The 72,089-nt window shown below is 40.3% G+C and overlaps 2 long non-coding RNA genes across 3 annotated transcripts; both read left to right on the plus strand.

Annotated features, from left to right (window-relative positions):
- Nucleotides 1-11,139: 11,139 nt before the first annotated feature.
- On the plus strand, nt 11,140-36,220 carry LOC138844202 (uncharacterized). Of its 2 annotated transcripts, none has more exons than XR_011379755.1 (4): nt 11,140-11,324; nt 11,536-11,632; nt 35,363-35,504; nt 35,985-36,220. It is a non-coding gene; the product is annotated as an uncharacterized lncRNA (long non-coding RNA). The 2 variants fall into 2 exon arrangements; XR_011379754.1 differs by having other exon boundaries at nt 11,190-11,324; nt 35,363-35,466.
- On the plus strand, nt 31,428-32,378 carry LOC138844203 (uncharacterized). Its single transcript, XR_011379756.1, has 2 exons — nt 31,428-31,541; nt 32,151-32,378. It is a non-coding gene; the product is annotated as an uncharacterized lncRNA (long non-coding RNA).
- Nucleotides 36,221-72,089: the final 35,869 nt, after the last annotated feature.

Below are 72,089 nucleotides of genomic sequence, written 5' to 3' on the forward strand. Positions count from 1 at the left end.
TTCTGTTCTTTGCTGTGTTACCGAGAATCACCTACCAAACAAGTTACTCACCCTTGAATCCCTGCCTTGGAAGCTGCTTCTGCAAAACCAACACTTTCTAGAAGATGAAGAGATGGGCTGACAAATGTAAATCCAATGAGGATAGCTGAAGCACAGTTTTAGGGGGGGAAACAAAGCTGCTCTGCTTTAATTCTGAAGAGCTGATTTGAACACTTGTGGAAGGTATAATGGGACAGTGAGAGGAGAGAGAGAGTTTGTAGGAATCCATGTGCACAAATACATTTTTTCCTGTCACTATTGATTCCAACATATGAGAAGAAAGTAGAAAACAATTTTAAAAATGATAAGATTTGCATGATAAAATTTTGGAGACCTCTTTCTAGGTGTGATCAAGACACAGACATTGCCTCTTGCAAAGAGTGAAATAAGTTTTGGTGTTCTTGGGCCTTTGTGTGTTTAGGAATTCCCAGCATCTCTAGAATCCACTTAGCTGCTCGATTACATGCGTTCCTTCCATATGTGAAAACTGAAGAGTCAGTTGTCAGTTGAATGCTCCTGAATTATTTTCTCAGCAATTATTTTAAGGAATGAATTTGAATAAAATGCACTTTTGGCAACATTTTTAGAAATGGATGATGATTTATGCTTTTCTTGTAGGGACAAGATGGCTCTGGGCATGAGTCATGGCTGTATGCTGGGAAGATTCCGATGGGAACCTTGCTCTTGCTGGTTGATCCATACCTTACATGGACTGGAGGCCGTGCATGGCTTTTATTAAAATGTGCAGTTTGCTTGTTAAGCCTCAAGCTTCATCTTTTCCTTCTCAGCTCAAGCTCTGTTTGTATTTCACATGCACCTGATTCAGAGTGGGACTCAGAGTGGTTTGGGAATAGTAATTTGAAAATTCTTTGATTATTTGTCAGCTGAGATGGGATGATGTGTTCTCAGCTGCAGCTGGAAAATGGGTGATTTTTCTATGTAGAGGAGTAGATTCAAATTATAGACAAAGTTCTAATTTTTCCTATATCCCTATCTCCATGAGGCAGGTTTGGTGCAAATCAAAATTGTTGCTAGGCCAGGAGAGCTACAAACCATAGCACAGATCTGTGTTTTTCTCAATTGCAGAAAGAACTGTTTTATATATAGTTTTAGATGTGAATTTCCGAGTGAACAATCCCTGTCCCAGAGCAGATGTTCCTTGGAAACAACACCAATGTCTTTCAGGGCCAAGGTGAAAGAACTGTAAGATTTTCTTGAAGCTTTCCAGGTTAAAACCATCACTGTCATTGTCCTTGGCCTTGTTTTTCAAAATGTGTTCTACAGTATTGCTTCTCAGATCTTAATGTGCTTATAAATTACCCTGGGGTTTTGTTAAACTGCAGACTATTTCAGTAGTTCTGGGGTGGGGTTGGAAATTCTACGTTTTTGATAAGCTCCCCAGAGATGTGGATACTGATCTGTGTTGATCTCTGAATCCTACTTTGAGTTGCAGGGGAATACACAAAATAGACCTCGTGAGATGCTGTTCGACATAAAGATTCTCTGATCCATTATGTTCAAATACAAAACAACAGCACCTGCATTGTAATCTTTGTCTTTGAAATTCTGCAAATGAACCAATTAATTGCTTTGAGAAGATTTGCACAGATAATGTCTGATTCTAAATTAATAGATCATAGAATAATATTTTAATAGGCTGTCTCTTAAACTGGGAAAATAGATTCTTTTGTGTGTGAAAAGAAAAAAGTACTCTTATGTGTGTTTGGTCTCCATTCAAGTATTTGATCCAGGATTTAAGCAGATCGAAGGGGGATTCTGGAAATGCTTGACACTCTTTGTGATAAATATTACTGTCTTCCAAGTGAGCAGCATTCTAAGTTCTGGATTCCTCCAGTAGAATGATAATTTTCTCCCTAAAATTTTGACCTTCACACTATATGGTGATGTGCCCTTTAATCAGCTCAAAATATCAATAGAGGTTTAGTTGCCACTCAGCTCTTGTCAAAAGGTCTACTGAGCAGAGTGATACACAGGAAAGCTGAACTAAGGGAATTTAATTCCCTTCAACCTTCTCATATTGTATTGAAAGTGTGGTGTGTCTACACTACATCCAATGAGCAATCCTGATCTGGTCCCAGTATGACCATTCTTTGGGTCTTGGATATACCCTAGGGATTTTCATTTTAATAAGTGCGCCTAGAGTTTTCTGGTACAGGTGTTCTAAGGACCACATTTTGAGATTAAATTCTACTTCCTTTGAGGTATGGAGCAATCCAACTGGATTTCCTTGCTTTGGTTTCCTCAACATACACCTTTGTAAGTCATGTTTTATTCTATTCTGTATTTTTATGAAGCATACACACACATACACACATATACATATATACTTATATATCACTGCATGGAAAAGAGTATTTTGTCTAAAACTGTTATTGAAGACTTGTCACTATGTCAGACTTCAGAACATTCTGTAAACAGATCCTATTGGCAAAGGAGTTTAAGACATAGCATTATATTTTGATTGGGGTCACAGAAATAAAAATATAAATTCCTTTTGTGATTCATTTCCCAAAATAAAAGTTTTCCTACATTAAAATCTTATATTGAGAGATTTCAAAATGAGAATTATCTTTTCCTTTTTAAAAATTCTTTCTTGTTGGGAGGAAAGTCAGAACAAAATCAATTTTTAAAAAATTATTTATTTGAAAGGTAGAATTTCAGAGAGGCAGAGGCAGAGAGAGGGATCTTCCATCCTCTGGCTCACTCCCCAAATGGCTGTAATGGCCAGATCTGTGCTGATCCAAAGCCAGGGGCCAGGAGCCTCTTCTGGACCTCCCACATGGTTTCAGGGTCCTAAGGACTTGGGCCATCCTCTACTGCTTTCCCAGGCCTCAGTAGAGAGCTGGATTAGAAGTGGAACAGCTGGGACTCAATATAGTGCCCATATAGGATGCTGGAACTGCAGGTGGCAGCTTTTTACCCACTGAGCCATAGCGCTGACCCCAAAATTAAGTTCTTAAAAACATTTTAACTGGGGTTGGCACTGTGGCATAGTGGATAAAGGTGCTACTTGCGATGCCAGTATCCCATATGGATGCCTGTTCAAGTCCTGGCTGTTCCAGCTCCCATCTAGCTCCCTGCTAATGTACCTGGGAAAGCATCAGATGTCCCAAGTATTTGGGCCCCTGCACCCACATGGGAGACCTGGAAGAAGTTCTTGGCTCCTGGCTTCAGTCTGGTCCTGCCATGGATGTTGCAGTCATCTGGGGAGTGAACCAGCTGATAGATGATTCTCATTCTCTCTTCATTCTCTCTCTCTGTCTCTCTCCCCCCCCCACTCTCTCTCACGCTGCCTTTCAAATAAATATAATAAACCTTATAAAAACCATTTTAATAGTATGATTTTTGGTATATTTGGTAAAAATCTCATACTTCACTGCATATGTTTTATTTCAACTTTCAAGGTTGATTCTCTTACATGTGTGACTTAAAATAAGACACCTAATATTCTTTAAACTAAGAGAGATTTACTTCTTTTGCATTACTGACAAATTCTCTCAACCATGGCATCTTCTTATCTCTGTTTTCTGAATCAGAAATACTCTTCAATGGTATTGTCACTTACTCTTAAGGGTTCTGTAGCAATATCTCAGAGTAGTTCTGTCATCCTTACAAAGCAAACTGATGCTATTCTAGAGGTTTTCTAGACAATTCTGTGTGGGGGATATCTTTTTTTATTAAGATATATTTATTTATTTGAAAGGCAAAGTTACATAGAGAGAAGAGGAAGAGAGAGAGAGAGGGAGAGAGTCTTCCATCCTATCTCCAAATGGCTACAACGGCCAGAGCTGTGTCGATCCAAAACCAGGAGCCAGGAGCTTTTTCTGGATCTCCCATGTGGTTGCAGGGGCCCACGGACTTGGGCCATCTTCTACTGCTTTCTCAGGCCATAGCAGAGAGCTGAATCTGAAGTGCAGCTGCTGGGACTCGAACCGATGGTGGGATATCTTGAAAAGACTTCTGAGAATGCTTCTGCCCCTTTTTGTGGGCACTCAGAAGCCATAGCGTAACATCCCTCTACCTCCACATCGTGGCTGTCTTGTAAAGCACTTTTGCATGCTGTCCCTCACTGCGCACACTTCATAGCATTTCAGTGCTTACAGCCTTGTTTCACCTGTACCTTCAGGACTGAGAGATGAGGTCCAGAAACACTGAACAATCTGCTGAATGTCAGTCAAGGAAGAAGTAGAACAGGCATTGGAATTTGATCTTCAGATATCAAAATACACAATTGTTCTTTTTTTTTTTTTTTTTTTTTTTTTTGACAGGCAGAGTGGACAGTGAGAGACAGAGAGAAAGGTCTTCCTTTACTGTTGGTTCACTCCACAATGGCCCCTGCGGCTGGCGCGCTGCGGCCGGAACACCGCGCTGATCCAAAGCCAGGAGCCAGGTGCCTCCTCCTGGTCTCCTATGCAGGTGTAGGGCTCAAGCACTTGGGCCATCCTCCATTGCACTCCCGGGCCACAGCAGAGAGCTGGCCTGGAAGAGGAGCAACCGGGACAGAATCCGGCACCCTGACCGGAACTAAAACCTGGGGTGCCGGCGCCGCAGGCAGAGGATTAGCCTAGTGATCCGAGGTGCTGGCAACAATTGTTCTTGCTAGCCCCCAGCTCCCAACTTTGGCTCACTTCAAGTAGATCTCAACAGTCTCATTTGTTAAAAACTTTTGGTCTGCCATCTGTTCAAATGGAAAATTACTTGGCTGAATAATAACTAAATAAAAGGTAGGTGTAAGAAAGCAAAGGAAAAACATTTTTTTTTTTCTTTAAGAAATCCACATTAGAGTTTGACAAAGTGTTGATTGACTCATTCTTTTTGGTTGTAAGATATTTGGGTTGGTCTTGAGATAGAGGGATGACTTTAACACAGAAGAATTTTTTTTTTAAATTCCAATTCATTGGCTAAGTAAAGCATCTAATTTTAATAGGAATGAGTTCACATGAGTATTGCATACAGATAAGGTTTTCAGCAAACCACATTCTGCCCATACCAAAGTGACGTCCTGGACTGGGAACTAAATGACATTCACAGAGTATCATGGCAACTGGTTAACATCAAAAAACAAAGCTTGGAAAAACAAGCAACAAAAACAAATAGTTAATTCGCCTGTTGTTTGTTGCACGTTATATCACACATTCACTTTCTTTTTTTACCCAGAAGCCTTTTATTTAAAGTATACAAACTTCATTTCATAAATACAACTTTAAGAACATACTGATTCTTCCCACCCTACCTGCCTTCCCACCTGCACTCCCACCCTTCTTTCTGCTCCCTTTCCTATTCCCATTCTTAGTTTTTACTAAAATCTATTTTCAATTAACTTTATACACATGATATAAATTCTATACCAAGTAAAGAGTTTAAAAAATATGGGAAAAAAAAAAAAAACCTTCCTCAACAGTCAAGACACTGGCTGCTCAAAGTCATCATGTCTCAAAATGTCAATTTTACTTCTATAGATTACATTTTAGGTGCTCTATCAGTTGCCACAGATCAGTAAGAACTTATGGTATTTGTCCTCTTGAGACTGGCTTATTTCACTAAATAAAATGTTTTCCAGTTGCATCCATTTTGTTGCAAATGACAGGATTTCATTTTTTTTTTAATTACCCCTTTGGTGGAGTAGGTCTTCAATTATAGACCATATAGGATGCTGTATAGACCCATTCAGGTTAGAGCTATTAAGTTAAATCAAAAAATACAGTCTAGGGCCGGCACTGCAGCTCACTAGGCTAATCCTCAGCCTGCGGCGCCGGTACTCTGGGTTCTAGTCCCAGTTGGGGCGCCGGTTCTGTCCCGGTTGCTCCTCTTCCAGTCCAGCTCTCTGCTGTGGCCTGGGAGTGCAGTGGAGGATGGCCCAAGTGCTTGGGCCCTGAACCCACATGGGAGACCAGAAGAAGCACCTGGCTCCTGGCTTCAGATCAACGCAGCGCCGGCTGTAGAGGTCATTTGCGGGTAAACCAACGGAAGGAAGACCTTTCTCTCTGTCTCTCTCTCTCACTATCAAACTCTGCCTGTCCAAAAAAAAAAAAAAAAATACAGTCTAGAACACGTATTCTTATATGCAATGAGGCATGATAAGCACTTGATAAATAATTCTTAGAGAAAAAAAGATAGATCAGATTGCCCTTTACCTTAGTCATTCTCACCATAGTCACCTCTGGGGTTCACATTGGCTATTGGCTACTAGGAGGATGTTTTCATGCAAATGATGAAATACAAGGACAGAACCATCATGAGGACATTAAAGTGGATTGTAATCTTTTGGAGAGCAGAGATACAGCTTACATCTGCTCTTTATTGTCCACTCTCTTTAGCACAACATGGAGCACCTTGAAAATGCCCAGCAAAGATTTCCTGACTGGTGGAGTGAGAGAATCCATGTCAACCTCTCTCATTGCTGACTGCTTATGCTCTGAGAAAGGTATAAAGGTTGTGTTGCAGATGCTTACAGAGTGCATGGAGGCTAGAAAAAGAGAATAAATATTTTCCTCCTGATTTTTCTTTCAAAGTTTTTTTTTTCTTACAGCATATATTAATAACTATGATGAAATTTAGATTGGAATATAGTTTATTGGGTCATTTGTACCACTATTTTTAAATATCACTGTTTTGTATATAATATCATTATATCTAACATATCCATAAGATACACATGTGTAAGTCATACAAGTTTAATATTTAAATTAGAAATAAGCATCATGGACTGGGTGTTAAGTCACCATTTGGGATGCTCACAATTCCATATCAGAGTGCCTGGTTCTTGTCCCAGCTATTCTGCTTCAACCCAGCTTCATACTAATGTGCACCTTGGGAGGTCACAGAGAATGACTCAGGGACTTGTGTTTCTGTCACCCATGTGGGAGATTTTGATTGAATTCCAGTTTCCTGGATCATGCCTGGCCCTACTCCAGCTGTTGCAGGCATTTGAGGAGTGAATCAGAGAATGGAAGATATCTCTCTGTTTGTGCCTCTCTGCCTTTCAGATGAAAATTAACAAAAAATAAAAAACATAAGCATCCTGTGATATTAGAAATTTTATTACATGTAATCCTCTACTCCACTGACAAGAAGACTTACAACATGGAGCTGATATTTTTCAGAGGCATTTCCTCTCTCTTCCTAGTGGAAGTGAAAACTTTGACCTAATGAAAATAATAAAACAAAACCCCACTCACATCTAGTTGTCAATAAAAAGGCCCACAGACTGAACGCAGGAAGTTTAATATTTGTTTTGTGTTATAAGGATATTGGAGACATAAAGATTTTTTTAAAATTTTTTGATTATTAGATATTCAAACACTGTTTACATGCAAAATACCAGCTTGCATGACACCACAAACTGGCAGAGTGCCAGTCTGTACATATATAGCCCCATTATGTGCAGCAGCCTGTGGTCCTTGGGCTTTGGCTTTGATAAATTGGATTAACAAACAGTTAATGGGAACCAGATTTAACAGATAGCCTGACTGATTTAGGAGGAAGTTTTTTTAAATTATTATTATTTTTTTAATCCCTTCTCGCTAATAGCTGTTGATAGAATCAACTACTCATCCTTAATATTGTCTACCAATTCATATCAACACAACATTTTACATATGTTTCATTTTTTTAACTTTGGTTTTTTACTTTCTGTTTCTTTTCTTTTTTAACATTTTTGGATTCTCCCAGCTGTTTGCTAGCTTCTTACCTTCAAACACTGGGCTCTGTGTGGAGTCATAGGCATTGTGCCTAGGGTTCCTAGAGAAGGTGAATCAAACTGAATTCACTGTATTTCCTCCTTGTCAGTGGGACATTGTGAAAGACATTAGGAATAAATTATCATGCTATTTTTTATTTGAGAGGGAGAGAGAACGAGAGAGAGAGAAAGTCCTGTCTGCTGGTTTGTTCCCCAAATGCTTGTAACACCTGTAGCTCAGCCAAGTTGAAGTGACAACTGGGAACTCAACCTAGGTTTCCCACATGGGTGGCAGGTACCCATCTATTTGAGCCATAACTGCTGCTTCCTAGGGTCTGCATTGGCAGGAAGCTGGAGACAGAAGCCAGATCTGGAAATCAAACCCAGGAATCTGGATACTCGGATTTTGGCCACAGGTGTCTTAATCAACAGGCCAAATTCCTGACCCAAGAGGAAATTGTTGAGGCTACTCAATGTATAGCCTCTTATCACGCATTCTGTGGGATAGTCTCACCATGGTAAGTGTAGTACAGAAAATTCCAACTTTATGTTTTCACTCCCCAGTCCGTCAAAGGAGCATAACAACCTCAGAACAGTAATGACCACATTGACATTTGTAAAGATTCAATTCCAGGAGCTGGTACTGTGGCACAGTGGGTAAAGCCACCTCCTGCAGTTTCAGGATCCCATATGGACACCTGTACAAGTCCCAGTTGCCCCACTTCTGATCCAGCTCTAGGAAAGCAGTGGAAATTGGCCCAAGCACCCTTGGGGAAGACCCAGAAGAAATTCCTGGCTCCTGGCTCCTGGCTCCTGGTTCCTGGCTCCTGGCTTTGGACAGACCCATCTCTGGTCATTGTGGTTATTTGCAGAGTGAACCACTAGATGGAATATCTCTCTATATCTGTTTCTCTCTCTCTCTACCTTTCAAATAAATAAATAAATAAAATTTTCAAAAAAGATTCAATTCCATTAAATCAAGCCATGTTGTGGAATTAAATGCCATCTATGCATATGAATTTATATACTATTGTGGAAAAGTTTGTTTTGAAAGATATTCATCAATATGCCATGTATGATAGTGCTTTTTCTCATAAAATTTTTGGAACTAGCATTGTGGCACAGCAGGGTAAACTGTCTGTGATGCTGGCATCCCATTTGTGTACTAGTTCAAGACCTGGCTCCACTTCCAATCCAGCTCCCTGTTAATCTGCCTGGGAAAGCAGCGCAAGAAGACCCAAATGCTTGGATACCTGCCACCAACATTGGAGACCAGGATGGAGTTCCAGGTTCCTGGTTTCTGCCTGGCATAGTCCAGGCTGTTTAGCCACTTGAGGAGTGAACCAGAGGATGAAAGATCTCTCCTCCTCTGTCTCTTCCTCTCTCTCTAACTCTGCCTTTCAAATAAATATTTTTTTTAAATGTGTGTCTTCATTCTGATCAATTACTCTTCTTCCCTTAAAATCTGTAAGAATGAATTACTATTTATTATTCTTGTTAGTTATGACTTGTATATAATTCAATATCCTATTAGATTGAGGGTTGCCAGATAAAAGATGTCTGGGTAAATGCAAATTTCAAATAAATGATGTATTCTCTTTGGTATATCTCCCAAATGCACAGGACATATTTATATAAAAAATTGGTCCTTTTTAGGAAATCAAAATTTAACTGATATCTTGTGTTTTTATTTGCTTAATTTGGTAACTCTAAGTAGATTCTGAGTATCTCCAGCTTTCATAGTGTGTGACTCTCTTTGTCTAATACTTATCTGGCCTGCATTATATTCCAATAGCGTAAAACTTAGCTCCTAAAGTATCAGACGAGGAATAAATTTTTGTGCTTACATTCAAAGCTGTTCACATAGATTTTACAGATACAGTATTTATAGGCTCTACTTTATGGTTTATACTTGATAATGGCAAGGTTGTTTTATAAGCTTTCTTAGTCATTTCATTGCTCTGCAACCAAAGTCAGTGGATGTTATTACAAGAGGAGAAAACGGTAGGCCTGGAGAGCTGGGTTCTAGTTCCATCTCTGACACAAAGCATCTGGGGGTCCGTCCGTTATCTGTGATGGTGAATACATCAGAGGGTGTGGTAGATTCGTTGCATTACTGATTTCAGTTTGTTTCCTCTCCAGCTTCCACCCCCTTTAGACATGAAGTGAGGTCTATTTCCCTGCTCCTTGAATCTGACTATGGCCCTGTGACTCGCTTTGATCTATGGGATGTTAACAGATGGGACACACACTACACTCACATGTTTCCACTTCTGCTTCACCCTGAGAACATGCCAGGGCTAGCATGTCAGGGAGAGTGAAGGTGGAGAAGGGCATTTAGATTCTATGCATTCCTGTCAATCACCTGGGAGAATAAACAGTCAAATAGATTTTATTTTTCTCCAAGAACCATTACTCATCATTTGTGTGTAGATATAGGCAAGCGTTCAAGAAAGCATATTTCTGCAAGTAGGTTTCAGTCTTGATATGAAACTGATCTGGTCTTGAAATTCTGAGCATACCATGAACATAAGGGAAAATTTTGTTTCCTATACTACATCACCCCTTTGAAATCTGAAGCAAATAAAGACAAGGAGGAATGTGGGATTTTTAAAAAAGGGGAGATAAAAGTGAAGCTCCGTGCTGAAGGCTTGTTGGTTCATGCGCTAAAAGTTTTGAACACAAGTTAAGTTGACCATGTGCAGGTGTCTAAGTGTTCATTCACTAATGAGGACATTTCTTTGGCTGAGACTGGAAATGGATGCTGCATGAAACTTACTTCACCTTGTTTCATGCTCCCCTTTCTCTGTCTGACGAGGTCCTTATGGGCATTGAGGAATGAAGTTAGAAGACGTGAGCACCTTTCTGCTTGTGTCATGGTTGGTGGAAAGCCTTATCATCTTCACAGCTCTGCACGTTATCTACTGAATTTTTTTTTCTGATTTACAGTTAAATTACCTGATATATTTTCATTTTTGCCACATTAATCAAAAACTTAGGATCATCTGGATCAGACACAGACGGATGTCTAATAAAATTCTTCTTCTCTGTTGCTAAGTGCTAAGAGAGGAGAAGGATCAAGGGTGTCTCAGTTCAGATCTAAGCCATTATGAGGTCTCCATGTACTTTTGTTCAGTAAGAAAACTGAACCTATAAGGGGGGTTACAACTTCAGTTTAAATAAAACAAAGCATCACGGATTAAAATCCTCATTAGACTTTGACAATGGTTCAACAGTATATACTCAGAAACTTGTGCAAATAATGATGATACTAATTTCATATTGCTAATCAGTCCTAGTCTAAATATCAGGAGAACTGTGCATAACAAAAGCAAAAGAAAGGAGTGTTCTCCAAAGTTGCTAACTTTGGAAGGAATTCCTAGATATAATAGGTATGTGGGAAAAAAATCATGTTGACAGCATAACAATTCATTCACTTCCTAACATGACTAGTCATGTACTGTACTTTAGAGCAAACAATAAGGTTATTGTTCAGATGGGAAAACAAGCAATTTGTTGCAAGGCGAAAAGGTGAAAATGTTTTATAACCTGATTTTGTTTTGGCAGGCTGCAGGTCATTTTTCAGGTAATTTTAAGAGATACATTTAATAGACTCCTGTTTAAAGATTTGGTTATTTGTGAACGCAATGCTTCCTTCTAGGCTTTTTTTTTTTTTTTTTGCCTTTTTGTGGGCGATTTTTTTCTCTTTGTTTTTGTTTGTTTAGATTCCATGGCCTGACATTCTCATTAAGTAAGAGCAGCGGGGGTCTCAGATAACATTATCTGTTTCTCTCTAGAGTGCCTGCGTTGGAGATTTGTGGCTGGAAATCCTTCAAAGGTGACAACACAGTGATGAGTTAATAAGACCCAGGACGGTGATGAATGAAGCTACTGGTGAGTCCAGTTTATGCTCCAATGAGAAGACTTTTCCAGAGCAGCCTCACAATTGTGTCCCCTCCTTTCCTTATTTTGCATCACTTTCTTGGCTGCATGTGGTCCAATGGGGATGGAGTTGGAAGGAGAGGAGAAAGAATTTGACATTTTGGAAGAAAAAAATTGAAATTTGGAAGGTCGTTCCATATCCACTCCCACATTTCTGAGTTCTATATATTCTATATATATAATTAGAGAGTTCTATTTCAATTAATGGTATTTGGATATTTGCAAACTGGGTCTTGAGATATATTGGTTTCCAAATTAATACCATTCATGTAATGCTTAGAGTATATTTTAGCCAATTCATTTTCTTTATTAAATGACATCTTATCTGGATTTGTCTTGGATTTTTTTTAAACCAATGAAACTATTTTGATGTTTAGCTTGACTTAAACATAATTTTTTAAATTTATTTCAAAGGCAGAGAAAGAGAGAGACAGACAGAAAGTTCCCATTGGCTTGTTCACACCCCATATGCTCTCAATAGCAGTGCCAGGAGTGGGGAGCAAAGCCAGGAGTCTGATATGGATAGCAGGAACCCAACTATTTGATCTGTTGCCTGCTGCCTCCTAGGGTCTACAAAGAAGGATGCTGGAGTTAGGAGCCAGAGCTCCTAATGGGATAAGGATTTCTTAACTGTTATGCTAAATGCCTACCCCTAGACTTTAAAAAAATTATTTTTAAGGCAGACCAAGACAGAGCACTCCCATTTGCTGGTTCATTCTCCAAATGCCCACAACCATCTAAAGTTGGGAACTGAGAATTCAGTCCAGTTCTCTCACGTGGGTGTCAGGGTCCAGATGAATCTGAGCCATCACTGCGACCTCCCAGGGTCTGTATTAGTAGAAGCCTGGGTTCAGGAGCCTTATCCAGTTTTGGATGCAGGTACTCTGAAGAGAGATGGGAGCATGCTAATCAACACCTTGACCAGTAGGCCAAGCGACCATTCTTTTACTTTTAAATTGAAAAAAAAAAGTAAAACCCATTTTTTTTCCCCGTCTAAGCACAAAATGGTAGGCACCTAGCTCTCCTAGGCTCCAAATAGGGAAATCTTTATGTCACTCCTCCCAAATAACACACTAGAAATATGCTCCAAAGCAGTAGGAAATATCAAAAATGTCTAAGAAAGATTTAGGCAAGTTCTCAAGTAGTGGAGGCAGGATTCCCAGTCCCTTGTATTCTGTCTTCAGAAACTTTTGTGGGCGCCATGGTCAGGCTGGATGCTTCTTCCTAGATTTGTTTATAGGTTCCTCCCAAGTATTTGGATCTCTCTTGTTTCCACTTGAATGTCTGTGGCTGACAGGAGCCATGTGAGCAAAAATAGTCAAGGGGCAAAGCAAACTCAGACAGGCTACAGTGAGCAGCCTGAAATATCTGCATTGTCATCAGTCAGTGCTAAAAGGAGGTCAGTGGATGTTTCTGGATTTGAAGCATAAGCAGAATATGGAATCTTGGAAGGTTTTTCTTCTATTGATATCCATGTGATTTGGAGGTTTTTGCTAATAGTTCTTGCTGCTAACATTGAGTGCCAGAATAAATAATAGTGGCCAAGGAAAAAAGTCCTTTGGAGCTCATTTAAAGAAAACTGAAAGGAGATTTTTCCTGTTAACCTGGGCTTCATCTTTCAACCCACAATTGAGAGAGATGGAGACAGAGACAGATATCCTGCAGTCTGGCGGACAATTAGTAAAAGAGGGGCTGCCGTTTTCAATTTAACTTTTGTGTTAGTCTTCATTACTGATTTAATGATTGTCGTATAAATTGGTACTTACAACGTGTTCCTCATGAATTTTGTCATTCTGCTTCATCCAACCACACTCAAAAATAGTATGCTTGACCACAATTTATGGATGGGGAAACTGATATGTAGATAGCGAATGATTTGTCAGGGGCATACAGTTCAAAAAAGAAAAGAAAGAGATGCATCTGAACTTGGGGATTCTGAATCCAAGCACCATGTCTGGTAGTTTTACAACAGTTTGATTGGTTTTGCCTTTATTTCTTCATATTCTTCACTCTCCTTTATTTGTGCAGATTACTATTTGAAAATACCAGGAATCTGGATTAAAGGGTAGCAAAAGATCATTCATCTATGTGACCATTCAGAGTAAAATTTGTGACACGTAAGAGGATGCTAATTGCTTCTTCTAAGGCTAGCACCAATTACCACAGATAGTCAGCAACCAGCTCTATCCCAGTTTGTATTGCAATTGTACTGTTTCTAAGAAAGGAAATTCCTCTTTAATGCTTTTCCACTCATAAAAATAATTTCTAGAATTTTTTAAAGATTTATTTATTTCTTTGAAAGTCAGAGCTACACAGAGAGAGGAGAGGCAAAGAGAGAGAGAGAGAGAGAGAGAGAGAGAGAGAGAAAGAGGTCTTCCATCCACTGGTTCACTCCCCAACTGGCTGTAATGGCTGGAGCTGTGCTGATCTGAAGCCAGAAGCCAGAGGTTTCTTCCGAGTCTCCCATGCAGGTGCAAGGACTCAAGGACTTGGGCCATCCTCTACTGCTATCCCAGGCCATAGCAGAGAGCTGGATCGGAAGTGGAGCAGCCAGGTCTCAAACTGGCACCCATATGGGATGCCAGCTCTTCAGGCCAGGGCATTAACCCACTGTGCCACAGCACCGGCCCCAACTTCTAGAATTTAGAGATACTGTGTATTCTAAGGAACAGAGCAGTCTTGTATCCACTTATCTGTATTTACAAACTGACCACTTGTTTGAACTTAGAAATGTCCTGTACATTAGACAACTGGGTAAAAGTATAAGGGCAGCTTGAGGGTATAGCTCAGCAGTGGAGGTAATTATTGGCTCTGGCATCACTAACCAGATTCAAATTTTATCCTTTGTCATTGATTTTTGCCTTGGACAAGTTAAATAGCCTCAACATGCCTCAATTTACTCATTTGTAAAATGGAAAAAACTACAGAGCCTAATTTATGGCATCATTATTTGGTTCAAAATATGGAATTCAAGCACTTGAAGGCCATGTTTTATATCAGAAAGTATTCAGTTAGCTTACTTACTCTTAAAAGAATGACACATTGATGACATTAAAGTCACCAGGTACAGCAGTGTACATTCGGAACAAAATATCCTGGAGTGTTGCTCAGCAGTGATGTAAGATTTTCCAAGTTCTCTGTGTTGAATTTTCTTTGTAGTTGGCATCACTTTCTTGCAATTCAGCAAATTAAAGCTTAAGTATCACTGTTAGCACTTCCTTTTTTTTCTCATTCTCACATAGAATTTGTCACTGAAACTTACAGCACGCATTATCCTTCCATTGCAACTCTGATATTACCTCCCTTTTATTCCTCCAGTTGGAACTAAATAATGCCTAAAGCAAAGGATTCCTCTCATCTCCCCCCATCTCCATGGGGAGCCACCTCTTACCCAGCCTCCTTGGCAGCTGCTTTATGGAAACTTCCCTTTTCCCCTTCAGTCAACTTTGAGTTTCTCCAGATGCCTTGACTCCTGTTTTAACTTGTCTTTCCTGCCCAGTTTTGGTCCTTTCATTTCTAGGCAAGTTCTTATCACCTGTACTTGGGTGCTTGTGTTTTTGAATTATCCTCTGCTCTCAGAGGTTATCATTGACCAGTATATTAATTTCAGATTTCCTTTGCTCCTTGGTCCACCCTTTGGGACAGTCCCAGCTCTTTGAAATCCAGCCTCCTGCAGAGTTGTGGTAAACCTTGCCAAGACAGGGATGTACAGTATTTTCAGTTAGGCTGGTCCCTTTACACTTAAATCTTCTGGAGATCTCACTAAAATAGGGATTTCTAGGTTAGTAGGTTTGGAACGTGATCTGGAGTTCTGTATTCATAACAAGTTTGCACGGCTGCTGCTCTCGGCGTAGCAAGGCCATCAACCTCCTACAGAACATATTAGCTCTTCTCTGTGCTTCGCCCTTTGTGTTCCAGTTACCGCTACTGCCATGCTCCATCAGATAAACCTGCTTCGTTTTTGTTAACGGCAATCTGCAACTTCTCAGAAAGATCTAAACATGTTTGTAGACCATTTGAGGCACTCTACATGAAATTCTTTTAAATATACAAAGGCCAACTAAATGACAATTCTCCCTTCAGAAATTTCCTCTCCTCCTTTTCAGTCCATTTTTTTTTTTTTTTTTTTTGACAGGCAGAGTTCGACAGTGAGAAAGAGAGACAGAGAGAAAGGTCTTTCTTTTTTCCGTTGGTTCACCCCACAAATGGCCGCTACCACCGGTGGTGCGCTGCGCTGATCCGAAGCCAGGAGCCAGGTGCTTCCTCCTGGTCTCCCATGCGGGTGCAGGGCCCAAGCACTTGGGCCATCCTCCACTGCCTTCCTGGGCCACAGCAGAGAGCTGGACTGGAAGAAAAGCAACCGGGACAGAATCGGGTGCTCCAACCAGAACTAGAACCTGGGTGCCAGTGCCGCAGGCAGAGGATCAGCCTAGTGAGCCATGGTGCCAGCCCTTGTCAGTCTTAACCTGCATGCAAGTTCCTGGTTTGCACCTCTGACTGGCCCTGTCATTTCTTTGCATTCATGGATAGTAGGTCTTTGTTCAGCCATTCACACTGACAAATTCACTGAGAGTTCAGTTGTGCAGTCCTAGCCTAAGCGAAAACTGAGGGTATAGCCAGCACTCACTACATGCTGGTTCAAGAGAATTATATTAGACAGCAAGTAACCAGGGCATGCTCCTGGTATTTGATCAAATTGTGGAGCCTAAGAAAGAGATTATGCTGGATGATTTTTCTATAATCCATTTTAGGTGTTTGCTTTTTGATATTAGAGCTATGCATATCAAATTCAAAATTGGAAAAAGAATTAAGCCTCAATATGAAGAATTCTAAGCAGCAGTTGGACATTACTCTCAGCTTTCCTCTTTTGCAGACAGTACTGCTTGAAATATGTTGTTTCTGGGGCTGGCATTGTGGCATAGCGGGTTACACTGCCACCTGCAATGGTGGCATCCCATGTGGGTCCTGGTTCAGGTCCTGGCTGCTCCTCTTCTGATCCAGCTCCCTGTTAATGTGCCTGAGACAATAGTGGAAGATGTCCAAGTGCTTGGGGCCCTGCACCCACATGGGAGTCCAGGAAGAAGCTTCTCCTGGCTCCTGGCTTTGGTCTGGCCCTGGCCTGGCTTTTACAGCATCTGGGGAGTGAACCAGTAGATGGACGATCTCTCTGTCTCTCCAAGTCTCTCTGTAATTCTGCCTTTCAAATCAATAAATCCTTTTTAAAAAATAAAAGTGTTGTTTCTATGATATCATGGATCTAAGAGAAATGTACCATTAATTTGTGGGTGTTAGTGTTTGAAAATTGCTAGATTGTTGTTTCCATTTTCATGGCTCTGTGATAATGTTTACACATTTTGAATTCTCTTTCTTTTTTGTCTTCCATTAGCCCTTGAGCTCTATGTGCCATAATTCACTTAAAGGATATGTCAGAATCTATTCTTTCCAATTACAATCTGATTAAATTATTTGCTTAATTATATTTGTGGAATTTAAAGTTATAATTTTATTAAAGTGTTACTTATTTGTATAAATGACTAATTTTCAAAAGACAAAGTAACTATTATAATAATTCTGATCACCAAACTGATGGTTCATACTCACTCTTATTATGTCAGCAATCAATATCTACTTTAGGAAATCATAATCCAAATAAATTTTCTCTCCTAAAGTTCATTAGATACAGGAAACTGGGAAAGCTCTGTAATTCAGGACTTGAATGAACAGAGTAGATGAGCAGTGATCCCCCAAAATCTTATTTTAATATATTTAACTGGTTCGGTCAGTAAATAGTGTGCAAACTTAGATTGGCTGCTTTATCTTTCTGACCTCAGTTTGCTCAATCACAGTATATTTTTTTTCAATTTTTTTTTTTTTTATTTTTTAACAGGCAGAATGGACAGTGAGAGAGAGAGACAGAGAGAGAAAGGTCTTCCTTTTGCTGTTGGTTCACCCTCTAATGGCCGCTGCAGCCGGCACACCGTGCTGATCCGATGGCAGGAGCCAGGTACTTCTCCTGGTCTCCCATGGGGTGCAGGGCCCAAGCACCTGGGCCATCCTCCACTGCACTCCCTGGCCACAGCAGAGAGCTGGCCTGGAAGAGGGGCAACCAGGACAGAATCCGGCGCCCCGACCGAGACTAGAACCTGGTGTGCCGGCGCCGCAAGGCGGAGGATTAGCCTAGTGAGCCACGGCGCCGGCCAATCACAGTATATGTTTTAAGATTGACTTATTGGGGGTGGCGCTGTGGTGCAGCAGATTAAAGCCCAAGTCTGCAGCGCTGGCATCCCATATTGGCGCCGGTTGGTGTCAGAGCTGCTCCACTTCCAATCCAGCTCTCTGCTGTGGCCAGGGAAAGCAGTAGAAGATGGCCCACGTGCTTGGGGCCCTGCACGCATATGTGAGACCCAGAAGAAGCTGCTGGCTCCTGGCTTTGGTTTGGCCCAGCTCCAGCTATTGCAGGCATTTGGGGAGTGAACCAGCAGATGGAAGACCTCTCTCTCTCTCTCTCTCTCTCTCTCTCTGCCTCTCTGTAACTCTGCCTTTCAAATAAATAAATCTTTTAAAAATGATTTACTTATTTATTTAAAAGGCAGAATTGTAGGGAGAGATGAGGAAAGGGAGACAGAGAGGTATCTCCCACTGGGAGTTTACTCCTCAAATGCCCACAACAACCAGGTCTGAGGCACTCCACAATCAGGAGTCAGGAACTCTATACAGATCTCCCACATGGGTGTCAGAAACCTAAGTATTTGGGCCACCATTCACTGCCTTCCGAGGTGTATTAGTATGAACCTGGATTAGAAGAAGAGGAGCTGGCATTGGAACTGGCCCTCTGATATGGGATGCTGACATGTCAATCTGCAGCTTAACCTACGGTCCTACAGGAAATTAAGTGAATCAGATGTCTGGGAACCTACTACATTGGAGGACATAAGATATGTGGCTTTTTTATGCGAATATGTGTGCGTGTGTGTGAGACCCCTGTCTTCCAGGAACTAATAAGATACATAAATGTGTTCAGGGTAGATGAGAAATAGAATGAAATAGGAACTTTTGAATTAAAGAGACAGAAACTTTTGAATTTATCAATTCTTTGTCCATATCATATTGAACTTCTGCAGTTCTGCAATTTTGAGAGCATCTTAGCCACCTTGTGTTTGGGGCATCTGCAGGTGCGGTAAGTCAATCTCTGTATTTCTCTGTATCTTGTCTCCGTGTCTCTCTGCCTTTTCTGCTTATCTTTCAGTCTTTCTTTGGGTGTTACTTCTTATGAGCCTTTCAGGATCAGGAGCTCTGCTCTTGATATCCATAGTCCTTGTCTATGAATTTTATATAAATACCACAACATGGTGTGTGTTTACCCACTTGTTATCCCAGGAGATCAAAGATGTCAGATGAGGGTTTTTAAAAGAATCTCAGTTGTATGTATAGCTATTGCACAGTAGCAGTAACACATACAAATTAATCAGTTAATGATTAACCAATGTCAATAATTAAGTAATTATTGATGCTTGATAATGCTAGAGTGCTTTATGTTTCATAGGTTTCCATTGGTGGGGTTCAAGCTGCTCTATAACAATGTTGGTCAGTAGAATTCATTTAGTTATAGGTAATAGAATGTTAGAGTAGTATTTTTACTTTGTAACCAAAACTCCAGTAAGACAGAGCTTTGGTTTAACAATCAGTTTTTATCTCATCTAAGCAGCCTTCTCTGACCATCCCCATCCCCAGTCTTCTCTGACTTTATATCCAGAGCACCAACTGAATGTCTCTTCTTTGATAATACTCACATCCTGCTTTGATTTTTATTCTTTGTAATGTGTGTATGCTTTTTCAGATAATGCTGCTGTGGTTTCCAAAAGCACAAGTTTAATGGGTCCTTAAGAAAGTCACATCACCTAAGACTAAGAAGCTAGTTGTTAACTGGCTGGGTGTTGCCATTCGAAATGGGCAAAATATCAACTTGCAGTATAAAATTAATGAAACTTTTGGAAAGTTCAGACATTCAGTGATGTAACTGAGACAACTGTTTGCCAGCTACTGATTTATTTGTCAAATATTCACATATCTGAATTATCACGGAGGGAGAAGGTACTGACAGCTGTGCCATAAGGGTGCAATGGGCCAGCTTTGTCCAGCTAGGGCTACATCGAGTCACTTGTGGCCTTTAAAGCATCCAGAGGCCTAGATTCTACCCCTAAAGAATCTGACTTGGGAGGTCTTGGATGAAACCGCAGCACCACAGTGCTTAAAACCCTGTTCAGATTGCCCTGAAAAGAAATTAGGGTTGGGCATCTCTATAATAAGCTTAAAACAATTAGGAAAGATTTGTCTCAAGGACTTTGTGATTCTCTCAAGGGATGTAGAAATGTTATTGCTTTTGAAAAAGTGACCCTTAAGGCCTCAATTGTCTTAGTTCCTGAGAATATTTCTTGATGGTTAAGACTGTTCATGTGAACTAATGTGTTTTAGTGAGAACAGAAACAATGTGTTAATTAAAATCAACCATGAAGTTGAAGCAGAAATGCCAGCGGTCTACTGACTTGTTGATTGTTGACAGATTGGAACAGAAGGAGTTGAGCCAGTTCACATCCTATATGTGGTAGCAACTGGGATAAATGTGTTGATCTTTAGAAATTCTGTAACAGATCATTTAAATGTATTCATGAGCTTTCTCAGAAAGTCTGGAAAACAAGGAGGCTGTGTGGTCTAGAATAAAAGGGCTCAAGACCTTGGACCTCCTCCTAGGGCTGCCTCCTAACCACACATGTGACTTTGGGCCAATTATTTGACCTCTTGAGGTCAGTTTTCTTATCTGTAAAATACATGGACTGTATTAATTGTCATTCAGGTCCACTCCTAATTTAAAAATATATAATTTAATAAAATCTACAAGATCTCTTTATAATTCTAAGCCACTTAACAAGATTGTACTCTCCCTGTGGAAGCACCCAGTGTAAAATCTCTGCTGTTATATTTTCCCCTGAATCTCATAAATCAAGATAGTTTGTACTATTCACCAGTGCTTCCCGATACAGAGTAAAAGCACATTTCTGTTAACACCTCATATTTAGTTTAACCACTGAGCATTTGATAATCAGATTTCACATAAGAAAGGTAAATTCAAATGACCCCAAGTAATGGATCATTAGGTTCAGTTGAGTAAACTTGTTCTTTTTAATTTTTGAAGAATAATATGAAAAGAATTTAAAAAGTCTTATTTGTAAGTTTGTTGATTTTTTTTCCCCAAAGTGAACACACCCATGTAATCAGCACCTAAATCAACAAACAACATCACCGTGACCCAAGTACTTCCATACCTCATTGTCTTCTGATCACCACTTCCCATTTCCTCAGGGATAAACCACTATGCTGATTATTTTCTGCCTATTTTCATGCTTACTCATTTTTGTCTTCTTTTGAACAAATATTTTGAAATTCACTTATAGGGTAATATATACAGGAGATAGTTCATTTGTAGCTCCATACAGTAATCCATGACATGCATCTATCACAATGTTGATTATTATTTGGGTAGTTTCCAAATTGGGATCTTTATAAACAATACTACTGTTAACATTCTGAAATGCTTGAATGTCTTTCGGTGGTTTATATCTGATTTCTGTCAAGTATATTCCTAAGAGAGGAATTGTTGGGTCATGAGCTACATATACTGTTTTTTGGGTGCAGTAACCTATTGGTCTATTACTTGGCGCTGGGGTCTCAAGAATATTACAATCCCCTAAGTGCCAAAGCATTGTTTCTAGGGTTAGAAATATATTAAGGAACTATGCATGTCTATCTGAAACAGATAAACTTCCAGATTCAGTTTACTTAGGCTAATGTTGAAATACATTTTTTGTTCATTGAACACCAGCCACATAGTGGCATTTCATACTAATCGGTAGCAACAGGAACAATAACATCATAATGAGTTTGAAGAAAAATCCACCCTTTAAAAGCAAAAAAAGCCAGAAAAGAAAGAAAAACATCATGTTCTGCTAATGGTCCCATTTACAGTCATCTGGGGAGTATTAGGCACGGTGGCACTGGGCTTTGTTTTGCTTTGTGTTTATTTTAACTGAAGGTGCAGAAGGGGTGCACTCAGAACCTGGGGCAAGGGCCTCCCACACATCAATCCCATTGATTGTGAGATTTGCTGCATAAACAGTTTTATGGTTCTTTTCTTCTGTAGCTTTCCTGAAGGATCCATTTTTAGGCCTTTCAGAAAATCACCTGCTCATTATTTCCACTGTGTGGGTGGGACAACTTGGCCCAAATGGCAGTTCCGATGTCTTTGTGCTACTATTATTGGAGATTTGTTTCTGCCAGAGGTCACGTCCACCTTATCACTTCGTAGCCTGCCAGCCCTTAAAAGGAGGGGGCTACTTCAGGCAGTGTATTCTACTCAGACTCTTAGCAGATCCTGAGAAAATCTGTGGGTGCCTAAGTGGGTGTGTTCAGGAAAGTAGAAAGCCCTAACTCATCTCCCACAGAAAATCAGTCAAGGTCTGAGAAGGGCCAAGTGGACCATAATATCCTTCCCTATGGGCTTATGAGTAAGGTTCACTCCTCTTACACTTGTAGGTCTTGGATCTGCTGTTCTGGAATTAGAGCCTGAGACAGGGATTGGATTCGTGTGATTTATTGAGGATGTGTATCCACTTAATAGAGGGTAGAGAAGCAGAGTAGAGGTCAAATAAATTCACTATATTTCCTGAATCTCTGCAAGTTCTGTAATATGCATTGCACTGCCTACATGCTTGGGGACCCAGAATTCTGAGCCTGCTTGCCTTTCATGTCCTTCATCAGTTGCAAGTCACCAGTAATTTTCCTCGAAAGGAGGATCCATTCAGCCAAGGATACTTCTTCAGGGAATAGGACAGCTAGGAGCCCTTAGTTGCTATCAGGAGCTAGGGAGTAGATACATGGCTGACCAAATAGAGTAATACTGGCATGTGTTACACACACCTATTGCGATTCCTAGGGATTTTACCATGGGAGTGGAAAGAGAGGTGTCATTTCTTTCTAAACTCTAAACATTTGGTTGGCCATATGGACAGTAGGAGGACAGTTTGTGGTGGCATCTTCTGCTTACCAGTAGGCATTTAGTGAACTTTCATCAGACTCAATCCAGAAACAATCTGTTCCTCCTCAAGTCCACAAACACTCTATACCTCTTTTCCTCACTCCTAGCATCTCTCACCTATCATAGCTAGCTGAAAATTCACTTATCCTTAAAAATCAGCAAAATCCCACTTCCCTTTCAAAGTAAAAAGTATACCCATCACCATCAGCTTAATTTAACCCCTTCCCTTTTAGCTCCAGTCACTCAATCTAACATTTAATTAGACTAGGGTTGTGTGCTTTCAAGATAGATGACCTCATCTTCCATAGAAGACTGTAAATTTGTCTTAGATTGGGATTCTCTAGGAGCAGATCCTAGGATGAAGATTTGAGTGTGAAGGTGTGATTCCAGCAAGCACTGATAGAGGAATGGTGAAGTGAGGTAGGCTACCCAAGGTGCACTATGTGAAGGTCAGCACTGTCAGTGACAGGAGGTCCTCTCCTGAGGACCCACAGTAGAATCTGCAATGCACATCTCAGAACTGTGCAGTTTCAGAGGTTGAGTAAATGAAGCTTCGTTCCCCCAGTTTTGTCCTCATTTGTGAGGGCATAATCTGGGACAGCTAACTTTCTTAGCACTGCTGGTATATCCAAGCATGGTTCTCATGGCAGAGAACCTTCTTGAGCAGAGATGTAGGTGTTTGTGATAGGACGGCAACTGTGTAAGTGTTAAGGTGGCTGGAGATGGGGGCATAACAGCATCTTCCCTGAGCTTCTGGAAGGCAAGAATCACATATGCATCTAAATACCGCATCCCAGCTTGCAGGGAACATGCTGTAACATACTTATTTATGTCACTGATTTTCGGTTGCTGTTGGCTGAGAAGTGGTATAAATGGGAGTGTTAGGCACATAGTTATATTAACAATCTTGTAAAAATTGAGGTGCCTAAGGCAATAACTCAGCAAATTCAAACTAATTTTTTTCCAAGATTCAATGTCACTGTATCTGTGCTGTACCAGTTGGTAAAAAGTGTTATGGATACCAGATGCTACTAAGGAGTTTTCACACATATGATGAGTCTGTGTCATAGGTTGGATATTCAAGTACATTTGGGGGACATTAAAATTAAATGCAGTTTAGAAGACCTACAACAAAGGTGGACTTCTAAATTCAACCTCTAGCTGTCACAGTACTATCTGTAGTTCTCATATTCTCCTTTCTCTGTGACAGTTATTGGATTTTTCATTCCTTCTCTAACATTTGCCCGAGTCCTATAAAGTAGGTTGCTTCTGACAAAAGGGATAACTCTGGGCTTTTCTCTTCTATGTATCAAGTGTATCATCTTACAATAGAAATTTCATAGTTCAAATGTAGCATATGAACTTACCTCCTTTACTCTTACAGTATTTCCCATTCATGCACCCACCAAGTATCTTTCAAGTGCCTGTGCTACGTGCCAGGCACAATTCTGGATATATCATTGCACAATCACCTACCCACCTTCAGTGGGTTTGCATTGTAGCTAGGAGAATGCCTTCATTCAGTAAACAAAATTAATGAGTAACCTATATAGTACATTAGAAGTTGCTGTGTTATGTGGGAAACGAGAGCAGAATGTGGGAGATAAGGAATGTTGGTGAATCCATGATGATTTGATAAAGAATGGTCATTCTAGGTAACCTTGAGAAGGTTGAACCAAAAAACAAGGGAAAGAGTTTCGTATATCTTTTTCTGCATTAGTTGGATGCTACATTATTCCCTTTTCTTTGAAATATTCTATACATTTTGTTTTGTAAGTCTCCTAGTTCCTTCGATTGACCACCAAATCGTCCTCTCTCCTAGTCCACTGCTGTCCATTTCCTTCCACATGCAATGATTCTGACTCCATGATTTTCTTCTGGCCTCTTTCAATGTGAATATTATTCCACAGAAGCAAAGCCATGCCCCAAACACTGTTTTTCCCTACTTTTAGAGTAAATCTAACAACTATTTCTGGCATACTCAATGTTTTACTTCCGATGTTAAATCTTGTTCTCATTCCTTTGCAGTGCTTAGACTTTTAGGAGCAGAATTTCTCTTCATTCATGGTCTACTTATCCCTGCTCCATCTTCACAAAAAAGAAAAGCAGTGCAGTCTATACATTTCATGTGCTTTATTTACTTGGTTCTATGTGCTTTGATGCACATAGGCCTGAATGACCAAATGCCTCTTAGGACTCGTTCCTAGTCTAAATGCCTGCTTCTCTGAGGAAGGCTTCTAAAATGTGATCAGTTTGTTCTCATTTTTTTGGGTAGTCTAATGAGTCTAAGCAACGCAAAAATTGCATTTCTCCTTTTCCTGCCTCATCATGCTCTCTCTTGCTCTATGATGAGGTGCTGCAGATATTGGGTTTCTTTTCACAGAAACTCTGTCCAGGAAATTGCTTTTTCAAATCTTTCATTTATCCTGTCTGACCTTCAATGTATATGCTGTACATTTATAGATAATAAGGAATTCATTATTCAAGAACCAAAAAGTGAGGAAATATCTCTCAAGCCATATCAAGTTATTTTGTTATATATATATATATATATATATATATATACACACACACACACACCAGCTATTACAAATTTGTTCTGGGTCTTAGAATACATAAATTAATTTATATTTAATTTAAGTAATAAAAGTGAAGCTGCAATGAATTGAAAATGCAACAAAAATTGTTGCTGCTCTCAAATATATCTGGAAAGTGGAAGGCAAAGTGAATTTCAACTTTGGTTTATTATATATATGTATATATATATATGTATATATTGCAGCTTCACTTTTATGACTTAAATTAAATATAAATTAATTTATGTATTCTAAGACCCAGAACAAATTTGTTATAGTTGGTGTGTGTGTGTGTGTATGTATGTATGTAAAGTACATATAAATCAGATTTGGACAAATCAAATCTTATCTGAAATATACAAGAAATCCCCAATAAACAGGGAATTTATCTTGTCTACAAAATGATATTTTTAAAAATTTATAATCAACTTCTATATGGTCAGTGTTTCCAATTATTTTCTTCTTTTAATTTGGTTTCAAATCAGCTAAATTGAGCCTAAGATGAGTTCATCAATAAGTGTTTTTCATTTTTGACAAACTTATGAATAATGTTAATTTGCAGCATGAATTAATCACAGAGGATAACTAAATTTTCTAAAAATGTGTTCTTTACCCTTTAATTGTCCTATGGATATTGGGATCTGGTCTGGCAAACTTCATGGAGTGTGTCCACTGAGGTGACCCAGATCACATGAAAAATGTAACTAATCCACACTTCTAACTTGACATGTTCACTTGGCAGGATGCTGGCTTCAAACTTGGACCCTGTGACATCCTGGATACAGCAGCTTAGCTTCCACTGACCCACACTCCCCTTGGGACTTCTACCTTAGTTGGAAGGATTAACAAAAGAAACATTAAAGCCCTTTTGTTGTTGTTTAGCCTGGGAATCAGAAAACATTAGGAAGGCTTTTTTCCTCTGTTTCTTTTTTAGAGAGGGAATCTACCTGACATATTTCATAAACTCTTATCCTGTTACCCGTTCTACCTTAAAAGAACAAAATCCAGAAGGACCTAAGAAAGAAAGCCTTAAATCCCATTTTAAAGTACCAGATGTCTACATAGCTTTTTTTTTTTTTTTTACAAGAAAATTGGTGGTCTATATTTTGTCTCAAAGCCTGAACTCATCAAGAGGTCATTAATTGATATTAATTGTTTTTTATATACTAAGATATATACATCAGAGTAGGATTTGGGACAATAATTAAAATTATTTGCATAATTTAAATAAGAAACCCTAGATTTTTGAGTATGGCATGGGTTCATACCTGAGCCTCAAAGATTTACAATGCTAGCGTTATAAAGGAGATTTCATTGTCTTTGGTTTTAATAAAGATATTATGAGTTTAAGCCCAGAAAAATGTGAAATTTTAAGATTATAACAATGATTATTATTCCATCAAAAGCAAAAGCTACATTTGTTATCTATTTTCTGAGCTATTTTGGTAGACATAGCTGACAAAACTTGGTAAGCTGATTCAATACTAGCTATCTGACCATACAGGGCCTCTCCTATTCCTTCTGACATGTATAGGCTTTATGTGTATAGAAGCCAAAACAAACATTATTTCTCAAGGACTTATGTGATGATAAGGAGCCACTATGGCCCATTCTGTGGGCCCAGACCTCAAGTAACACGTGAGATGGAACTCCCTGGATATATGTCCTTATTACTTCAAAATAATGTTTACCACCTCCAAATGGAAATGACTGGAAGCATCCTGCTGTCTCATGATCCAAAGCAGAATGAGATGATCAGTGATGCACAGGTGGAAACAGAAGGCAGAGAAGAATCTGCCTATGCACTGAACTGAAGTTCTAGAATTAAAGTACCTGACTGGTGCCAAGTGCTTGTTAGTGTCATGAGGGCTCAGTATCTGCACCAAGAGGTAAGAGTCATCCCTTGAGCTGTAGGATAGTGATTGTGATTGCCTATGTGCAGTTAGTGCCTGCACTACTGAGCTCTGTGGTGGAATTAGCAGGCATCACAGCTCAAAGAAACTCCTTACACAAAGGGAACTCAAGTCATGAAGTGGGAACATGGTTCTGTCACTTGATAATTTTGCTCAAATTCTTTCAGACACTTGTAGCAGCAATCTCAGAAGCTGATTTTTTTTTAAAAGGATTTATTATTTATTTGAAAGGCAGAGTTACAGAGAGATCTTCCACTTGATGGTTCACTCCCCCAAATGGCCGCACTGTCAGGGCTGGGCCCAGCTGAAACCAGGAGCCTGGAATTCCATCCCAGTCTCCCAAGTGAGTAGAAGGGTCCAAGGACTTGGGTTGTCTTCTGTTGCTTTACCAGGCACACCAGCAGGGAGCTGGGTTGGAAGTGGAGCAGCTGGGACTCGAACTGATGCCCTTATGGGTTGCCAGCATTGCAGATAGCAGCTTAACCTGTTGTGCCACAATACCAATCCCAGTAGCTGATATTTTTTTAATAAGAAAATGCGGAGTCTGAAAGATAATTTGTTCTAACAAATCATTTTGCAAAGATATGAGAAGGACCAGAGCTGTGGCTCACTTTGTTAATCCTCCACTTGTGGTGCTGGCATCCCATATGGGCGCCGGGTTCTAGTCCCAGCTGCTCCTCTTCCAGTCCAGCTCTCTGCTGCAGCCCAGGAGGGCAGTGGAGGATGGCCCAAGTGCTTGGGCCCCTGCACCTGCTTGGGAGACCAGGAAGAAGCTCCTGGGGGTGCTTCTGGCTTTGGATCAGCACAGTGCCAGCCATAGCGGCCATTTGGGGAGTGAACCAATGGAAGGAAGACCTTTCTCTGTCTCTCTCTGTCAATGTCTATAACTCTACCTGTCAAAAAAAAAAAAAAGATATGAGGGACAGTCATGCTGAGATATTTCATTGGCTGGTGTTTAAACTCAGAGTTTCACTTCAAAAACAAAGAATGAAGAAATCTTGAAAGTAATTCCTGAGAGCATTCTCATAACAGAAGCGTTTTTGTCAATGAAGAACCAAGACAATTTTTTTTTCTTTCCCTGTCTATCTCTCTGAACTTTCCACTGTGCCTTTTGTTTTACCTTCCTCTCCTCTTTTCCCTTTTAGCCTTTTCTCTGTGTTTCTCTTTTTTTTAACTTTTATTTAGTAAATATAAATTTCCAAAGTACAGTTTATGGATTACAATGGCTTCCCTCCTCCATAACCTCCCTCCCACTCGCACCCCTCCCATCTCCCGCTCCCTCTCCCATTCCATTCACATCAAGATTCATTTTCAATTATCTTTATATACAGAAGATCGATTTAGTACATATTAAGAAAAGATTTCATCAGTTTGCACCCACACAGAACATAAAGTGTAAAATACTGTTTCAGTACTAGTTATAGCATTAAATCACATTGGACAACACATTAAGGACAGAGATCCCACATGAGGAGTAAGTGCACAGTGACTCCTGTTGTTGACTTAACAATTTGACACTCTTGTTTATCGCCTCAGTAATCACCCTAGGCTCTTGTCATGAATTGCCAAGGCTATGGAAGCCTTTTGGGTTCTCCGACTTTGATCTTATTCAGACAAAGTCATAGTCAAAGTGGAAGTTCTCTCCTCCCTTCAGAGAAAGGTACCTCCTTCTTTGATGGCCCCATTCTTTCTACTGGGATCTCACTCGCAGAGATCTTTCATTTAGATTTTGTTTTGTTTTGTTTTGTTTTGTTTTGTCAGAATGTCTTGGCTTTCCATGCCTAAAATACTCTCATGGGCTCTTCAGCCAGATCCGAATGCCTTAAGGGCTGATTCTGAGGCCAGAGTTCTGTTTAGGACATTTGTCATTCTATGAGTCTGCTGTGATTCCCGCTTCCCATGTTTCTCTTATTATTTTCTGTTTCCATAGGTGAAGGAACACAGAAAGAACACAACATAACTTCAATATAATTGTCTTCTCTTGTGTCTTTTTTTGAAAAAATATTTACTTATCTATTTGAAAACTGGAGTGAGAGAGAGAGAGAGAGAGAGAGACATCTTCCATCTGGTTCACTCCCCAGATGGCTACCGTGTCCAGGGTTGAGCCACAAGCTTCATCACCCACATGGATACCAAACACTTAAGCCATCCCCTGCTCCTTTCCGCAGGCCATTACCAGGGATCTAGATCAGAAATGGAGCAGCCAGGACATGATCCGGTGCCCATATTGGATTCTGGCAACCCTAGACAGCAGCTTTAGCTGCTACGCCACAATGCCAGCCCCTTCTCATGGCTTTTAATCAGCATCTTTCAACTCATCCTGCTAAGCTTATTATCTTGTTCTTTTAAATTGGACATTTTAATGTGGCTTTATCACACAAAGATCTCAGAAGCAAGTGGTGATTTGGGGGTTTTCATGGCTGATATTTTTGGCTTTCAGTCTCAGAAATAAAAACATGTAAAAAGTACTCAAATCAGCAGAATAAGTCCCAGTTTTAAAATTAAACCCATATTCAAATTACAATATCAGTAGTCAAATTTTCTTCTCTTAAAAAGATGTATTGACAATAGTTTTCAGTGACAGAAAATTATCCTTTATGTGTATCAGAGACCAAAACATAATAAACTTTGAGAAATTGACACTCAAGTTAGGATATCTTTTGATATTAATATCCAATGCCAGGCTGGTAGCTTTATGCTAAGCTACTTTGGAAAACATTCCCAGGCACAACTGTAGCCTGTAAACTCTTCTACAATTTGTAAATATTGGTGGAGAACAAAATGTAGAAGTGGGAACAAATGGAACTTAAAGACCCACTTAATTGGCGTCTGTGTCAAATCTAAGGATAGCTTTCTCAGGTTCACGGAGCATACAAGAGAAAGTCTTCTGAGTTTCAGAACTGATCAGAATTAGAATAAAACCTAAACCTGGTGTGCTACTTTTCTACAGTATTTCCATCTGATTTTGCAAATTTCCAGTGGAAAAAATCATTTATGATTCTATTCATACAGTTTTAGGGTGCTGAGTCCATAATCGAGGTACTTGTTTGACTTCTATGCACGAAGGAATGGTTGTAATTCTTTCCAGAGTTATAGTTTGCGAAGCTGTGGACCCTCCGTCACAATTTCAGAGAAAGTATTGAGCATATTTAAAATGGCACCTGATTCTTCATTCACTTTGTTAACCAAATTAGCTTGTTTCCTAAAGTGCCCAATAAAGCCATGAGAGATTTCTACTAATGGGTTAAAAATAGCACCTTTTTAAATATTGGTGATTTTTTCATATCTAGTCTGATATTTTTTAAGGATGAGAGAAGCTTTTCAATTAATTCAAAAATCTTTTTAGTTAGTGTTTAAGTGAGAAATTTATAGTTTCTCACATACATTTTTCTGAACTGAGCAACTTCCGATGAGGCATATTAAATCATTTACGAGCAGAAAATCAATGACTCACACCAGGTGAACAGCACGTTGCTGTGTGTCATTCAGTTTTAGAATTTCTTCCCACTTTAAATTTATTTCTGATGACAGTCAGCTTCTTAAGATCGTATCAAATACCTTCACCTCTCGTTGGGACAAAAGAATACAATGGAGCTACTTAATGCAAGAGGGAAGTGCTTTTAAGATTTCTACCGAGAGAATTACCTACTTCTGGGGCTAAGGACAATTTTACACATTACCATTTATGAAAGGACTCCCAAATTGAAATCCAAGACAACTGCTATCATTAATCCATTTATTCCTGTAATAATTTAATATCCTTCATGGGTTGGTTATCAGGACAGCTAGCCAGTTCTCTGTCCCTTCACCTGCCTTGATTTTCTCATAGAAGAGTCATTTTAAATATAAATCTTGACTCTTGCCAGCAAAACTTTCTCTAGTCATCCTTTATACTAGGCAGAGTATCTGGCTTCAGAGACTTATTTTCCAGATATCTCTAACTTTTGCTTTCTGTGTTCTCTTTATACCCTTGGCTCTTACCATTTTGGTATTTGTATGCCTGAATTCCAACTGCCATGGCCTGATGAGTTTATCTGGCCTTTAAAGCCCAATTTGCTCATGCAAGAAGCAGCAGGAAGTACCAGGGAATTAATTCCCATTGGTGCAACCTTTAACCAATGACTGAGGGAGTCAGTGTATAAATGCCCCAGCTCCTGGCCAGCACTGTGGAGTAGAGGGTTAAGCCAACACTTGCAATGCCAGCATCCCATATGGGTTCTGGTTTGAGTCTTGGCTGCTCCACTTCCCATCCAGATCCCTGCTAATGTGCCTGGGAAAGCAGTGTAAGATGGCACAAGTTCTTGGGCCCCTGCACCCACATGGGAGACCTGGATGAAGTTCTTGGCTCCTGGCTTCAGCCATGGCCATTGCAGCCCTGGTCATTGCAGCCATCTGGGGAGCGAACCGGTGGATGAAAGATCTCTCTATGTCTCTCCCCTTGTCTCTCCTTGACTCTGGCTTTCAAATAAAATAAAATAATAAATAAAAATTCCTCCCCTTCCCTTGGGGAAGCCAACCCTGAGGCATGTGTTCTACACTTTCCCAGAGATCCTCCATAGGACTGCGCCCAGTCATCCATAATAACTTGCTTGATAAAGCCACCACATTTATTGCTTTCTCTTGCCAGTCTCACTGCCATCTATTTCCCTACCAGTATTTTCTAAGATTCCCTCCCTAAAAGTTTGCTCTTGAATTCATCTCAGGTTCAAGTCCTGGATCTACATCTGGAGAAATTCTGGAAAAATTGTGTAGAAACACTTTCAGTCTACGTCCTCTAAAAAGAACTACATAGGGGCAGGTGTATGTGAAAGCCAGTTAGGTGGCTGGTTTCAATGCTAGCATCTCATATCAGAGTGCTTGTTCAAGTCTTGGCTACTCTGGTTCTCTTCCAGCTTCCTGCTAATGGTCCTAGGAAGACACTGGAGGATGGCCCAAGTACTTGGCTTCCTGTCAATCACGTGGGAGACCAGGATGGGTGCCTGGTTCCTGGCTTCAACCTGGCACAGACTTGGCTGTTACAACCATCTGGGGAAGGAACTGATGGATTCTGTCTCTTCATTTCTCTCTGTTGATTAATCTTTCAAATAAATAAGTACTTTTTTTGTTTTTAAAGAACTAAATAAGCAGTTCTCATAATTGTTCAAGACTAAGTCTCCACCTTGGGGAAAATTTTCTAGGTGTTTAGTTTGTAGCATATCATTGCCTTAGGAAATCTGACAGAGCATATGTAATTGAATTTGGTTCACTTCAACCATGTTAATTAACACTTGCTTAGAGATGAACTCTGGTCAGCAGTCTGAGACTTGGATTATACAATCTTCGAAAGATTTGCAGCTCAGCAGATCTAAAAGATGCAGATCTATCTCAAAATTAAAATGTTCTAGACACAATTTCTGAAATTGTTTTTCTGATAATTGTCCATACTAAATTAAAAAGAACATTCGTCTTTGTCCCCTTTCCTTTTCCTGTAAGCAATTTAAGAACAAGTATAATATAGTTTACCAAAGCCCATGGCAAGACTCTTCTATCCTCAAATTAAAATATTGTGAATTTTCTTTAAATAAATTTTCTGAAGTTCATCTCCAGACCACAGAAGCAGAACCTCTGGAATTCAGAAATTCACATTTTATGATTCCCTAAAAATGATTTTCATAGTCTAAGTCCCATGGGCTTGGTGCTTGATTTTTTTTTCACTTTTCCTTTCTTCTAATCTCATGGTTAAGTTGAATCAGATTGTCCCATTCTTTTGACAATCTAAAGGAAACATATTTGCATGTACACCCTGTGGAACAGTATTTACTCAAGCCTGGGCTCAACAGAAAATAATATGCTTCATAAGATGTCCAAATTCCTATAATAAAAATGAAACAATAAACACATAGAAATATGAGGAAGAAATTACACCCATTAAATGCATCTAGCCCGATGAGTGATAGGATGGCTGCCTATTCAAGTTGGAAATTTTACACATGATCGAAGCTTTATTTAGTCTAATGGAATGTGCTTCCTGAATTTGGCTTTTAACTAAGCCAGAGCACAATGGTGAGTATTATGTGATTGGACTGAGCTCATTCCCTTCTCCAGGTCATTGTGATTCAGTCTTGACTGCCTCTTTCTCTCAGGTAGCCCAGCGCCCTTCAGCTCCTCTATGGTTTAGAAAGTCATTCGGGTTGCTACAGAAACAGACTTAACAGTTTTTATACACCTCTTTCCAGGCTCTCTCAAAAGTCTTCTGGAATCATTGGGAAGACTTAGCTTTATTTTACAGTTTAGGAAACACCAGCTCAGTGATTTATGGAGATAAAATTCACAAAATATGTCACTAGTGGCCAGGATTAATGAGCCGTCTCATTGCTGGATGATCACATGGGTGGACAGATGCCAAGCTTATCACACCAGTAAAGTATATGTTATCCTCAGTTGCTTTTACAAGGATGCAGTATGAGGGATGCTTTGAAAAGATCATGAAAAAATGAAATTAAAATATGTTTATTTTGGTGAAAAAATTTTGAAATCCATTCAGTTTTTCTTAACACACAATTTCCATGAATTTGTTGAAGATCTTTCATGTTGGCTGTTTTTAAGGACCGCATTGAACGCATCATTCTTGGAAGTTTCAGCATACTCATGTATGACCTTATAGTTATGTGTCTTTATGTAGACATATATTGGGGAGGTAGGGATGTACCAAAGTCTAATTGTAACATGGGCTTCTGAAGGCTCTTTTTTTAAAAAATATTTATATATTTAAAAGGCAGAGCAAGAGATAAATATAGATAGAAGATAGATAGATAGATAGATAGATAGATAGACAGATCGATCTTCCATCCACTGGTTCACTCCTCAAATGATCTCAACAGTCTGCCATAGGCTATGCTAAAGCCAGGAACCAGGACCCCATACTGGTCTCCCACATGGATGGCAGGGGTCCAAGCACTTGAGCCATCTTTTGCTGCTTTTCCAGGTGCATTAGCAGGGAGTTGGATTGGAAGTGGAGCAGCTGGGACTTGAACTGGTGCTCCAGTATGGGAAGCTGGTGTCACAAATGGCAGCCTACCCCACTATGTCACAATGCTGGTCCTCTAAATGTCATTAATTCAAATTTCAAATCTTTGTCTTCATGCATTGCTTGGTCACTGAGAATAAACTCATTAGTGACAGAACTGAGAAAGCAATGTCAAGATGCTCATATATCCTTGGAAGAATTTTATTAAACCCCTCTGCCCCTGTCACTCTGGATTTGCCACACCATCATTCAAGCAGATCTTCAGGGTTCAAATTGTTTTGAGCATTTTCATCAGCTCCCAGGGGACCTTGATATCAGAAGGAATGTATTCCATTCTCAGGCCCTCAACAGTGATGAATTTCTAATGTAGATGTGAAGGTTGTGATTGGCCAGGGATGTTGCGAAGTGGCCAATCTACTGAATCTCTTCAGACATTCCAGGGATGAAGCAAACCACCTGCCTTTGTAAAACATCCAAATACTAGGTCTTCCTAAAGACCTTCTTTAGGTCTTCCCTTTCTCAGACCTTTCTGAATCTATCCACACACAACGAGAGGGACTTAAAATAGATGGAAGAGAACCCTTAAGCTATTTTCTTCCAAGACTTAGTGTGGCCTTTATTTTGGACCACTGGCCTGGGTATGAATTCTGAGATGTGTGCAGTTATCAGATAGTGATTTAGAATTTCTACTGACCTACAAAAGACATTCTCTATTAAAACCTAAAGCACATCTCAAGTTTCTCCTCCACTGGAGTGTAGACTGAAGATGGAGCATTATCAGACATCACCCCTGCCTGTCTAGGTCTGAACCCCAACAATACAATCCCGAGGACTTCAGTCTTACTAGCAGAATTTCTCACATTGCTGATATTGTGGGATTTACAAGGAAGGTCCATGCTGACTTCTATCTATTTTCCACCTATGGTCACTGACATCTTCTAGCCCATTATCACATTGCTGAGTTCAGGGGTTGGGGAGAGTCAGTCTTCTTTCTCTAATGTTAAAGTGTAACCATATGGACACAGACATCTTGATAACTTAGGTATAATTATTTCAGTGTAGTCACTTGTATTTGACTCCCGTTTCCATTTCTTATAGTTTCCAAGTCTCTTTGGGAATGCAAGATTGTTTCTCCTGGAAATGGTTCTAATTGAGCAAAAATATGCAATTGGGCACATCAAACAGCTTCCTACTGTCTAAAGGTACCTGGACCAACCTCAGTCTGTCCTGGACATAGGATGTAAGCACCAGGGTAACAAATATCAGGAAGAATATTAATTCACTAATATTTAAGTTATCATATGAAAAAAATTTGCTTAAAGCCAATTTGACTGCTATTTGTATATCAACATTTATCACTCAAAGATTAGAGATCTTAATATAAGAAAATCATTTTGTTTTTTCCTGTATTATCTATGAATCACCACTAAATCAAAAAATTTATGTTTAATTTTTCTAAAGTATAAATAATACCACCACTGTGTTTCTAATTCTAATTTTGTATTGCTATATGCTCTTTATACCATAAAAAAATCTAAAGAGCAAATTGGTAAGTAAGTAGATAAAGATCTTTCTAAGGTATGGAAAGGAGATTTCACTGTTTTAAGATAAAGAAACAGTGGGGCCAGTGCTGTGGCACAGTAGGTTAATCCTCTGCCTGCAGCACCGGCATCCCATACAGGCGCCAGTTCTAGTCTCAGCTGTTCCTCTTCCCATCCAGCTCTCTGCTGTGGCCTGGGAAAGCAGTAGAAGATGACCCAAGTCCTTGGGCCCCTGCACCCATGTGGGATACCTGGAAGAAGCTCCTGGCTCCTGGCTTCGGATCGGCACAGCTCCCGCCGTTGCAGCCATTTGGGGGAGTGAACCAGTGGACAGAAGACCTTTCTCTCTGTGTTTCCCTCTCACTGTCTGTAACTCTACCTCTCAAATAAATAAATAAAAAATCTTTAAAAAAAAGATAAAGAAGCAGTAAGATAATTCAACAAATGACACACATACACACAAATGATATTTAATCCAAGTCACTTTCTCCTTAATTTTAATAGGTGATTGCAGTTCAGTTCAATGTAGGTGTATACCATATATCGTTGATTCATAAACTCTTCTCAATCATTCATTGTTTCACATGCAAGTGAGAAGTTGTATTCATCAGCATGCCAGGAAACAATCTCCATGTTTCCATGGCTTCAACCACAAACATTCATGCCTTACTCACATTTGTCGCCAGCTGACTTGGAGTACTTTTTGTGTCCTCTCACCCTGGACCATGGATGGAGGATTCCTTTGGCCAGGCCACTGTTGTAAAAGAAGGGGCAATTGCCAGTTGTGGGGTGTGCATTAGCTTAGTGGTCAAGACATCTGCATTCCCTATTGAGCACCTGGCTTATGCTTCCTGTTTATTCAGACACTGGGAGGCAGCTATAATGCTCAAGTGTTTGGGTTCCTGTTATGTCTGTGGGAGACTTAGAAGGAGTTCCCCAATCTCAGCTTTAGCCTGGCCCAACCTTGGCTGTTGCTGGCATAGGGGGAATGAATTAGTAGATGAGAAAGTCTCTCTCTCTCTCTCTCTGTCTCCCTCCCCACCCCCTCTCAATCTGTGTGTGTGTGTGTGTGTGTGAATGTGTCTGTCAGCCTGGATCTCTCAAAAATTTTTTTGAAAATGTGTGGCCAGTTTATATTCCATTGAGTAAAGCAAGTCAGATGACTAGGCCCAAAATTGAGGAGGGCAGAAAAATAGATATCTTCAGGGCCGGCACTGTGGCTCAGCAGGTTAACGCCCTGGCCTGAAGCACCGGCGTCCCATATGGGTGCCGGTCCTAGTCCCGGCTGCTCCACTTCCCATCCAGCTCTCTGCTGTGGCCTGGGATAGCAGTAGAAGATGGCACAAATCCTTGGGCCCCTGCACCCACGTGGGAGACCTGGAAGAAACTCCTGACTCCTGGCTTCAGATCGGCACAGCTCCAACTATTACAGTCAATTGGGGAGTGAACCAACGGATGGAAGACCTCTTTCTGACTCTTCCTCTCTCTGTGTAACTCTGACTTTCAAATAAATAAATAAATCTTTTTAAAAATCCCTTTTTTAAAAAAAAAAAGTATCTTCTACAGAGAGACATTGAAATCACTTAAAGGGAGACAGGGGATGCATATTATCACAGGCAAACAGGGAGTGAGTTATTGGGAACAGCAATCAATTCTAATACAGAATGGCTTATCGTAACATTTACTCTCATGAGTGTTTGGAAATACAGGGAGTTTCTCAGTGTCTTAACTGGATTTGTTCATGCCTTTGAGTCAGGATTTCTGCACGTTAGGATACAGTTGGATATAGACTGGCCTGGGAATGACTGCCGTGGGCTCACCTGCGTTCCTTTCCCACATTTCTCATTCTGCATCAGGATAGCTGAGGCTTGTTCACATAGCAGTGATAGGGTTCTAAGAAACAGAGCTCAAGTTGCAAGGGGGCTTGAGGCCTAGATTTGCAACAGGCACAATACCACCTCCGCCATAGTTGCTGGCCATAGCAGTCTGCAAGGTGAACCCAAATCTGGGGGACAGAGAAGACTCTATCACTTGAAGGAAGGGCTAAAATGTAACATTAAAAAGACAGCCTTTGAAGAAAATTCATGAACACTTCATTTGAAAATCGTTTTGTATTTACAAAAAATTATGAAGAGAGTACAGAGCACACCATGTGCCCCACCCCCAGTGTCCCCTATTATTAAACCTCTTACATTAGGATAGTATGTTTGCCACAACTGAAGAACTTGTGCCACAAATATGAAATCTAAGCATAGTTTTTTCTTTATATGACCCTCCATGAACTTTTTGAAGATGACTCTTACATCATTATGAACTAAAATCTACCACTTACTTGGGTTTTCTTAGTTTTCCTTTTGTGTTCTTTTTCTTCCAAAATCCTACGTGGAATACCAATCTACATGTAGTCATTACATCTCCATAGGCTCTTCTTGACTGTGACGGTTTCTCAGCTATCTCTTAGTGACCTTGTACTCTTTTCTATACCATAATCTTTGGGATGAAGTTGTTGATACAACCCCCAATGAAAGAGCCAAGAGTTATGTTCTGCTGTCTTGAAGGTAGAGTAGCAAAATCAGTTATTTAGAATTAAATTATGTGGGAGACTTGCCAGTTCTCCCCAATTTATCTATTTGTTAGTTTCTTTTCTTATTAAATCACACACACATATTTGTATATTTATATCTATCTTTACATGTATCAGCATGGATGGACTCCTAAGTATTTATTTTATATTTTGGGTTATAATTTAATCTTATTAATGTCATTTTATTTATTTCGTTGGTCAAATATGTTTCAGCTTTGGCAATTGGGAGCTCTTTAAATTTGCTCTTATATCTCTTTGTAATATTCCAGCATTGTGAAGAGTAATTTTTTTGTATTTTCTCAGGTTTTGGATCTTGTAATATGCTCCACGCTCATCTTTGATATTCCCTTAGTCATAGACTCAGCCATTTCTCCAAGGAGCACTTGTTCTTTTATTAGAGCATAGTATTACAAACTAAGAGCTGTGTGCTGGGTGTGCTGACCACTGCTGACTTGTAGCTACTAAGCCCTTTCAGCTGACACAGCAAGCAAAGTTATGTATATATACCAACATATGTATCTACTCGTGTCTATATAAGTATTTCTACATTGAATTATCTGTACTTACATTAAGCTAAACTTGAGTCCATCCTATTATCTCCAGCTCTAATCTATTACCATATGGATCTTAGCTTCCTCTCTTTGCGCATCAGCAGTCTCATATTCCAACAGTGAGCAGCCTGGCCCCTACCACATGCTTTCCATTTACTTAATTGTTCAGTTCCAGTATAGTGATCGGAGATGTTAACTTGCACTCCTATTGGAAACAGTCTTATCAAGTAGAATACAGTGATTGTGAATAGCTTCTTTTGTCTTTGGCATAATTTCCAAAATTGTTTAGTTCAGCACCTTTTTGCCCATTCATTTCAGAGAGGTTGTTCCATCCACTTGTAATACACTTCGATTGTTTTGTCACATTCTGAAATCCATTTTTTTTTTTTTTTTTTACAGGCAGAGTGGACAGTGAGAGAGAGAGACAGAGAGAAAGGTCTTCCTTTGCCCTTGGTTCACCCTCCAGTGGCCGCCATGGCTGGCGTGCTGCGGCCGGTGCACCGCGCCGATCTGAAGGCAGGAGCCAGGTGCTTCTCCTGGTCTCCCAGGGGGTGCAGGGCCTAAGCACTTGGGCCATCCTCCACTGCCTTCCCAGGACACAGCGGAGAGCTGGCCTGGAAGAGGGGCAACCGGGAAAGAATCCGGGGCCCTGACAGGGACTAGAACCCGGTGTGCTGGTGCCGCTAGGTGGAGGATTAGCCTATTGAGCCGCGGCGCCAGCCGGTTTATTCTATTTTTAAAATATTCATTTGTTTTTGAAGGCAGAGCAACAGAGGGAGAGGGAAAGGAAGGGAGGAAGAGAGAGAGAGAGAAAAAAGAGAGAGAAACTCTGAGTCTGTTGGTGAGGGAGAGAATCTGTCGATTCATCTGGTTCACTTCCCAAATGGCCACAACAGGCAGGTCTGGGCGAAGCTGAAGCCAGGAGCCAGGAATTCCATCCTCATCCCACATGGGTGGCAGGGGCCCAAATACTTGGACCATTGTCCACTACCTTCTCACCAGCACTGGCAGGAACATGGAGAGGAAGCAGAGAAGCAGCGACTTATTTTTGCACTCAGATATGGGATATCAGTGACACAGAGATTCAACCCACTTTGCCACAACATCAGCCCCTAAATATTACTCTGGGTACTGTAAAAATATATTGCTCTTGACATTTATATGTATATATACACACATATATAATATATTTATATATGCTTTATATCCACCATTACTTTGTCGTATAAAGTAGTTTTACTATCCAAAGATACCAACAAAATTTACATACTTTATTTATTTAATCCTCATCCCATCCAGACCCCAGGGAGCAGTTGGTCTATTTTCTTTCTATATAGTTTTGCATTCTCCAGAGTATCATATCAATAAAATCATAAACTTTTAGCTTGTTCAGACTGGCTTCTTCCACTTAGAAATATGATTTGAAAGACTCATCCCTTGCTTTGCATTGTTTAATAGTTCAGTTTAATCCCTGAGATTGGCCCATTGTGTGATGGAGGTAGCCCAGTATGTTTTTCCGTTTTAGGAAGGACACCTCAGCTGCTTCCTTTGTCAGATGATTAAAAATAATGTTGTTACAAAATTTCATATACAGGTCTCTATGTTGACATCAATTTTTAGTTCGGTTAATATCTAAGAACTTCAGTATTATTAAGAAACAGTCTTCCAAAAATGTTTATGCCAGTTCACATTCATGCCACCAACAGAGAGACCCTGTTGCTCTACAATCTAACTAGCAATTGGTATCATCATTTTTTTAAAATTTTAACTATTCAAATAAGTGTACAATGGCATATCATTGTAAGTTTTTATTTACATTTCCCTATTGGACATTTTCATAATTAATCAACCGCATTCTATAAAGCAATCATTAGTGAAAAGTAATTTTTGGTGAATCTGTCATTTAAATGAATGGTATTTATGTAAGATAATTTTTTTTGGACAGGCAGAGTTAAACAGTGAGAGAGTAAGTCAAGAGAAAGATCTTCCTTTTCCGTTGGTTCACCCCACAAATGGCTGCTACGGTGAGCGTACTGCACTGATCCAAAGCCAGGAGCCAGGTGCTTCCTCCTGGTCTCCCATGTGGGTATAGGGACCAAGCACTTGGGCCATCCTCCACTGCACTCCCGGGCCACAGCAGAGAGCTGGACTGGAAGAGGAGCAACCAGGACAGAATCCGATGCCCCAACTGGGACTAGAACCCGGGGTGCTGGCGCCACAGGTGGAGGATTAGCCTAGTGAGCCACGGCGCCGGCCTATGTAAGATAATTTTTAATAGATTTTCAGAAAATGAGCTATTCATCATGTGGTGATTGGTTTAACTGAATTTGAAGATGTCTAAAGCCATAGGAATCATATTCATGTTGTTTGCTTTCATATCCTTAGCACTAATGTGCTCAGTAAGTTTGTTTCTATGAATGAATGGTTGCATCTATTCCTCGTTCTAGCTGTTGAAACTCTATCAGGCCCAGTCCTTTAATCCAGCTCTGGAAATTGTGGAAAACAACATTTCAGAATTCAAGTGTTCATTAACTGTTGCACCAAGAAATTTAGAGGACACACAGCAGTGCTTGGAAACACACCTCTGCTTCTTCAGGTTTTGTTCTGTTTTGTTTCTATCTTATTCTAGTTCTTCCATTTCCTAGCCCTTAATGGCAACACTAAGAAAAATGGAAAACTATGAATAATATTTATCTGCTTTCTATCTCCTTTTAGTAATCCTCACTTTGTAAAACAGCAATAGCATACATTTATATAGAGAAATATATATATATATATTTATTTCTGGAAATCTTCATGAGAAATTAGTGATTTTGGGAGAAGGGAACTGGTAACCAGGAGACTGGAAAGAGAGATCTTCAATTTTAATATATAATCTTTGGTATCTTTATGTTCTTTTTATATGCATTTAATTTTTTTTTTTGACAGGCAGAGTGGATAGTGAGAGACAGAGAGAAAGGTCTTCCTTTGCCGTTAGTTCACCCTCCAATGACCACCGTGGCCGGTGCACTGCGCTGATCCGAAGCCAGGAGCCAGGTGTTTCTCCTGGTCTCCCATGCGGGTGCAGGGCCCAAGCACTTTGGCCATCCTCCACTGCACTCCCTGGGCACAGCAGAGAGCTGGCCTGGAAGAGGGGCAACCGGGACAGAATCCGGCGCTGAGACCGGGACTAGAACCCGGTGTGCCGGCGCCACAAGGCGGATTAGCCTAGTGAGCCGCGGCGCCAGCCCCCACTATTAATTTTTACAATGATCTACTTTCAGTTTAGTTAATGATTGTAAAGTTGCCCCACGCTAAGAAAAAGAGTTCAACAAAAAGTATTATTAAAAAAAAAAGCACTGTTCCTCTACAAGAGACAAGGGCTGTAAACAATCATCGCATCTCAAAATGTCTATTTCATTCTGATACATTGCATTTTAGGTACTTTATTAGTTCTCAGATCAGGGAAGACATATGATATCTGTCTTTTGGGGACTGGCTTATTTCACTAAGTTTAGTAGTATCCAGTTGCACCCATTTTATTGTAAAAAAAATCTTTCTTTTTTTTATGGCTGAGTAGTACTGCATAGTGTATATATACTATACATTCTTTATCAGTCAACAGTTGATGGACATCTGGATTGATTCCATATCTTAGATATTATGAATTGTGCTGCGTTGAACATGGGGGTACAGATAAAGCTTTCATATGCTGATTTCTTTGGGTTTGAGTAAATTCCCAGGAGTGGGATGGCTGGGTCATATGGTATGTCTATAGTCAGATTTCTGACATATCTTCACACGATCTTCCACAGTGGCTGCACCAGTTTACATTCCCACCAACAGTGGATGAGGGTACCTTTTTCCCCACATCATCGCCATTATTTGTTGTTTGCTAATTTCTGTATGAAAGCCAATCATCTGTTTTAATAATTGTCCATTTTAAGAGTTTAAATTAGCCTGGCCTAATTAACTACATTGTCCACACAAGACAAGGTACTTTAAAAATAAAATAGAGAACAACACTAAACAGCAAAAAAAAAAAAAAAAAAAAAAAGAGTAATATTTGCTCTCCAGGGGAAAAATTACTTTAATTCTTTTATGTGCAAAAATTTGTTATTTTTCTATAATAAAATTTTTCTTCCACTCTTGAATTCTATGGGAACTGAGACACCAGACTACGTTGGTGCACTGGTCTTCATGAAGAATCCAGGGCTCCTTTCTTGTCTTTCCTTTGCATTCCCTGAATGTCAGTTTATTGATTTGAAAATTAGTTACACATATCATTTTATTTTTTTTTCTTTTATACTCCCACCTTTGCTAAGGCATACTTAACAAGTAATAAAATCGTATATATTATGGCATACATGATGTTTTAATATACAAGTTTCTTCAAAAAGTTCATGGGAATGTGCATCATATTTTTTATACGTATATGATTTATTTACTGAGGCCAGTGCTGTGTTGCAGAAAGTTAAGCCACCATCGGTGATGCCTGCATCCCATATTAGAGTGCCAATTCACGTTGGTTTGAGTCCCAGTTGATTCTGATCCAGATTCTCGCTAATATGTGGTGGAAGATGGCCAAAGTGCTTGGACTACTTTTATTCATGGGGAAGACCTGGATGGAGTTCCTGGTTCCTGGCTTTAGCTTGGCCCTGCTTTGGCTGTTGCAACCATTTGGGGGGTGAAGCAGAGAGTGGAAGATCTCTCCCTCTGTGTGTCTCTCTCTCTTTCTCTCTATTACTGTGTCTTTCAAATAACTTGAGAGAAAGATGTGGGGGCGAGGGATAGAGAGAGAAATAAATATCTTCATTTGCTAATTAACCACACCCCCTGGCATCCCCAGCAAATGATCACACCAATCAGGTCTGGGTCAAGCTGAAGCCAGGAGCCAGGAACACGATCATGATCTCACACATGAGTAGAAGGAGCCCATACACTTGGGCCCTCTTCCAGTGCTTTCCCGGCTGTATTAACAAGCAGCTGTATCAGAAAAGGAGCAGCAGGGACTCAAACCAGAGCTACAGTATGAGATGCTGGAGTCCCAAGCAGTGCCTTTATGTGCTATGCCACCATGCCAGCCACATGTACATTAGAGCTTTTTCTATTTTCCATGAACTGTTTGAAGTCCCCTCATGTGTATACATTATGGAATTAGTAAAGTGATTAACAATCCATCACCTCATGTACTTAGTTTTTTTCAGGTGACAGCATTTAAGATTCATTTTCTTAATAATTTTAAAGTATTTGATACTTTATTATTAACTATAGTCTCCACACTGTACAATAGGATTCCAGAACTTACTTATCCTAAATAAGACCTTGTTCCCTTGGACATGTGTCATTTTTTGAACTTGGGATAAAGTCAGACTCAACTACTGACCACTAAACAGGTACCATTTGTAGAGCTGAAACATGCTATTTAATATTTATGGTGGAAAAATGAGTAATTTAAGGGGAAAGGGGGAATTTTCCAGGGCTTGCTGTTGACTGCTTACATGAAAAGATATATTCAAACTGATGCTATTAAGATAGACAACTCTTGGGTAGCCTAAATCTAATAAACTCTAGGCAAATATTTAATCAATATATTGTGGTTTTACTAAAGGAGACTGAAAATCCTTTTGCTTAGGGCTCAATGTAATCATGCTTACCACAGTTCTGAGAGCTGGCTTGCCGTTTAAGGAGAATGATGATGAATGTTTCCCAGGCCCATCAGTCTAACACTAAACGAAATCCACCTATCTGACCAATCCTACACAAACTGTATCAGTCATTGGAAACTGTATTTCTAGACTGTGCTATTTAATTTACTACTTAAAAAAAATCATCATTTTCCATTGCACTAAACATTTAGACCCATTATTTCCTCCAGCAATGTTTGGTTTTTACACATTGATTAATTTCAGGTTAAGGAGTCAGTCCACATAATTCTAGAATACATTCTTACTATGTTATGTTTTTCTTTTAATGTTATAGGAATAAAATTATTTTATCATGGTCTATGATTTTTATACACAATTATAAATTATAAACCTCTACTTGTTGCCATGTGAATTTCAGTTACTTCCTTGGAGGACTGTTTTGATTAATGACATCACTGTGCCCATGTGACTTGCTTTCAGCAATAGAATGTAAGCAAAGTTACACAAAGTAACTTTATGTCTGAAGTTTTTACAATCATATATGATTCAGCTATTTCCATTTCTCTTCTTTTATGAGAAAGATATGTCTCAAAGAAGGGCTACTTCTTTGTCTTGAATTCTGGATAAAAAAAATGCCTATTAGATGGAGTCATAGTCCATGTTCAGTTGCCATAGCCTAAATATAAATCAAAGAAGAAACAAACCTTTATAGTTATACATAAACTTTGGGTTTTCAAAGTAGTTGATTATTACACCCTAATGTAGTAAGTAATATCTTACACATTTAGCATGATTCCTGAACATAGGGAGAAAAGAAATCATCTCAGAAATTTATGATAGCCAAGCTTATTCTCAAACTAGATTTTCTTTCTTTTTTCTTTCCTGTATTGATATTTATACTTTGTGGAACTTATTTCTTTAAAATAATAAAAATAATATATATGTCACATAAAGTGATACTTTATTTTTGTATATCTGGTTTATAGTTTATACCATACCATGTCTTTATAAATATCTTCAAAATCTTCAAAGTAGGCTAATGAGAAATTACTTTGGAGTTCTATTTTTGAGAGAAGGAAAGTGGGACTCAGAGGTGTCATTGAACAAGCAACAAAAAAGCCATTAGGATTTTAACCCATGCCACAACCTCCATTCTTGCACATGTTATTTCTAATCATTTCTGTTGCTTGATCGACCTTTAAATTAAACTATGTTTTTAGAAATAAAAAAGAATGGGATAGAAAGATGTATGACTCAACAGAGAAGATAGTTTTCCAGCCAAAGCTGCCACAATCTATCCCCAGAGCTCCATTGGAGGAGTAAATGGATCCTTAACAGGTTTTTCTCAACACCAAAATCCTGGTGGTATATTATTTTTCTCTGTTTACCTTAGACATTGAAGAATTTCCATGTTTCATGGTAACCATGTATATTTTAAGGGCAATGATTTAGAAAACTCTAGACAAAAATTTTGGCAGGATGGAATTTCCTTCCATTAATATTTGCATTTCTGTTTCTTCTAATAGCAAAAACAATTCATTTCTTTCTGTAGCAAAATTGAAAATTTAACAAAATATGAAAATAAAATGAAAAATCTGCCATAACTGATGAATTTATCTAAGAGTAATTAATAATTAATTTAAAAATGCATAAATTTTAAAAGTATGCCACAGTATTGGTCTAAATTTAAAAACTAATATACTTATAAATTAGGTTATATAGCAACCTTGTGCTAGACTGAGCCTTTGGATAAAGCAAACAAATTAAACAAGTGTCTACCATCAACAGCACTTACAGTCTACATGGAAGACTGAAAATGAATGATTGTTAATAAAGGGCAAAGGCAGGATCTGATTTTCCATTAAGATGCTTGTGCCCCACATCAAAGTACCTGGGTTCAAGTCTTGACTCCACTTCTGATTCCAGCACTCCTGCTAATGCACAGCCTGGGAAACAGCAGCTAATGACTAACATGGTTGGATCCCTGCCACCCACCTGTGAGATCTGAATTGAGTTCCAAGCTCCCAGCTTCAGCCTGGCCTGGCAAGTTATTATAAGCATTTGGGGAGTGAACCAGCAGAGAGAGGCACACTCTCTCTGCCTATGAAATAAGTAAACTTTTTAAAAGGGCAACCAAAAATATTGGGCTATAGCCTATAAATGAAATCATAAGGTTGAAGAAGATGAAGGTACCTGCTATGAAGTGAATGGTCAGGGAAGTGACAATTGAGTTGAATCATAAAAGAAGAGAAAGAAACAGCCATGCAAGAAACTAGAGAAGGGCCCCAGGTGGAGAAGAGAGTGAGGAAGAGCCATGATCCAGGACAGGATGACATGCATGGCAGGAACACAAGGAGGCAGAAAGTTGGGCTGCTTGTATTGAGAAGGTGAGAGCAAGCTGAGGAAGTGAGGATTTGGACCTGAAAGTGGAGTGTCTCAGCTAGAGCCCTGTGGAATTAGAGAGGACACTGGACTATTTTCCAGGGCAAAGGGAAAGCATCAAAGTGGTTATATGACTATGATTTTACTCTGGCCTCAGAATCAGCCCTTAAGGCATTCAGATCTGGCTAAAAAGCCCATGAGAGTATTTCAGGCATGGAAAGCCAAGACACTCTGGCAAAAAAAAAAAAAAAATGACCTAAATGAAAGATCTCTGTGAGTGAGACCGCAGCAGAAAGAACAGCCATCGAAGAAGGCAGTACCTTTCTCTGAAGGGAGGAGAGAACTTCCACTTTGATTATGGCTTTGTCTAAATAAAATCGGAGTTGGTGAACACAACTTCCATAGCCTTGGCAGCTCATGACAAGAGCCTCAGGTGATTACTGACGTCATAAATGAGTGTCAATTGTTAAATCAACAACGGGAGTCCCTGTGCACCTGCTCCCCATGTAGGACCTCTGCCTTTAATGTGTTGTATTATGAGAATTAATGCTAAAACTACTACTCAAGCAGTACTCTATACTTTGTGTGTCTTTGTGGATGCAGTCTATTGAAATTTTTACTTAGTATATACTGAGTTTATCTTCTGTATATAAAGATAATTGAAAATGAATCATGATAAAGAATGGGATGGGATAGGGAGTGGGAGATTGGATGGTTGTGAGTAGGAGGGAGGTTATGGGGGAAAAGCTGCTATAATTCAAAAGTTGTGTTTTGGAAATTTATATTTATTAAATAAAAGTTGAAAAAAATGACTATGCTTTAGCAGGTTCACTGCAGTATTGCCCAGTGAATGCACCGGGAGAGGCTAAGAGTGGAAGCTTCTATTTTGCCTACACATACTGTCAGTGTTGCTCACCAGCCTCTATGTATCTCAGAAACAATGGTGAAAACTCATTTCACGAAGGTTTAGCTAATAGGAAAAAGATCAAAAAATTTCAAATAGGAATATATTATGGAAATCCAGGTGCTAGAAAAGGGCAGCATCTTACCCTGCTTTATGTTGCTATAAGGGGATATCACAGAAGGGGTCATTAATCAACAAGTCGTTCTGGAGCTGTGAAGCACAATATCAAAGTGTTGGCATCCTGTGAGGGCCTTCTTGCGGCCTTAGAACCTAGCAGAGGGTGTCACATGGGGAGACAGCACAAAAGCATCCAAGTCCAGCCCACCCTTCCTCTTCTTTTAAAGTAGTAATCATTAACAGATACCAAAAATCAATTGCAGGATCCAAAAGGCAGGTATTGGTTTGAGACCTAAATTTAAAGAACTGAGCGTTTAGACCAGTGGTTAGCAACCTATGGTACATGGGCCAAATCCACTTTTTTTTTATATGGCTCTAAAATTTCTGAAGGCTTTTCCATGTTGAAATGGCTAAAAAAAAATCAAAACCAAAGGAATATTTCATGACACACAAAAATTATGTGAAACTCAGATTTTAGTGCCCATAAATAAATTTATATTGGAGCACAGCCACCCTCATTCATTTATGTGCTTTCTATGGCTACTTTCATGTTACAAAGCCGAGTTGAGCAATTGTGACAGAGACCATATGGCCGGTTAGACCAAAAATATTTGCTATATGGCTATTTACAGAAAAATATTGCCTACCACTACTTTAGATGATGCTCAAACTACAGGGTTACATGGCAGAAAACCTAGAAAGTTTCTCCTTGCTCCTGCATCCAGCTACCCAGATGTCTTGGAGGGAATGTGGGAACCTGGAGAGAAGACCCTCCATTCACTGGCCTGCCATGAGCGCCCCTTGCAGACTCTCTAAGCAAGGAGCAACTTCAGAAAAGAAAGATGAATGAGAGAAGCCAGACAGGGTTCCTGCGTTGCAAGCTCCAAATTAACTGTACAGTGAGCAGATTTGCAAAGTTAAAACATTCACACCACACACACACACACGCACACACGGAAATGGACATTCTGTTTATTTTTCCCCCTTATTAATTTACCACAACCACCATTCACTGTCCCAGTTTCTGTCTGGGAAGACTAGCTGGCAAGTTCAGTGATCAAAAAGCAGCTGGAAAACCCCAAGAAATTATGGAACCCTCATAAAAGAATCAAAGGACAGTGTTTTTCAAACCACTTGAAACACTGAGGAGTCCATTTTGGTCGTGCTATTGTGTTTTTCGCGATGTGTTAACAACCGTAATGAAGGACGTCAGCAGCGTGTGCTGGAGTAGAACGCGTTCAGAGGAAGCCCAGGCTCCTGGATGTCAGCGTTCACAGGATCTATTAGGGAGGCTGAGCTTCAGCATGGCGCTAATGCCGTGATGTAACTAAGAATCCAGGCAAGCACATTGTTAGTAGAACTTCAAACAAATCTTCAAACAAGTGTTTACATTAGAGAATATAACACAATGCATATTACACTTATTTTTATTTCTATATGAACAATACAAATTATCAGTATTGATCTGCCATTTCTATTTATCTCACATGCAATAATAATTCTGGAGTTGAGCTGAGATGAGGAATATCAGTTACCTACTTTAATATTGCAACTTCAAAATGAATAGCAAGGAAACCCCTGAATCATAAGTGTATGTGTATGTGTGTGTGTGTATATATATATATATGCATGTGTGTGCATTTGATTCTAAATATGTATATATGTATTTCACATGTATATGCATATACATACATATATACACAAGCATCACATACATATATGTATATGTGTATATATGTATATACATATATGTGTGTGTGTTTCATATGTTTATGTATGTATATGAATATGCATATGTATATGTGTATATCTATGTATGTATATTTCTCCACCAGAAATTTGAGCATAAGTGATATTTTATTGATGTATTGAAATATTAACTGTGGTGTAAGGAAGATTAGAAGATGCTGCAATCCTTCATTTTTTTTTCTAGGCTTTTTTTTTAAGATTTATTTATTTATTTGAAAGTCAAGAGTTACACAGAGAGAGAAGGAGAGGCAGAGAGAGAGAGAGAGGTCTTCCATCTGCCAGTTCATTCACCAAATGGCCGCAGTGGCTGGAGCTGAGCCAATTCAAAGCCAGGATCCAGGATCCTGGAGCTTCTTCCAGGTCTCCCACACGATTGCAGGGGCCCAAGGACTTGGGCCATCTTCTACTGCTTTCCCAGGCCATAGCGGAGAGCTGGATCAGAAGTGGAGCAGCTGGGACTCGAACCAACACCCATATGGGACACTAGCACTGCAGGTGGTGGCTTTACCCACTATGCCACTGTGGGGAGCAACTCGGACTAGACTGTTACTGGAATTAAGACTTATTCTATGCATCTGCTCTCCCACAGTATGGCGCTAGGAGAGGAGGAAACAGTTTCTACACAGCTGCCTCCAGTTCAACCAATAAACTGTAGGACCTGCTCCTGATTGGAGGAGAGCAGCGTGTGGGTAGCAGAGTTGGGATTGGTGAAGAGGACTATAAAGGAGGAGAGAGACAACATGCACCAGGAACATCTATCTGAAGGAACACCTGAGGAACATCTGAGCAGCCCCCGAGAGAGCCGGCTGGCGGTGTGCCGCTCCCCCGCGGAAGTGGGGAAAGTGGCTAGGGGGAACCGCCCTTCCACGGAGGTGGAAGGGTCGGTAGCCAACCCGGGAAGAACCAGCAGCAAACCCGGGAAGGGCCGAGCAGACAAAAGAACAGCGCAGGGTCCTGTGTCGTTCCTCCATGAAGAGGGGGAGCGACAGCCACAGTGCTGGCTCCTTTTTCTAGGCTTTTTACTGCTTCTAAATGTGGTGAGCCAACATCATTCTCCTAGTCATACATGCTTACAATGATTTGTCAGTTTTTCCATTTCCTGGTCACTTAGTTTAAGTATATCCATCAATTTAATTCTCTCCAATGTTGCCAAAAATTACAATAAGAAAAGTACTAGGAATATACTCATCAATGTTGAATATCAGGTCCTTAATGGACAATTTGAATTTTCTCTAAGCAGAATCATTCAACCATTTCTGACCAGTGTTTATGGTACTTACACCTGTAAACCACCTCCTTTTCTCTTTATAAACTTAAGGGTTAAGAGTATCCTTTGTGTAAATTCACTGAAATGAGAATTTTCCCCCTATTGGCTTTTGATGTGGTTTCTCTATGTTGTGGTGTTAAAATTTTGGTGTCAGACTTGTAAAGATTTAATCTAAAAGGTACACATGTACAATAATAAAACCTATACTCACAAGGTTACAATTAGCAAAACTCTTGGAACAAAGAAGGTAGAGAAGATCCTGTAAAGTGGAGAATAGATATTTTTGGTTCTTGAAGATCAGTAATGCTATTTTCTATAGCAGCTCCCCCTTTATCTGTGGTTTTGCTTTCCATGATTCTAGTTACCCTGGATCAAACATAATTTGAAGACATGAAACAGAAAATTTCAGAAATATACAACCCATAGCTTTAAATTGTGTGCCATTTTGATTCATATAATGAAATCTTACACTTAATCTCACATGGAAACATGAATCACTCACTTTGTAACATGTATCCACACTGTATATGCTATCTCCCCATTAGTCATTTAATTGCCATTACAGTTATCATCTATATTGCCATAGTATCTGGTGCTTGTATTCAAGTATCTCTTATTTTATTTTATTTTATTTATTTATTTTTGAGAGGCTGAGTTAGACAGTGAGTGAAAGAGAAACAGAGAGAAAGGTCTTCCTTTTTCCATTGGTTCACTCCCCAAATGGTCGCTACGGCCGGCGCGCTGCGCCGATCCGAAGCCAGGAGCCAGGTGCTTCCTCCTGGTCTCCCATGCGGGTGCAGGGCCCAAGCACTTGGGCCATCCTCCACTGCCTTCCCGGGGCACAGCAGAGAGCTGGACTGGAAGAGGAGCAACCTGGACAGAATCCAGCGCCCCAACCGGAACTAGAACCCGGGGTGCCAGCACCGCAGGTGGAAGATTAGCCAAGTGAGCTGCGGTGCCAGCAACCCTTATTTTATTTAATAATGGCAAAGCATGAGTAGCAATGTTGGCAATTTTATTACTGTATATTATTATAATTGTTTTATTTCACCACTAGTTATTGCTGACAATCTACTACTATTAGTGTCAACCTACCAACTAAAATTTATTATAAGTACATATGTGCATGAAAAATTTGTATAGGGTTGCTATGCTGATACCCATGGTTCCATGCATCTACTGGGGTTTTGGAAAGTATACTCTTAATATAAGGGGAGACTATTGTGTTATTTCCTTTTGCTCCCAAGTCAAATCACCTAGCCTGGTTCAATCTGTTTCCTTATCCTTGACAAAAGATAGGGTGCTGACTATTCCTTTGCATGACCTGGATGATCTTGAGAGGAGAGATATAAGCACAGTTTAAACTCCAGAGCACTTTACAATTGCCAGGCAGTTTTATTCACTCCAACATAAAAATAAGCCATTAAGCATCATCAGAGAGTAAAGTAAATGTCCAGGGATCATATCTGCTCCACTGTTGCTGGGGAAAGAGTCTCTTTGTCCCTTTAAGAGCTCTCAGACATGTCTCCAATCACATCCTAAAAGCCTCCTTAGTTGTGTAGCTTAGGTGCATCCGGTAGCACAGACGAGTTCCGACCTTCCTGGCAGATGTCATAATTTACTGTCACCCTCGTGCAGGAATGCAGGACGTGGGGGCCCCATTCTGCTCTGTGATCCATTGCCTGACAAGTGCCGGGTGTCAACCCCAGGCAGGCCCAGCGGAGGTGGAGCACCATTTACCTGATAGTGCCTGTGATAAAGTGGGCAATTAGATGCACTTGGAAAGTCCTGGCTGGACTGGCTGGCATTTTACAAAACATTACAGCCAAGTCAGGCTTCATAAAACTTAATGGAGAAGAATGAAGTCCTTCAAGATCTACCCTGCTTGCTAAGGAAGTCAGAAACACAGGGCTCTGTAGCTTTATCTCTTTTGTGCCTCTTTTGCCTTCCCATACTATTTCCTCCAGACAGGGTAATGGATTCCTAAGAAGGGGGTAGAAATGAGAGAATTGAAACTTTTTGATCTCAGAGTCATATTATTTCTTTAATCCTCAATGTTTTTTTTTCTCTCTGTCATTTTCTTGCTCTCTCTGATTCTGTCTCTCCATATCTCTTTCCATCTCTGTATCTTATCTTTCTCTCTTTCTCTCTCTCTCTCTCACACACACAATCACAATCACAATCACTGTACTAGGATTTCACTTAGCACATATGTGTACATTTTTATTGGTGCCCGCTCAAGAGTGTGATCTGTTTGACTTGTATCCTATGGCCCCTCTGAATTTTCTTCTAGCTGCATGGCTTCAGCTTACCAATGACTAATGAGACTGGAAGGTGAGCAACAGTTATCTTCAGGGCTCTCAACATTTTGCTTGAAGAGACTAGCTGAAATCTCCGGCTGCATTCGCTGCAGTTAGATTTCCTGTTGATAACAGCCCATGGAAAATAACTGCTTGCCCCCCAAGTGTCCATAAGCACAGCTCTGTTTATCAGCCAACAGTGCACGTGTTCTCACTGTCTCCAGGTGCATTTGCCATTGCCCTTCAGGCAGATAAACATGCACCCATGACAAGTAGGAAGTATGTCATGAGGCTGGTCCAACATTGTGCCTCATTTGGATGTGGAGGTCTTCTGAAATTGGAAATGCAGGAGTGATCTAAAAAAATATGGTTATTGACAGTGGAACAGGAAAAAGATTCTCTCTCCACGGCTGGTTCCTCCTCTGTGGGGTGGAAAAGGTGGGTGGAAGGGACAGGGTGTTCTCTGTGTGATTGGAATTCCCCTGCAGAGTCATAGGAGATGAGCAACACTTTGGTTTTCCTTTTTCTATTTTTTATTTTTTTACCTAGAATAATAAGCATGCCAAGAGGTAGCAGAAGTGCCCACATGAGGTTTTTCTTTTCCTCTCTGAATAATGATCAGCTCTCCACCAAAATGAAGGTTATGAAGAGATGCTGGAGGCTGAATGATGGGGCTTACTTGTGTTTTGCCTTCAATATAGAGTGGTGAGGAGATATCCTGGGACCCTAGCGTATGCTCTGGCACCATCCCCTTCAATATGGGAGTGGGAAGTGATTGGGTCTCTTGGGCCAAGTTTGCAAGGATATCTAGGCTTTTTGGCCAATATCATGATAATCTCTTTAATGAGTACATAGCCTTGTTTTGTAACTGTAGGTCGGGGTGGGTAAAATAAAGAGGAGAAATAAATGTTTTGAGACAAAAAATTCTGAGGATTGAGGTAGGGAGCTGATGGAGTGCTGTTCGTATGCACATGAGTCGCTCATGTCTCCGTGGTGATGGTAGCAAAATAGACTCAAGTTACATTTTCCTTGTGATGTCATTGTACTGGGCTCTAAGTCCTCCTCACTCATCATAATTGGAGAGGCCACTCTAATGAGCTGGTTGCAAGATAATGTTATGGAAATGACGTGTGTGTGTGTGTGTGTGTGTGTGACAGTTGAACGTACACATGTGGAAACTGAGTTTCCCAAAAACCTATGTCCTTTATGAAATGTCACCACCTTCAAAGAGAGGCACAGGAGAAAGTTCCTTGCTCTCAGCTAAAATTAAGCAGCATGAGCCAAATGCTGAGCATTGGAGAAAAGGGTACTGGCTGTGGAAGGCCTCTGTTGCCGCATAAAGGGTTATTAGGCAAGAAGGAGACCTTTGAACAACTCCTGGAGGAGTTCATTCCTTCTAGACCATATTGGAACAGGATGAAGGACATTTAGAAATTACATCCTGGGTCACTCTCCTTGTTACTCTCTTCAAGGACAGATAATGAAGATATATGAAGCATTACTGTGGCTTACTTGATAAAGTGCTATTCATTCACAGTGATTGTGGGAAGCAGACAGCATTTCAGGGCCTGCAATCTTTGGCTATTGCATGTACAACAGAATAGTACTGCGATGGTTTTGGTGATTGGTGAACCTGCCAGCCCATAACTCCAGGTCTAGCAGGATTCAACATGGATGAGGACAACTAAAGCTTAATAAAAGATGCAAACGATGTGTGAACAGAGGGAATGGCTGCCTGACAAGGATGGATGAGATGTGGGATAAGAAGGAACGTCTAAGCCAAGAAAGCTCAGTTTCTAGAGGGAGCACTGGTAGTCAAAGCCCTCCTATCTGGGGCTGGCACAGAGCTCTTGCTCAGTTCTTGACATTGGTGCTGTGAAGGTTGGAGCACACTGAAAGGCTGGAAGCGCATAGAAAATGTCAGTTGGGAGTCAATAAGGGAGAGGAAATGGGGGATGTAGCCAGGGAGGGGCACTGGATTTTCCCACATGGCTATTTTCACAGCATGGTGAAGACAAAGGAATGAAGACATATGGTTCTGTAAAGAAAAATTATTAAAAGAAAAATGGCAAACATCACCATCATGGAGACACACACACACACACACACACACACAGAGAGAGAGAGAGAGAGAGAGAGAGAGAGAGAGACAGTATAGACTACAAAGAACTGATTCTATTTTCATTCTATTGCCAAAAAGGACTGATTTTTCTATTGACTACTCAACAACTTTTCACTGTTTCTTTTTTGGTTATTCTAAAAATATTCATAAGCTGTGACCTCAACCACTTTTGAGAGTTTAGTAAGTGCAGTGGTTGGAAATTAGGAGCTGGAGACCGGTGCCGCGGCTCACTAGGCTAATCCTCTGCCTGCGGCGCCGGCACCCTGGATTCTAGTCCTGGTCAAGGCGCCAGATTCTGTCCTGGTTGCTCCTCTTCCAGTCTAGCTCTCTGCTGTGGCCCAGGAGTGCAGAGGAGGACGGCCCGGGTCCTTGGGCCCTGCACCCGCATGGGAGACCAGGATGAAGCACCTGGCTCCTGGCTTCGGATTGGCGCAATGCGCTGGCCGTAGCAGCCACTTGGGGGGTAAACCAACGGAAAAAGGAAGACCTTTCTCTCTGTCTCTCTCTCTCTCACTGTCTAACTCTGCCTGTCAAAAAAAAAAAAAAGGAAATAGGAGCTGGAATTGAGTGCAGAGCTGGGTCTCAAACCCAGGCACTCCAATATGAGGATTTAGGCTTCCCAATGTGTGTCTCAGTGCCCAATATGGTATATTTTACACATAAATGTTAGAATTGTTTAACTGCAAAAAGATTGAATAGGAGTTAAAAGTAAAGAGAATTAGGTTGGATTAAACAAAACTCCCTGAAATCTGAAGTGTGGCATAATTCCTGGAGGTGGAGCATGCATATCCTAGTTTATGAAGATGGATGGTATCTCCAAAAATCATGAAGTGTACATCCCATGCATCTCTGGATGCAACTAGGAAAAGATTGAGTGGTGGGAAAGTATATGACAGTGTGAAATCAAAGCAAGCTAGTGTAGCTATGGTAATATTAAACATAATAGATTTAAGGCAAAAATCATATTTTATAGTGATAGCAACATCAACTCACAGGAAGTTTTAATGACTTTAAGTCTCAGGCACCTATTGACAGAGATTCAAAATGTGAGTCAGAAATTGATAGAATCACCAGACATTAAGAAACAAGAGAAAAGGAGACACAGGTGAAACTGTGCTCTTATAGGAAACTTTAACACATATCTCTCGGGAGTTGAGAGAACAATTCATCCAAAAATAACCTCTTAGAATTTTATCATATCTCTAGTGTCATTGGTAGAATTTAGGGGGGAAAAAGTCAATGAAGAAAAAATAGAGGTTTAAAATCCATAAACTAAATATATACTAGAAAGAGTTAATAAAATTTCACAAAGTATCATAAAGTGATAAAAATGATAAGAACAGGAGAGAGGAGGCCAACATGGCCAAAATCTGGTTCCTTGAAAGGACAAGCACAATTTCAAACACATCTGGCAAATTGTTAAGAAAAAAAATGCAGAGAATAAAAGACAGAAAGCACAAAAAATCAACATCAGAAAAGAATAAGAAAACCATCACATGCAAACTACAAGCATTGTTAATAAAATATTAGGAACATTTATGTAAAAAAATGGAATTTTTAGATAAATTTTTAAAAATATGACTTAGAAATAAAATGTCAAGGGAAAGTAGAAAACCTGACTCACCTCATACTTTTTGTATGTTTTTAATGGAAATCTAAGCAATTTGCATTTTAGAAACAATTGTGAAAGGCCTTAAAAATTTTCATGTACTTTTGCCTAATAGTTTTGATATTTAGAATTTTTTCTAAGGAATTATACCTAAATCCAAACCATAACAACAGCAACAACTTTGCCCCATAATCATATTATATGCAGTTATTTATATAAAAAAGAAAATTGAGCCAAGTCAAATATTAACCTATTCCTGAACAGCTAAGGGAATCTAGTCAAGTGGTCCAACATCGTTTCTTTCCAGTCTTCTCACTGGAAAAATTGTATATTTCTTTATATATCATTTGGCATGACTGCATTAGAAGAAGATTCAGAACCAGAAAAAGGATGTGATCAGAGTAAATTGGCGAGGCACACTATCCCAGGTAAGAGTTGTAAATGAGACTGGTAAAACAAGATGCATCCATTGTAAAGCTTAGAACAAAGCTTCCTATTTCAACAAGCAGAATCATTGCCATCCTGAGACTCCAGGAGCACAAGTCCCTCTGTGACAAATGTTCCAAGCTCCCAATTCCCCTGGATTTGGTGCTGATACTACTGGCCAATCTTATTTATCATGATACAGTGACCATTTTTTAAGTAATAATATTTTCAAAAGTGCAATGTATTTTATATACAATAAATACTATTCTTGTACTGTTCTTTTTTCATTTTTACTAAATGAATGGTTTGTCCTAAAATGTTTGACATCTTAGATTCAAGGAATCGTGGTGTTACCAGGGAACTTGTCCTGTAGGTGAGACCTGGCATTATACTTCACTGTGAGAACTTATAGTAATTGGAAAGAAAGGGAGGCCAGAACTGAAATAAATCATAGGTCATAACAGCAACGAGACACTGAAGATTGCCTCTCATTCTCAAAAGCTTGTGCTCCAAGATGAGAGCAAGGTTAAGTATAGTGACCTGCCCTGAGAATATCATCCAGGGGTTACACAGTCTGTTCATGAGTTTGCTTTTCCAACTGCTTACGCCCTCTGTTGGTAGTAAGCATAATCGATGAGTCTGACCTCACACAGAGTTTTGCTAGGATCTTTCCAAGTCTGTAGGTTGAAAGGTAGAATGTTGTGGAGTTTCACTGCCACATTCTGTGATACAAACTCTCTGCTCTAAGAATTTAAAGGACAGAGACTGCAAAGGACTGGGAAGGATTAATGAGTGAGAGCTGGGGCTTAACGCATTTCAATAGGAAAAAGAGGGCTCTTGAGAAATAATAAACAAGATATTCTTGAAAGGAGAAAGAGCAAGGTGCACTTTCGGCGTAGTATTTCATCTGGAACGTTTCTGGAAGTCCCTCCTTAGTTAACCCAGGGTTGATTTGCACAGAGAAGAACCTACTTGCAGATTAGCGAAATGGGACAGTGTGCTCTCCACTGCTCCCTCCTGACGCAGAGTGCGAGCATACTTCTCCCCCAGAGGTCTCCATCAAAGTCAGAGCTGCATCTTCAGGGCAGAGGCCCATTCCTGTGCCAGAGAAGAGCTCCTACTGGCTGGCGTAAACAGGCCTCTGCGGGCCTAGAGCAGGGTGAGTGCAGGCAGATGGTGTGCATCTCCTGCTGCTTGACGTTGCGGGGAGGAGGCTCTGCTGCTATTCCCCTTGGGGAGAAGAATCCCACACACCAAGTATAATTTCTAGGCATGGTGAGTAATGGGGCAAAATTAAGTTGGACTCTCCTTCTATCTTAAATCTAATTAATCTTCCTCTACCATGCATTCACTCCACTGAAATATGGCATTAAAATTCCAGCACTTTGGTTTGCACTTTCCAGCAGCTTTCTATAAGCAGTAGTAACCTGATCCACTAGTTCATGAAATCCTAATATGGAATAATTTAGAAAAGTGAAAGGATTGGTTCCCAGCAAATTAATAACAAGACATTGACTTAGGAATCTGAGATCCCAGCCCCAGAAAAGCAGTGCCCCAGAGGTAGAAATTATTATTATTGTTATTATTTTTGTTGCCTTGAAACTAAAAAAAAAAATCCATTGTGTTGGTTGTTTGTTGAGTTACATGCTCCGTGAGCATAGTCCTTGGGAATGTTCTGTGGCAACAGCACTGTTTAATCCAGTCTGTAACTGTTAATAATCCAAATTTAATTCTGCATTTGTTCTGGCTTTCATGTTTTACACATGCAGGTGTCAGCTCTGCTGTTTTGCTGGGGGGGGGGATGTTTATTTCAAAAATCACAACTGACCACATCTTGATTCCAATGCACTTTACAGCTTCAGGACAAAATGCCCGGGATTAAGTCAGTGGAACAAGATTATATTTTAAAACTTTAAAACAAAATTACTACTCAAATCTACTCCTCCCCCTTCAGTGAGAAAATCCCAGACAAAATATCTCATGTATTTACTTGTTTTGTAGACACAAAGACTACAAAAAGAAAAGATATTCTGGCAACAGTTTTTGTAAGAGAGAAAAGTTGCAAAATAACCTGGCATGTTGGGACATTTAGGAATAGACCACAAATATTTATGTATATGGGATATCTCTATGTGCATTTACATATGTCTCTTAAGAGACAAGAATTCTTCTTAAAAAGATTCATTTACATATTTAAAAGGCAGAGTTCCAGCAAAAGAGAGAGAGAGATCCCCTATCTGATAGTTCCTTGTCCAAATGACTGGAATGGTCAGGGCTGAGCCAGACCAAAGCCAGAAGCCTGGAACTTCATCCAGATGTCTCATGTGGATGGCAGAGACTCAAGTACTTGGGCCATCTTCCCCTGCTTTCCCAGGCACACTAGTGGGGAATTGGATCAGAAGTAGAACAGCTGGAACTGAAAACTGCACTAATATAGGATGCCAGTGTCCAAGGTAGTGACTTGATCTTCTGTGCCACAATGCTGGCCACCAGACATAAGATTTCTACATACACAGGGCACACTTTAAAAGTTCCTGGAAAATACATACTGTGTGGGGCCGGCGCTGTGGTCCAGTGGGTTAATGCCCTGGACAGGGGGCTAATGCCATATAGGTGCTGGTTCTAGTCCTAGCTGCTCCTCTTCCGATCCAGCTCTCTGATATGGTCTGGGATAGCAGTAGAAGATGGTCCAAGTCCTTGGGCCCCTGCACCCACATGGGAGACCCAGAAGAAGCTCCTGGCTCCTGGCTTCTGATCGGCGCAGTTCCAGCCACTGCGGCCATCTGGGGAGTGAACCAGTGGATGGAAGACCTCTCCCTCTGTCTCTACCTCTCTCTGTAACTCTTTCAAATAAATAAAATAAATCTTAAAAAAATGCATACTGTGAAAATATATGCATGGATTTAAAATTTTTTTACTCCAAGGTAAGCAATCTTTAATTTCATTGTCTATGAATTTTTGAAGTATTTTTACATTATAAAACAAATTTACCAGCAATTCTAGTTTCTTGACATTGACTAAAGAGGATGGAAAAGAAATAATGGTCCCCGCTCACTGTAGGTTGCATTATTTTATAATTTGTGTGCATTCCATCTGACCAGTTTAATAAGAGGAGTACACAAACAAGTTACACGCATGCTTCTCTTTGCTTGCTGAAGGCAATGTGTGTAAGGCTGAGCTTCTAAAGGATTTTGTAGATAAATGATTACAGAAAGATGACTGTTGACATTCAACTATGTTTTGAAAAGACAGGGAATCATTTTTTGCTTCTTCGTATTTCTTATAATATTCATTTCATTGCTTTATTTCTCTTATTTTTATTTATTTACTTAAGAGATAGAGAGATGAATGTGTAGAGAGCTCTCCTCAAATGCCAAATACTGAGCCATCACCCCTGCCTCCTGGAGCCTGCATTAGCAGGAAGCTGTTATGAGAAGCCAGAACCAAAATCAAACCCAGGTACTCTGATATGTATGTAACACAAGTGCCTTCTCTGGCGTCATAATCATTAGCATGAGTGCCTGCCCCACTTTGATTACTAAATATCTATAAATTAATAGATTGAATGAAGGAAATAAGGAGTGAGTAAATTTTTGAAGAACATAGTCATATAGAGCAACATGTATACAATCAAACAGAGTTCAATTTAATCGTAAATACTTTAGGCTTCGTGGTTCATACAGTCTCTGTTACAACTAGTTAATCCTGCTGTTTGAGAGCAAAAACAGCTATGGATAAAGTATACACAAGTTAATGTGTGTGTTCCAATAAAACTTTATTCACAGAGACAGTCTATGGGGTGAATTTACCCCATGAACTGTTCTTGGTCAACAGCTGAGCTAAAGTGTCCAGGGCAATCTTTTGTTCTCAGAATAACTGGTTAACTTACAAGTATTTTAATGCTTTGCAAGATGTCATTGGAGGGTCATCTCAGAGAAAGCACAAGTCCTCCCTCCAAACCGTTCTGGTGAGCTGTCAACCTGCAGATGGTGTATGGGACCAGTCAGACGTCTTACAACAGTTTGCGGAAAAATCGAATTAATAGATAAGTTCAGCTTGGTGCCAAAAAATGCTTGAAATTCATGCATTACTTTCTCATAATACACGTCTCAATTAACTTTTCGAAGACCACTTATACTCTCTCCTGTCTCCAAATTCTTTTTGGCTTTGTTGCATTTTAAGTGTTGTTCTCCTTTCCAGCCTGACATGAGGAAAAAGGATAGATGGCATAAGAGAACATTGAATGTGACTGCAGGCAGCTCAAATAGTCTGTCTGTTAGTCACTTCGGATATCCAGTGAGTGAATGCAGCATTCATTAATGCCCAGAGACGGCCCGGGCAAAGTCCAGACAGTCTGCTGGCAGAAACAAAGTTGAAGGCAAGGAAGGCCTGTGTCAATTGTCGTCTGTAGTAATAAGCCTGAGAAATAGGAGCTATGAATCAGCCTGTCTGAGGCTCTGCTGTCTTTATTTGCAACAGTAAGGAAGATAATATTTTAAAAAGCTTTTAGGAATAAAATGAGTCTTAACCACTAGAGAGAAGCATCACAGTCTGCAGCTACATTGCCGCAAGGCCTAATGATGATTCATCATAAAATTAGACCAATTAAATACAACCCCCCTCCCTGCCCTGCCTGCTATGCACACACACTGTTGTCTTGAGTTAGATAAGATCACTCATTAACTTTGACTCATGGAATCCTAAAATATAGGGAATCTCACAGATTTTCAAGTGGTAGGGTCGTGGAATGTTAGAAGTGTGAGGCATTTATTGGAGATCTGGTCAACCCTTTTATTTATAGATGCAGGAAAGTGAGCCCCAGTGAGGTAAATGACACTCATGATTCATAATTAGTGGGTGGTAAAGGTAAGGCTGGAACCAGTACTCTTGATTCTGGGTTGATAGATTGATTCATTCATTCATTAAGACAATTATTATTCATTCAACCAATGTAATTTACCCATTGTTTCCCAAAGTGATCTTATCAGGGAATCCTTTTTGGCTCCTCACAAGGATCAGGGAAGACCAGGAGACTCCAGAACCTCATTCAGGAAACTCCTTGATTAGCACCCCCACACCAGTGAGCCCTTTCAACACACCCACAGCTGCACTTTACAGGAGAGAAAAATGACTTCGGAAAAGTCTTCATCTTTGGCTCCTAAGCTTGTCTGTCTATTAGGCTGACCTAGAGTGCTTCTACAAAGTCCAAGCCACACCCAGGTCAATAAATCACCATCTCGTTGGACAAAGGTATCACAATTTTTGACTTCCCAAGGTTTTTTTCAGTGTACAAAAAGTGTTTGGGCCAGGTAACCCCCTTATGTTATTTCTCATGTGAGAAGACTTATCCGTTGTAAGAAAGAAATGATTTAGTGACATCAGAAGAAAGAAAACAACAATTCTCAAAAGAGGGTCCTGTCTTATAAACACACACACACACACACACACATTAGTATAGTTCTGAAGAATGAATGGACAAATATAGGTTAAAGCAATCTAGGAAACCAAAGGAGTTATATTTACTATTTCATTTTAGGAACAAGGAACATTCAAATTATAATTATCTCTAAATGCTGTGTCATCTATTTCCTTGGAAGACTTAGCCAGAAATTGTACGATCAGTAAATTTTCCAAAGCACTTAAGCTTTCTTTGCACCTGAAATTACTTAATGCTTTCTCCTGAGAATTTTAATATAATTTTAATATCTATGATGATATTTTGGTGGTCATTTGTAGTAGGGTTCCAACTTAGTGGCTTACCTGCTCCCTCTTTCAGTAAGCTTTAGTGTATGTCTTGTTTCAAGATGGTAATAGGAGTTTGAGTTCATTTTTTTTTTTTTTGACAGGCAGAGTGGACAGAGAGAGAGAGAGAGAGAGACAGAGAGAAAGGTCTTCCTTTGCCATTGGTTCACCCTCCAATGGCCGCCGCGGCCGGCACTCTGTGGTCGGCACACCACGCTGATCCGATGGCAGGAGCCAGGTGCTTATCCTGGTCTCCCATAGGGTGCAGGGCCCAAGCACTTGGGCCATCCTCCACTGCCTTCCCTGGCCACAGCAGAGAGCTGGCCTGGAAGAGGGGCAACTGGGACAGAATCCGGCGCCCTGACCGGGACTAGAACCCGGTGTGCCGGCACCGCAAGGTGGAGGATTAGCCTAGTGAGCCGCGGCGCCGGCCTCATTCATCTTTTATACAAAATAACTGGTTTATTCTCACTAGAAAAATTTTTTAAAAATTATTTTTGAAGAAAATATATTTACCCCATGTTTAAAATTATATGTCAGATGTATCCAGTAAAAACAGATGCAGAATATATCATGAATGAGTTGCCTCCTTTAACTTGATGCTTTTACATAAAAAGCATGTCACCACATTCCACCCAAACAAAATATTTATTTTCTTGCTCGTTTTTTTTTTCTTTTTGACAAATCTTCCCTACCAGCCACAGCTGGGCAGTAAGTAGCTTTGGGCAATAAGCTAAAGCGGGTTTATGAAATACCCTTTTTGTTTTGATTGGAAGGGATTTCCAAATGCATTCTTGAGATTGGCATTTCTGACTGCAATTCTGATATGATATGGATTTGATAAATTTTCTCAGGCCAAGATGAGTTCTTTGGTTGTTGCTTCTCTGGCTTAGTTTAGCTTTCATTATCTGAACACTTTCTGTTCTAGGTCATTTTCTTGAGTTTCATCTTCTCATTCTTTTAGGTTTTCTAACCTTCCAGAGGTAAGGTAGAACAGCAGGAGCCCCCTAGCCCCAGCGATGTTTATCTAAAACCAATTAACTGTCTCAGCACAGTCAAACGCATTCTTGTTCTTAGTGACTTGAAGCACTGAGAGCAGGCTACTCTTACTTAGGTTGTGTTTCATTTCGATGACAATAAGAGACTTTGGGCTGAGCTACCTGATCACCCACTCCCAGATACCCTACAGTATATTCTCTACCGTAGATATTTGAAATCTAAGGCAAAATGAATTGTCTTTCAACTCTTCATTCTTATAGTCTTTAAAAATCTTGTTTTCTGCAAGAAGTTGTTTTATGGAATTTAGGAAAGGCAAACCAAGAAATACTTGCCCTGAAAATCAAAACCCAAATTCATAGGAAGAGGTAATGTCTTCACAGGAAGAAATTCTCAAAATTCTGATGATCTCTTCTGTTGTCCAGTGATAGACTTATCAAAATAAACAGACGGTGACGCTCCATTGAGATCGTAGAAATGCCACTTGAAAATCCCAGGACAGTGACCACAGTGGGCACCTCCCCAGAGGAGGATCATTCAAATTAGAAGATAGGAGGGGAGGGAGGGTGTGCTGCCCACTATGAGAAAGGCAAAGTGCTGCCAACATCTCTATCTCAATACCAAAAGGTCCAGTCTTTGCCTATCAGACTTTAGCCAGTGTTACATGTGGCAAATTTTCAGCACCAATGAAAACAGATCGTTTTGACCTCTAGTTTTTATATAAGGCAGCTTGACACCCTACGGCATCCATCTGGCCACTGGGTATTTTCATTCCTGGCTGAAAAATATTGACCTTAGCCTCTGTATGTTCTTAGGTGCTTCTACTTCTAGACTAACATTTTTAATCCCAAATTAATCAAAACTGGACAGTCATAATATATTCCCGTGGGTGAAAGTGGAAAAGAAGAGATCCTGAGGTGACTCCACTGAGAAGATAGAAATAAACAAAATAATTCTCAAGACATATTTCTATCAACACAGCAGAGAATTGTGATTAGTTTGCTAGGTCTGATACTAGGACAATAGAAGAGATCTTTCATGTTTTGAAATTTACTTTCCTTATTAACACCGGTAAAAATGTTTCTTGTTTTTATCATTTTTTTTCCTTTCCTGCACCCTACAAATAGAAATTGTGAAGGTGGTGTTTGGCCTATCCATTAAGACTGGTCAAAGCACCTGTGTCCAGCATTGGGATGACTGGATTTGATACTACCACTGGCTCCCGACTCCAGTTTCCTACCAATGTGGATACTGGGAGATAACACATGTCACGGAAGTGACTGTGCCCCAGCCACCCATTTGGAAGAACCTGTTTGAGTTCTAGCTCTTGGCCTTAGCTCAGTCCTGGCTGGTGTGGGCACTGAGGGAGTGAATCAGAAGGTAAGGGCATCTGTGTATGCTCAAATAACTAAAAATTCATAAAAAAAATGATCTATGAAGTGCCAGGTAATGGGGTAGGTGAAGCTAAATTTGTGAAACTTATTTTTATTTTATAAATGAACAGTTCAAACACCTGAGCTCTTTGTGTTTAAAGATTTTTCCACAACTTGTTTAAGAAATAATGTCAAGGTTTTTATTGCTTCCTTGAAAATATTGTGACTCATTCTTTTATGTGGGTATGGGAAACAAAACCGAGTCCAATAGGACATGACATATCTCTTTGTAGCACTATTAGCAAAATACTGCCTGAAAATTCTGACTCTTTGCTCTTCATGATGGTGGTAGCATTTGTTTTCTGTTGTTTCTTTATGTCTGTGTGCTCATGTTTGGGTACGTATACGTATGGTTATTTGTCTAGGAGTTTTATTTCCTTTTATTGTCTGTAGCAGGAACATCATTCCTTAGTGTTTGAGATTCAAGGAGAGAAATTCATACCAGGTCAACAAAATGGGAATGGCGACCTCACTTCTTACCGCAGGGGATGCATTCTGTGTCATGTTTTCTAACACTTCTGGATCACAGAATCATAACTTGTTTTTTCTTTATTAATTTTTTTCCTGTTGAATTCAGGTATGGCAGGAACCATCCAAGGGTATTGCATATTAATAACCGAATCCCATATCACTGTCCTTGACTCATGTCCAGCTTTTCTTCTTAGCTAAGTCTCACTCTACCTACTGCCTCCTTCTTTCTTCTTTGCTTCAAGGAAATCTATTCAAGCTCTTATAAAATGCGATGATACCTGATCACTGACACGACTGGGAACCTTGTATAGCTCCTTGTACTGTGGTTCTGTGTTTTTTATTTGTTTGTTTATTTTGAGGGAGAACAAACTCCACTGAAGTTTTGAAATAGATGTGGCAAAAGCACTGGGTGAGCCTTTCAGTAGGACAAGGAGGGTCTAAGCCCTATACATCATTGTCTGCCTTGATCATAGATTTTGATGTACATGTAATGTTCAATATGAGACCTCGTATGTATGAAGCACGATTCCTAAAACAATTTTGGCTTCTTGCTGGGTTCTATGGAGAGAAGTGATATGAGCATATTCATTCATCTATGCAACTGTTAGTGATTGAGACCCTGAGTTTCCAGACGCAGCACACAAGAAGTAGCTTTGCCAAAAAATTAGCAGGGAGCCCTCAGCCCAGGAGTCTGGAAGAAAATTTCAATGACTCTGGAATTAGAGAGAGCAGAGTTCACATTCCCAAGCTCTGCTATTTAATCCATGTGAAACCATACTTTCTGAAGATCTGAATCTTCTCACTGAAGAATCATGCCTACTAAGCAAGAGACAGTAAAACTTAACTGGCATACAAAAGATCCTTTTTCTTTAGCATTGTTGGTAGTTTTATCCCCAGATTGATGGGATCCTCTTTTATATTCCTCAGTTTGACCTTATTTTGGACAGTGAGAGCCGCAAGGAGAGAGTCAAGTCGCCTAGAAACAAGGCCCATTGGTCTTCACCTCCCAACAGACATTTCAGGACTGTAAAAGGGGCTCTGGGCCTCATGAAAGGGAGAAAGGGATGCTGCTTCCATCCAGGGTGAATTTATTGCTCTCTGTTCCCTGTAATTTCAAGGGTTAATTTGCTTTCATGTTGCTCCCACTGAGATCCACTGTTATTATGGGATGCAGGTTCCCACAAAAATAAAGAGAGATGTTTTTTCAAAGCATAAACTGGCACGACCATAGTTAATTTCCATGAGAGCCAAGAAAGCAAAACCCTGGGCAAGTCTTTGAAAATTCACTTGGGACACGTTATGTCAGAGACGGTGCTTAAAAGACAGGAATTCCATACCTTGAATTCACTTTCCCATGAAAGGCTGCAGAAGTTACTACAGGAAACAAAAAGCAATTTACCTTTATGCCAACCAACCCTCTGTCTTCCATAACCCCCTCCCTCTCTCTTACTCGTCTGCCACCTGAAGAATCTTAACATGGAGAGAGAACTTTCTTTAACGCTGTGATGCTCAAAGTGTGGTACGCGGGCAAGCTGCTTCGCCCTACCCTGGGAGCACGTTAGAAACACAGATTCTTGAGTGCCACCCAGGCCTACTGAATCCAAGATCCCCATGGATTGATGTGCACCCTGGACATCGGGAGTAACCCTTCAACCGGCGTCCCTGCAGAAGGATCATGTAAGGTCACAATTTCCGCATCTTGGGAATGCTGATCAAAATTCTGTATGTTATTGGATGTTTATCTTTATTTTCCTATTATAAAAAATATTTGATACAAAGCAACACTATACCACCAAGCTCTCCAAGTGCTAAACGTAGGTTCTGAGAGTTTGAGGACTGTCCATTGTTCTATTTAGGCCCACTAGAAGCCTCCACGGACATGCAGTGGCATTTGCAGCTTTATAATGCCATTGTGTAATGGGGATTATATCACTTTACCTGCAAGTACCACAGGCCACCTTTGAAAACCATGCTTTACTTCTGTATTCTGGCACCAGTGGTTTTACGTAGGCTTCCAGGTAAAGTAGATCCAGTTTGGCTGATCTATACCACATCAAAAAAAATTAGAGTGAAAAAAAATCCACAGAAAGGCAAAACTTAGGAGTAACTTGGTTTTCATTTTTTGTTTTTAGTTACTTGGTTGTTATTATGTAAACTAAGGATAGAACTTGGATTAATAAAATATCATGGGAGACCTGGGTTGAGTCCCTAGTTTCTGGCCTTAGCTAGGCCCTGTTCCAGCCTTTGTGGCATGGGGGCTTAGACCAGTGCATGGAAGCTCTCTCTGTCTGTCTCTCTGTGTGTCTCTGAAATAAATTCAAGTAAAATTTTAAAATATTGGTGAATATGAAAAATGCAGTTAAAGTCTGAGTATAATTGTAGCATAACAGATAATTATATCATAAAGTCACAAATTTCTGACTCACTTGTAAACATCATCTATTAGCAAACAGGTGCTGAGCATTGGCACATACAAATTCTGATTTTATTAGACAGTCTTGACATTCCCAAATTTCCTGTAACTAGAGAGAACCTGTGTTCATGGCTTCGCATTGCCCATTATCCAATACAGAAAATCGCATGAGCGATGCATAAGAAAAACAGGAGGGATACAGGAATAGGAGAGCTGAATTCTGCTCAATATCACCAGGGAAAACTTTGTCATTGAATGCATTCCCAAGGGGAATTATTAACCAGAGACTGGACCTGCTGTCCTTTCTTCCCTGAGCCCATACACTACAAACCCCGACATGCTCCAGTCACCTGGGAGAGAGGTGAGAGGGCGTCTTCAGGTTGGACTTGGGAGACCAAATTCTTCTGCTCCTGAGAAGTAAGAGAAATGAGTTGCAGGGCCTATTCTGAGACCCCCCTGACAGGTGGTCCCTTCACACTGAAGCAGGATGCCGAGCAGGGGGCTTTGGAGGCCTCCCAGGGTGGGGGTCTTGGCGTGTCTTTCAGTGGACACTGATTTCTATCACCTATCCATAACAAACTATTTTGCCATCAGAAGGAGAAGGTGGAGAGGGAAGGGAAGTGGGTAGCTGATAGCAACCTACTTGGAGAAGGGGTTAAAAAGATCAACACAAGCCTTCCCCCAGGACCTCATCTAGCTGCTGAGTGGCTGCCAGACCCCATGGAGGAGCGCTGGAGGCCTACTGTGCATCGGAGATCCTGGTCATTACAGAAAGTTTGCATAGTGTTTCCATCACTGATTACATGTCTGAGGAATTCTGAAAACTCGTGGAACTGTGCACATGGGCACTTGCTGGAGATTAGCCTTCAATAAAAGTAGATGAATCACTTAGATGATTTAGCTGGGCAGCAGTGGTGCAGGGGTGAAACACACAGGGGTTGGTCTTGGTAGCTGCTGGAGCTGGAGGACTTTAGTTCATGGGGGTCCAGTTACTATTCTTTCTTCAAAGCCCAGAGCCTAGGAAGTGGCTATTTAACGTGAGAAGAGTGGTTTCCCTTTGCAGGGGGGAGGGCAAGGCTGAGCGGGGCGCGGGTGCTGGCCATGTTTGGTTTCGTGATGTGGGGGGTGGATACATGTGTGTTTGCTTTGCGCTAAATCACTGGGCTGGCTGTCATTGCTTTCTGTATGAAGGTCACATTTTACAATAAATTTTTTCAAACTTCTGTACCACAAAAGACACCATAAAATCTACATATAAAAACACATGCTTACAAATTAACTAAAGGATTATCCATGGTAAGCATTCCCAGGTTCCGTGTTGTGCATATATGAGGGTACACAAGAAAGAGATGAACATAAATCCTCTCTTCCTCAGCTTTCTGCTCTGCTGCTTGTCTCTAAAAAAACAAGAGGCGCTCAGCAGGCACCCAAGGGTGGGGAGAACGTAATTAAAATATTTAACACTTGGGGGCACTTCCTAGCCTGTGCTGCTTTTTTCACAGTTTTCATCTCCCTCCCTTGAAAATAACAGGTTTTCAACAAACCAGCATTCCTCAGGGCCTTTGCACTTGCTGTGGCCCCTGCCTGGCACTCAACCCACACTAGAACTTGGGTGACTTTTGTCCCCCGGATTCAGGACCTGACTACAAATGCATAGTCTCAGTGCTAAAGCTTAGGATTGCTACTCTGCTGTTCTTGACATTCCCCTACCTCTTTTTTTCTGTTTTAATTTTGTTCTTTGCATTTCCTCTCCCCTCCCCACTCCTCCCCTCCCCTCCCCTCTTCTCCCCTCTCCTCTCCTCTCCCCCCTCCCCTCTCCTCTCCTCCCCTCCCCCTCCCCTCTCCTCTCCTCCCCTCCCCCTCCCCTCTCCTCTCCTCCCCTCCCCCTCCTCTCTTCTCCCCCCCTCCCCTCTCCTCCCCTCTCTTCTCCTCTCCTCTCCTCTCCTCTCCTCTCCTCTCCTCTCCTCTCTTCTCCTCTCTTCTCCTCTCCCATTCCTCCTCTTCTCTCTTCTCCCTCTGTTATGGCAGAGATTCCTGTCAGTTTGGTTCACTGTCTCCACCATACTGCCTAGCACATAGTAGATGCTCACTAAACATGTGTTGAATTAATTGAGTAACCAAACCAAGAGAGGTAGGAGGAGATAATGATGTTCAAAAGCCAGTCTTTGACATAATAACTTCATTGTTTACAAATGGCTTTGTGGTTAAAGAACCTATTTTATCTTACTCCATCATATGTTTTACTGTTTATTTTGTAAGTGCTGTAGGGAGAAAACATTCTGCATGTTACAGGTTGTGAAACACAACCTAGGATCTTTGTAACATGCATTTAATCAGAATTCCTTTCCTGGATTCTGAACACCACTGTGTGAACCAGCCCTTGGATGTGATCTCTTTGTGTGATGGGATAATACACCAAAGTGGGCCCCAGGTCAAACTGAGCATTCCTCAGGTCCTCCCAGATTTTCATTGCTGACAATTATTAGTTAAATAACATTTTTTTCTAACTGATATCCTGCTGTTGTTATGAAGGGAATTGATTCTAATTTCCAGTTGCCTGCATTTCTCTTCAACATGTAGTCTTTGCAAGAGAAAAAAAAAATCATGGCAAAAATTCCACACGTTACTAGGATTACTCCACAAACAGTACATCTTAACGTTGGAATTCCCCCCGGACTCTGAACTGAGCTTACCCATACAGAAAACTTGACTTCATTTTGAAATGGGAGGAAAACAGGGCAAAATGTTATCTTAGAGCTATGCCATTTGGCTTATACGGGACTCATGAAATGGACACACATCAAATGTCAAACAGCTGATAATAGACAGGAAGCACCACTACGGGCTTTTGCTGGCAGCACAGCCTTGCATGAATCACAATTGCTCTAACACCAAGTCACCCCAGGCAGGAACAGCTCAGCCTGCAGGTAGGGATACTGGATCATGCAGCCCGGGGTCTAAGGACATCTCACTGATAAGCAGACTGAAGTCTGGCCAACAGGGAGGGTTGAGTCTATTTATCCATTGTTGGGAGATGAGCAAGACAGAAAATAGGTCCCAGTTCCAAACCTTCCCTGGCTCCATTATCAGGAAAACAGGGCAATATAACACAGAAATAAAATACAGAAACTTCCTCTTCACCATCGCTTCGAGTTCATCCTGGCACAGATTTATACTGACATCAACTCACAGCAGGTCCAATATGAAATTTATCTTCATGGAAATGTGACCACTGGCTGCCAGTTGGCTACAAAATATAGCTAACAATGGGACAAAAAAGATAAAGAAGTTTGTGCAGGACAAATACTGCATTTCCTACACAGAGCTTCATAATTCTCCTGTCCCAGGAATGAATAGAAAACAAATGGAGGCAGTCAGCCATCAGGGACGCTTGGTGAGTTATCTGCACATTACTCAGGGCGATAAAGTAGGTAATCATTTTGCATGGATTGGGACAAGATGACTAATTGATATGACTATGAATAAATGTCCTCTGCTATGTCCAAGGCGAGCAGGCAGGGCTTCTCATAAAAACGTTCAACTCCCTAACTTTGTGCGCTGAAGACCTTATTCTATTTTTACATTCAGGCA

This window comes from Oryctolagus cuniculus, chromosome 11 (genome assembly GCF_964237555.1).
Source record: "Oryctolagus cuniculus chromosome 11, mOryCun1.1, whole genome shotgun sequence".
Lineage (NCBI taxonomy): Eukaryota > Metazoa > Chordata > Mammalia > Lagomorpha > Leporidae > Oryctolagus > Oryctolagus cuniculus.